The sequence below is a fragment of the Vigna unguiculata genome, chromosome 9, assembly GCF_004118075.2.
Source record: "Vigna unguiculata cultivar IT97K-499-35 chromosome 9, ASM411807v1, whole genome shotgun sequence".
NCBI lineage: Eukaryota > Viridiplantae > Streptophyta > Magnoliopsida > Fabales > Fabaceae > Vigna > Vigna unguiculata.
Window position 1 is genome coordinate 39,780,551 of NC_040287.1, and position 68,201 is coordinate 39,848,751.

General features: G+C 33.3%; 8 protein-coding genes across 13 annotated transcripts; 5 read left to right on the forward strand and 3 right to left on the reverse strand.

Annotated features, from left to right (window-relative positions):
• Positions 1 to 2,434: 2,434 nt before the first annotated feature.
• On the reverse strand, positions 2,435 to 3,724 carry LOC114163721. The gene has a single exon (XM_028048016.1). The coding sequence runs from the start codon at positions 3,722 to 3,724 to the stop codon at positions 2,435 to 2,437; it is 1,290 nt and encodes a 429-aa protein (XP_027903817.1).
• Positions 3,725 to 12,603: 8,879 nt separating this feature from the next.
• On the forward strand, positions 12,604 to 14,464 carry LOC114195948 (zinc transporter 4, chloroplastic-like). 3 transcript variants are annotated; one of them, XM_028086401.1, is made up of 4 exons: positions 12,604 to 12,870; positions 12,954 to 13,005; positions 13,134 to 13,843; positions 13,935 to 14,464. In XM_028086401.1, the coding sequence occupies exons 1-4, from the start codon at positions 12,856 to 12,858 to the stop codon at positions 14,388 to 14,390; spliced, it is 1,233 nt and encodes a 410-aa protein (XP_027942202.1). In that variant the 5' UTR covers positions 12,604 to 12,855; the 3' UTR covers positions 14,391 to 14,464. The 3 variants fall into 3 exon arrangements, with proteins under 3 accessions (XP_027942202.1, XP_027942204.1, XP_027942203.1); XM_028086403.1 differs by having other exon boundaries at positions 12,608 to 12,870; positions 13,084 to 13,843; XM_028086402.1 differs by having other exon boundaries at positions 12,608 to 13,005; positions 13,084 to 13,843.
• Positions 14,465 to 31,602: 17,138 nt separating this feature from the next.
• On the forward strand, positions 31,603 to 32,887 carry LOC114164431 (putative GATA transcription factor 22). The gene is made up of 3 exons (XM_028049101.1): positions 31,603 to 31,844; positions 31,940 to 32,281; positions 32,437 to 32,887. The coding sequence occupies exons 1-3, from the start codon at positions 31,692 to 31,694 to the stop codon at positions 32,776 to 32,778; spliced, it is 837 nt and encodes a 278-aa protein (XP_027904902.1). The 5' UTR covers positions 31,603 to 31,691; the 3' UTR covers positions 32,779 to 32,887.
• Positions 32,888 to 36,203: 3,316 nt separating this feature from the next.
• LOC114162333 (glycine dehydrogenase (decarboxylating), mitochondrial-like) lies at positions 36,204 to 41,103 on the forward strand. The gene is made up of 15 exons (XM_028046187.1): positions 36,204 to 37,632; positions 37,715 to 37,960; positions 38,040 to 38,117; positions 38,213 to 38,313; positions 38,399 to 38,594; positions 38,666 to 38,791; positions 38,940 to 39,125; positions 39,251 to 39,364; positions 39,508 to 39,660; positions 39,771 to 39,959; positions 40,040 to 40,117; positions 40,204 to 40,329; positions 40,406 to 40,504; positions 40,616 to 40,733; positions 40,971 to 41,103. The coding sequence occupies exons 1-15, from the start codon at positions 36,442 to 36,444 to the stop codon at positions 41,063 to 41,065; spliced, it is 3,096 nt and encodes a 1,031-aa protein (XP_027901988.1). The 5' UTR covers positions 36,204 to 36,441; the 3' UTR covers positions 41,066 to 41,103.
• Positions 41,104 to 41,538: 435 nt separating this feature from the next.
• On the reverse strand, positions 41,539 to 43,824 carry LOC114162334 (transcription factor MYBS3-like). The gene is made up of 2 exons (XM_028046188.1): positions 43,442 to 43,824; positions 41,539 to 41,943 (listed from the first exon to the last, which is right to left on the reverse strand). Exons 1-2 carry the CDS (start codon positions 43,773 to 43,775, stop codon positions 41,678 to 41,680), a joined length of 600 nt encoding a protein of 199 aa, XP_027901989.1. The 5' UTR covers positions 43,776 to 43,824; the 3' UTR covers positions 41,539 to 41,677.
• A 2,398-nt stretch (positions 43,825 to 46,222) lies between these two features.
• Positions 46,223 to 47,330, forward strand: LOC114162335 (abscisic acid receptor PYL2-like). The gene has a single exon (XM_028046189.1). The coding sequence runs from the start codon at positions 46,654 to 46,656 to the stop codon at positions 47,212 to 47,214; it is 561 nt and encodes a 186-aa protein (XP_027901990.1). The 5' UTR covers positions 46,223 to 46,653; the 3' UTR covers positions 47,215 to 47,330.
• A 4,244-nt stretch (positions 47,331 to 51,574) lies between these two features.
• Positions 51,575 to 55,294, forward strand: LOC114164666 (homeobox protein ATH1-like). 3 transcript variants are annotated; one of them, XM_028049405.1, is made up of 7 exons: positions 51,575 to 52,161; positions 52,374 to 52,480; positions 52,602 to 52,668; positions 52,879 to 54,095; positions 54,336 to 54,688; positions 54,821 to 54,881; positions 54,969 to 55,294. In XM_028049405.1, the coding sequence occupies exons 4-7, from the start codon at positions 52,989 to 52,991 to the stop codon at positions 55,131 to 55,133; spliced, it is 1,686 nt and encodes a 561-aa protein (XP_027905206.1). In that variant the 5' UTR covers positions 51,575 to 52,161; positions 52,374 to 52,480; positions 52,602 to 52,668; positions 52,879 to 52,988; the 3' UTR covers positions 55,134 to 55,294. The 3 variants fall into 3 exon arrangements, with proteins under 3 accessions (XP_027905206.1, XP_027905205.1, XP_027905207.1); XM_028049404.1 differs by having other exon boundaries at positions 51,575 to 52,480; XM_028049406.1 differs by lacking the exon at positions 51,575 to 52,161 and having other exon boundaries at positions 52,366 to 52,515.
• A 490-nt stretch (positions 55,295 to 55,784) lies between these two features.
• Positions 55,785 to 60,399, reverse strand: LOC114164667 (protein NDL2-like). Of its 2 annotated transcripts, none has more exons than XM_028049407.1 (11): positions 60,155 to 60,399; positions 59,426 to 59,525; positions 58,264 to 58,361; positions 58,044 to 58,132; positions 57,463 to 57,523; positions 57,281 to 57,367; positions 57,121 to 57,198; positions 56,984 to 57,040; positions 56,825 to 56,880; positions 56,404 to 56,539; positions 55,785 to 56,306 (listed from the first exon to the last, which is right to left on the reverse strand). In XM_028049407.1, the coding sequence occupies exons 1-11, from the start codon at positions 60,248 to 60,250 to the stop codon at positions 56,085 to 56,087; spliced, it is 1,080 nt and encodes a 359-aa protein (XP_027905208.1). In that variant the 5' UTR covers positions 60,251 to 60,399; the 3' UTR covers positions 55,785 to 56,084. The 2 variants fall into 2 exon arrangements, with proteins under 2 accessions (XP_027905208.1, XP_027905209.1); XM_028049408.1 differs by having other exon boundaries at positions 58,239 to 58,361.
• Between the last annotated feature and the right edge of the window lie 7,802 nt (positions 60,400 to 68,201).

Genomic DNA, 68,201 nt, shown 5'->3' on the forward strand with positions numbered 1-68,201 from the left:
GCTCTCCTCGGTTCAAGAAGGGCTTCTTCGCAATATCCACCAAGTTGAAGCTTCCTCGTTGTTCTTCATGGATCGTCTCGAAGCGTCTGAGCGGAAAGAGTTGAAAGCCGCTTCTGATTTATCTGCTGCCAATAAAGAGATCGAACAACTCCGACTCGATATGGAAGACTTTGCGAAGATGAAAAAAGCTCTCGAGGATACAGAGGCTGAGCTAAGCATTTTGAGAGCTGAGATGGACGAGTTGAAACCCAAGGCTGAGGGTTTATCAGCTCAATGTCAAGTGTTGGAAGGCGAGAAAGAGGAACTTACTGATCAGTTGTGCTCGACCTTGAAGGAAGGGTTCCAACTCGCTTTAGACCAGGTGAAGATACTTCACCCTGATGTAGATATATCTGCAGCTGACATTACTAAAGAGATAGTAGATGGTCAATTGGTCGAGCTTAGTTAGTTTTCTTTTGGGAGATTTGAATTTGAATTTTGTTGTAAGCTTTTTTGGCTTCATATATGAACGATGTGCGCCTTTGGTTTTGTGCTTTTCTCGCATTTCTAAAAGAAAAAACTCTTAGTGTGATCTTTACATAAGAACTGACTTTTCGTGATATGTTGTCCTTAAACTTAAGGTTCTCAAAAGAGGTTTTTACAATAAGGTTGTATTTGCGCAACTCCTCGATACGCAGTAATGCGGGCTGAGCTCATAACGAGATAACCCTCAATGTGCGGAAGTTTTTTGTACGTCTAGTTTGTAGCCAGGTCGGTCCGAGATAACCCTCAGCGTGCTGAGGTTTTGTATGTCTAGCTCGTAGCTAGGTCGGCCCGAGATAACCCTCAGCGTGCTGAGGTTTTGTATGTTTAGCTTGTAGCTAGGTCGGACCGGGGTAACCCTCAGCGTGCTGAGGTTTTGTATGTCTAGCTCGTAGCTAGGTCGACCCGAGGTAACCCTCAGCGTGTATGTCTAGCTCGTAGCTAGGTCGGCCCGAGGTACCCCTCAGCGTGCTGAGGTTTTGTATGTCTAGCTCGTAGCTAGGTCGACCCGAGGTAACCCTCAGCGTGTATGTCTAGCTCGTAGCTAGGTCGGCCCGAGGTACCCCTCAGCGTGCTGAGGTTTTGTATGCCTAGCTCGTAGCTAGGTCGGTCCGAGATAACCCTCAGCGTGCTGAGGTTTTGTATATCTAGCTCGTAGCTAGGTCGGCCCGAGATAACCCTCAACGTGCTGAGGTTTTGTATGTCTAGCTCGTAGCTAGGTCGGACCGAGATAACCCTCAGCGTGCTGAGGTTTTGTATGTCTAGCTCGTAGCTAGGTCGGACCGAGGTAAGCAAAATGAGAGTATTAACAAAGTTTAGGTAATAAGTTTTAACCCCCCACCTCGTTAAAAAACCCTCCGATGTGGTAGGGAAAAAGAGTGTTGGGTTTTAATTAATTAAAAGCATTCTGACAATTTACAAAACGAAACTTGAAAGAATAAGAAAAATGCTAACTAAAATAGAAGCGCAGGTTTGCCGCATTCCATGTCCTGGGAATGGTGGCTCCATCCAACGTTCCTACCCTGTATGCTCCCCCAGGTAGGACTTCTTTGATTCGAAAAGGTCCGATCCACTTGGGTGATAATTTGTGTTCGACCTCGGTTATGTGTGCCCTTCTTAGGACTAGATTGTTGACTTTGAAATCTCGAGGGATTACTTTGGTTCGATACCTTCGTTCTACGCGTTGTTTTACGGCTTCTCCTGTGATTCTGGCTAGCTCTCGGACTTCTTCTAAGGTGTCCAAATTGGCTCGGACTCCCTGTTCATTTAAGTCTGATGCCAACTCTTTTCTATTTTCTACTGGGTTTCCGATCTCGACTGGTAATAGTGCGTCTGTTTCGTATACCAAGCTGAATGGGGTTTCGTGGGTAGTTGATTGTTGTGTTGTATGGTAGGCCCATAGGATTCTGGGAATCTCCTCGGGCCAAGGTGATTTACTTGCCAAGACCCTCCTTTTAAGAGCTTTGAGTATAACTTTGTTAGCTGCCTCCGCCTGCCCGTTAGTCTGAGGGTGCTCTATGGAGGAAAAACATTGGAGTATCCCTAGCTGTTAGCATGTACGCCGTACCTGAGAGCTGGTGAATTGAGTCCCATTGTCGGATATGAGGCGACGTGGAACTCCGAATCGGCATACAAGATTTTTCCATATAAATTTTTCTACCTTAGATGCTGCTATGGTGGCCACTGGTTCTGCTTCTATCCATTTCGTCAGGTATTCTACGGCTACGATGAGGTATTTTAGCTGGCGTTTCGCTAGGGGAAAAGGTCCCAAGATATCTATCCCCCAAGTGTGGAAAGGCCATGGTGGGTGTATGGAGTGCAGTATCTCAGGGGGAGCTCGGTGAATGTCACCCTGTCTTTGGCAGGGATCACAGTGTTTGACGTATTCTATACAATCTTTTCTCATAGTCGGTCAAAAGTAGCCAGCTCGAAGAATTCTCAATATCAGGGCTCTTCCTCCGATGTGACTACCGCAGATCCCCTCGTGTAACTCGGACATAATTCTCCGAGCTTCCGTGTTCTCTACACACATCAGTATAGGTCTTGAGAACCCGAAACGAAAAAGGTGTCCGTCTACCAGGGTGTAGCGAGATGAGTTTCTCTTCACGCGTTGAGCTTCATCTGAGTTGGCAGGTAGGACGCCGTCGGCTAGGTAGGACCTGATAGGATTTATCCACGACCCGGAGTTGGAGACCCCGCTTAAGCTCATTATTTTGAGTTCGCTTGATGAATCTACTCTGGGCGAGGTTAATGTTTCTCGGATCACTGATTTGTGCTGGCCGGGCTTAGTAAAACTGGCGAGCTTGGATAAGAGGTCTGCTCTGCTATTATCTTGTCGAGGAACGTGATCCAAACGAAAGGTTTCGAAAGTTTTCGCCAACAACTTTACGTACTCCAAGTATTTGGCTAATTGCGGATCATTTGCCGAGAATTCTCCGCTGTATTGACCTGTGACTAGTAGTGAGTCGCTCCGGGCTGACAACCTCTTCACTCTGATCTCCCTAGCTAACAGCATTCCTGCGATTAGTGCTTCGTATTCGGCCTTGTTATTACTGGCTTTGAACGAAAACCTGAGGGATTGCTCAATCAGTACCCCACCTGGACCCTCGAGGACGACTCCAGCTCCGCTTCCCTTCTGGTTCGATGCGCTGTCGACGGATAGGATCCACTCGGGAGGAGCTGAACCGGTGGGAACTTTGTCCGAGTCTAACGATGTTGGCAAAGTGAGTTCAGCAAGGAAATCAACCAATGCTTGAGCTTTAATTGGTCCTCTCGGCTCGTATGTTATGTCGTATTCTGCCAATTCTATGGCCCATTTCACTAAACGTCCTGTCATGTCAGGTCGTTTAAGGATTTGCTTTACAGGGAGGTCAGTCTTCACCTGAATGTTGAAGCTTTGGAAGTAGTGCCTAAGTTTCCTGGCGGAGGTGATCACAGCCAGGGCCGCTTTCTCCAGAGTTGGGTATCGTTTTTCCGCTCCATGTAGCAATCGACTTACAAAATAGACCGGGTATTGTTTGTCTTCACGGTCTTGTACTAACACCGAACTAATGGCATGCTCGGTCACTGTGATGTATAGCTGCAGAGGTCTCCCTTTCTCTGGCCGACTAAGTACTGGTGGTTGGCTCAGATATTTTTGAGCCGGGTGAGAGAATCTTCGCATTCTGATGTCCACTGGAACCTTTCGTTCTTCTTCAGACATTGGAAATAGGGATGGCCTTTGTCTCCACTCCGGGCAAGGAACCTAGACAGGGCTGCCATCCTCCCTGTTAATTGTTGAACCTCTTTCATGCAGCTCGGACTCCTCATGTCGATGATCGCTTGGCATTTATCTGGGTTAGCTTCGATACCTCGTTCTGTCAACATAAATCCCAAGAACTTTCCTGCCCTAACCCCAAATATGCACTTTCAGGGTTTAGCTTCAACTGATATTTGTTAATGGTGTCAAAGAGTTCTTGAATGTCGAGGGCGTGGACCTCGTTTCCTGCGGAAGTAACCACCATATCGTCTACATAGGATTCTATGTTCCGCCCTAATAGAGGTTGTAGTATCCTATCCATCATTCTTTGATAAGTGGCCCCTGCATTTTTAAGACCAAAGGGCATCACTCGGTAGCAAAAATTCGCCTTTACTCCCATGAAAGCGGTTTTGTCTTCGTCTTCCGGATGCATGCGAATTTGGTTGTACCCTGAATATGCATCCATGAAGCTCAACAAGCCACACCCGGAGACACGGTCTACGAGGACATCTATGTTTGGCAAGGGGTAGGAATCTTTTGGGCATGCCAGGTTCAGGTTGGTGAAGTCGACACACATCCTCCACTTTCCATTAGCCTTCTTTACCATGACTACATTGGCCAGCCAATCCGGGTATTGTATTTCTCTGATATGCTCGGCTTCCTTCAATTTTTTTATCTCCTCTGTCGCAACTTTTCCTTTTTCATCGTTGAGCCTCCTGCGTCTTTGAACTCGCGGTTTTACCCGTGGGTTGATGTTCAGGCGATGACAAAGAATGTCTGGATTGATCCCAGGCATATCTCGGACCGACCATGCGAACAAGGACATATTCGCTTGTAGGACTTGTCGTATCGCCGTCTCTGTGGTTGAGTCGAGACCGGCTCCGATCCTTATTTTCTTTCCGGGAAGCATTTCTATCTCTTTCAGTTCGCCAATGGGTTGCGGGCCTTGATCGGTTGGTGGACGGGGGTCCAACTCGAAATCCGACCTGTCTGTGGTCCGGGAGATCTGAGCTAGACTGTACGCATCGCGTCGAGTTCGTAAGCTTTTTTCATAGCACTTTCGTGCTACCTCTTGGTCGACTTTCATCGTGACTATCTTTCCCTCAGCTGAGAATTTCATCTTCAAGTGTGTCGTAGATACGACTGCGCCGAGTTTGTTGAGGGAGGGTCTCCCCAGCAGCATATTATAGGACGAAGGGGCATTGACCACAATGTATTTGATTACTATGGTTTTGGCTGCGTGTTCGTCAGAGAAAGTCGTCCTTAAGTCGACGTATCCGCGGACCTCCACTTGTTCACCTGAAAAACCGACTAGGACCCCGTCGAAAGGCAAAAGTTGATCTCTGGGAATCTGAAGGCCAACGAATGCATCCCAGAACATAACATCCGTCGAGCTACCCTGGTCTATCAACACACGATGTACGTTTCGGCCCATCATGATTACGGAGAGTACTACGGGGTCGTCTTCATGAGGAACTATATCCTTGGTGTCGTCTGCCGAAAAGGTGATATTGGGTGTGGGCACTGAAAACCCTGAGACTGATGACGACATGACGGTCCGTGCGTATCGCTTCCGGGCAGACTTAGTCGGTCCGCCCCCTGCAAAGCCACCTGCTATAGTGTTGAAATCCCCAAACACTGGGATTTCGTGAGGACCGGCGGTAGTTTTGGTAGATGACTCGGCAAGCTTCGTCTTCATGTTATCACCTTTGATGTATTTGTTTACAAGGCCTCTCCGAGCCAGGCTTGCTAACTGCCCTATCAGAGGGAAACAGTCCTTTGTGTCATGACCATGGGTTCTGTGAAACTCACACCAAGCCGAGGTCTCCTTCCCGAGGAGCCGGCCGGTTTCTAATGGAAAACGCAGGTATTTGCTTACTTCTTCGTCTTGCAGGATGCGAGCTTTGGATTCAGAAAAAGGAGGGCATGAAGGTTTAACAGCCCTTTTATATGGGTTGTGACGCGGGTTGTAGGGAGTGAACTTGCGATTGGATTTTTTGTAGGGGGAAGAGGTCTCCATCACTTGGCGTCGGACATCCCTACCTTTGTGCTCGGGCGGAGGTCGCCTCTCCTCCAGCCTTTTCCTCTGCATTGCCTCTTCTGTTTCAATGTAGATGGTGGCCCGGCCCCTTATTTCTGCTAGTGTTGCGGCGGGTGTCCGGATGAGAGATTCACTAAAAGAGTTAGCTCGCAACCCTTTCACGAATGCTCCGACCAACATTTCTTCGCTAGGGTTTGTGAGTCCCATACTGATGTCGCAGAACCTATTAAGAAATTGCTTCAAAGTTTCTTCCTGACGTTGCTTGATATCGAACATATATGCTATTTGTAGCTGTTTGGGGCGATTTACTGCGAATCTGTCCATAAACAGGCGTGCGAAATCGTTGAAGGAAGTGATGGTGGCGTGGGGGATCTTGCCAAACCATTTTAACGCCGTGCTTGACAGAGTGCCTACAAACATTTTGCACCACACCGCGTCGTTTCCTCCTGATATTAGCATTTGTGCTCGGAAGGCTTTCAAGTGTGCCTCTGGGTCGCCTTCACTAGTGAAAGGTGGCATCTTTGGGATGATGAAATGGGGGGGAATGATTTCTTCTACAATCGCTCTGGCCAACGGGTGATTGTCGTCTTGGTCGGCCGTTCCTCTCCCAAGGAAGTTGGTGTCTTGGAAGTGGCTACGTTCCTCATCCAAGTACGTAGTTCGTCATTACTTTTTCGCAGTAGTTCTTGCTGACGTATGGACTCCTCCAGTCTTTGCCTAGCTTCTTCTGATTCCCTTTGTAGTTTCTCTTGCTCGGCTTGCATCTCCAATCGTCTCTGCTCATGGTCGGCCAGCCACTGAGCTCGTTCTCTTTCTGCTTCTTGCCGAACCGTTTCGTTCTCTTGTCGCAAGATTTCAATTTGCCGCAGGACCTGTTCTAATGAGGCCTGATCGTTGTTGCCGCTTTCCGCTGCTGTGATCGCCATATTTCACTTTTACTCTGCTACTATTGGTGGTGCCGGTTTCAAGTTTTACCGGGCCCCACGGTGGGCGCCAATGTTCCGGTTAGCAAACTCAGTTGGAATTCACTACCAGACCGATTTTTACTTCTTCTAGCTCTCAATCTTTTTTTTCCCCCTTCCTTAGGCTTCCTTTTGGTCCTTTTATGCGGCTTCTTGTAACCTCCAGTAACCAACCCCGATTCCTCCGGAACTGCTCCTATTTTCTAAACGCTTATCCAGGGAATCAGCCAAGTAACCACCCAGTCCCTCGATAATCTCTGGATTTTCTCCTCAATTTGGGGAGACTGCATCCTATATTTCAGGGTCATCTCGTAGTGGGCCTTTGTTAGGTCTCCAAAGGTGCTGACCTGGTCTACCGCTGAAAGAGCAACGTTTAACTTTGCTCTCCGAGTTCGGTTGTGGCGCTGGACGTTGGGGTCCTATCTAGACGTATCCTCAGTTGACCTAACAGACAGGTCCGAGCTAACCATACCTGTGTTCAACACATCAGCCAAGTCGGAATCCGAGCTGGCTATATCACAATTGAAACAATCAGCCAGATCGGAATCCGAGCTGGTCTCCTCCCAGTACAATATATATATAGTAAATTAGACTCAGACGATTTCAAAGAAAGTTAAAGAGTAAATAGGGAAAAAAATAAAGAGAATATTTGGAATAATAAAAACTCTGTTACATACCTTCAAAGCCATTTAAAAGGAAATGAAACCCTAATTTGTGAAAAGATTCAAAGCGACGAATCACTCATTCACACATTTGGGTTGTATATCTATGGGTAAAGCAAAGATGTAGTTGCACTTTCGATACGAACTGTACAATGCATTACAGTTTGACTTTTAAATTCATTTTCAGAAGCAAATATGCTTAAGGAGGTAAGGAATTTATTATGTTTTCATAATGTGGAAAAGTATATTAGGAATTACAGAAAAATAAAACAATCTTTCACCAATATGGGTTTTATAGGTATGGCGTCAACGAAAGATGAATATTACAATTTCACAAAATAGTCTTTGAAAGCATAAAAAGTATGTTAAACTTTGGAACATATAGAAGTTTTCAAAGAACCCTGAAAGCAAATATGTGCAGAATATAGAAAATGAGAGTTACACTTTTATATAACACTCTTAGAGTCTAACAGTACACATGATAGAAAGTCTAACTCAACTCTACTAAACTAACTTGTAAAGTGAGAATTGCACTCATTTATATATTATAAATTGACATTATCTCTAGTCGATGTGAGACTTCCAATAAAGATTCTTACAGTGTAATAGTATTAGAGTTTAATAGCATAATAGTGTGAATGTTGTATATATAGTGACATGTTACAACACTTATTTTGGTCGTTTGATGGATCGTTTTATGATTTTGAAAGCATAAGAAGACTTTGAAATCAACATATTGAGCAAAAAATAGTGAATGAGACTAAAAATTCTTCATTTGTTGTCACTCTACCAAATCGATACAAAAGTAACATACGAAATTGAATTGTAATTTACAATTGTGTGCTGAACAAAGATTTGAGTTTATTTTTTAATTGTCTGTCCAACACACAATGAATGGACAGAAGGCACATCCTGCAAAAAAAATTGTAGGGGAATTGTTATTTGGGTGACCAAAGGCAAAACTATCCTAAAAGAAAGAATGAAAGGAACGTCACAAAAGAACAGAAAATTGTACCAAAGTAACTTTTTATACTAACATTTACAAATTTTCAAAGTCACCTTGCTACCGTAAAGATGGACATATAAGACAATGGAGATTGGGATATAAGAGTAAGATTTCACATTGGGATATAAGACAATTAGACTTTCGATATGAACTGTACAATGCATTACAACATGATGACATATAACAAATTAAGTTTAATTTAACTTAATCTTTAAATGATGACAAGTAGTTAAGATGAGTTCTACCAAATAGAAGGTGTCTATTTTAAATTAGACTCAAATATAGAATTAAGTCTATCCTAAAATATAAATTAAATTGATTTATATGAAAAAAAATTGAAATTTAAAATATTTTAATTACTTCATCCAAACTAATTATTTAAGAAACGATGATAATTCAATTGAAAGTAATTCAATTATTAGGTATTTCAATTTAAAAAATAATGTAATTCAGTTAAAAAATATACAGATCGGTTAAAAAATAGTGCAATTCGAGAAATAGTTTAGTTCAGTGCACTTAGTTTGTCTGAACTATTTTTAGTTCAGTTCAGGTGAACTATTTTTTAGTTCAGTGTAATTTTTAACATTGCAGTGCAATTCAGTTCATTTTTCCCAGCCCTAATTAAAGTCTATCATAGCGAAATTTATTGTTTGCTGGGTCTCTATTGTTCAAGCCACTATTGGACCACCCATTTATTTTTTGTTTGGTCTATTACTCAAGTCATATTGAACCATTATTGGATCACCTATTAATATATAGTCTCACACACTCAAGCAATGTATGCCTTGACATGAGTAGGGATGACTAATAAAGTTGCTATCGTTTTCATGGGAATTCCTGCATTCACTAGGTATGAATAATACCAACTTTTTCAATTAGGTATGATGATATGTACATATCCATCCCGTCGTCATCTCCGTCCCCGTTTAAATTATTAAAGTATTCATATATATTCACATACTATTCACTTTCTATTTTTTATTTCTTTTGATTGTTTTGTTTGTCATGAAATTCATTCACACATCCAAGATATTTGTTCTCTTATCAAAATCTTTGTGCAATTATGATAAGATGATGTATTTCAATCAAATATTTTTTATTTTTCACATTTGAATATTTCTACTCTTTTTTAATATTTTTATTTATTGTATATTTTTTTTTTCATATAAGAATGTTTAACACCATCAATTGAATCAATTGAAGTGTTTAATAGCATAAACCTCTATTGGCTAATATAAAAAAAAAACTTATCTTCTTTATTCCATTATTATTAATTTTGTTTAATTTAAAGAATTCTTTTGTGTGCTAAAACAAATTTTTGTTAGTTCGACTAAGTTGATATTAAAAATTTTTTCTTAGATCTCTAAGATTTTTTATCTTATCATACCATTAACTACACATTTATTTTCCTTTATGTGATTTCATTTAACGGTCTATCAAATTATCTTCATTTGATAGTTTTTTTTAATATTTTGATTTTTTATTTATTTTTATTATGTAAAATACTATTTTGATATTTTTTTTATATAATTTTTTTTTTATTTTCCAGCTTATTATCATACGTGTAATTTTATCCCTATAATTATATGAATAAATTTTATTTACTATAATATAATAATTTAATGCAATTGTCATGAATTTGTTTTATCACCATCCAACATATATTGAAATTTAAAAGAAAAAATATCCATGTTAAAATTAAATTCTTATTAGTTTAATAGTTGTTCTTTGTGTGATTTTAATCAAGTGACGTATTACAATTTCTATTAATGTAAAAAAAAATCATTATAATTTAAAAAATTGAAGTAAACATACATTTAAATTTTTTAATTTAAATATTTGTTTTCCTTTTATATATATATTTTTTAAAAAAATTTACATTTTATCAACTAAATTTGTAAATTTAATAAATATTTTGACTCTCATGAAATTTTATTTAGTATTTTGATTTGAAATGTATATGATTATATTTTTTATAAATATTTGATATTGAAAAAACAAGAATACACTTCTTCTTTTAATATAGAATATTGAATAATATTATGCTTCTTTTACCATATTTGTTATTATTTTATAAACAATAATTAATTAATATTGAAACATTAAAAGAACATCTACATGTATAAGTATAAATATATATCACTTAATGAGGGGAGATGAGAATGAGATAAAAATTTGATACTCTTTGTTTTTAATCGTTAGAATATAGATGAATAATTTATCTAAAAATGAGTATGAAATAACAAAACTTCTTCCTACCGTTGTAATGTGAGGGGATATGTTGAAATTTTTATGTTAATTATATATAAGACTAAATTATAGTAGTATATATATAAATAATAAATTAATTTTTAGAGTTGAATTAGTTTAAATTTGTCCACGACCTCCTGATATTTGAGAAACTAAAACAAGAAAATGAAATAAAAATACATTTTGCAAACAATTTTAAAACCAGGAGACTTGGAACTTTATTTTTTGGTTTTCTTTTATTCATACATTTTCTTTTAAATATTTTACACTTTCTATTTTATTTTTACCTATTTGCATTTACCTCTTCCTGTTTATATTATTTATTTTCTCTATTAAATGGATGGTAAGTGATGTGAATAATAATACTGCATAATAAAATATTAAAATTAATTTAATATTACGTAGATACTTTTAATTATTCAAGACATGAATATAACAAGATTTTATTTTTCGTCATTTTATGATTATTTTTTCTTCCCTATTTAGTGCCGCTGTTTCTATTGCACAATGGGAAAACAGTAATAAACTCGTCATACTCATAGTTATGTCATTGGCTTCTTTGAAGAAGTTATGATATTATATCATGCAATGCAGCTTGTTGTCTTTACCGACCAACCACGATAGATCCGTTGAGAAAAGGTCGTACTTTAAAAAATAATTAACTATGTGAGGATGTCGTAGAATAACAAGTAGACAGTTATTTTATTTTATTAATTCATTATTATTATTAAACAAATCTTTAGTTCCATGAATTTATAACTACAACCTTTGTTTCCTTTCAAGATGTTCTTACGAGGGTGAAAATGGAGGAAACTAGGTTCAGTAAACGTGTTTTCATAATCCATATTTTATATAAAATTAATAGATAATTTTATTACCATAATATAATTTTAAAAATTTTTATTAATTTATAAATTTATACTACTATAATTAATTTTGTAGAAAGAATAAAAGTTGTCCAAATATCTCTATTCAATTTTATTTGATTTAGTGAATAATGATATCATCTATTTATGTTAAAAGATATGAAGGTAATTTTCAAAGTTCAGATTTTTTACTGATTTTCATTGTATTGATTTGTGCCGAATATTAAAATTACATTATATTATTCTATTTAAAAGTTTTTAGAATATTTAAAAATTTTAAAATTAGTAATCATTAATATATTTTGAAACACAATAAATAATATACATATAAAATTCAATAAAAAATTCAAATTTATAATTTTTAGGTTCCTGTACTGCTATGATCGGTATATAAATATTTTTAAGTGTTTTTTCGATATATAATTTATTATGAAATATATGTAATCAATCATGTATTTTTTGTATTATAATTTTACGTCCTTTATTATAATAATAGATAGATAGATATATAATTAAAATTTAATAAAAATAATATTAAGTATCAATAAAAATAAAATGATCTTACATTCTATTATTTTTCTAATTAAATACTTCTTTTTCATTTTAACTTTTTCTTCTTCTTTTTTTTTCTACTCTTTAGTGTCTCAATAAACGGAAGAGAGACGGTCAAAGGTGGGAGTGTCCTAATGATATAACGTAGACTACAAGTTTTAAATTTCTGGTTCTATTTTTCAATTGATAGAATTGAGCTTTCGAGTGCATAAATAAGCATAGCCTAATAAAGAAAATAAACGTCGTTTCAATAATTTTATTTCTTATTACGGTAAATATATTATTAATTTTATTTCTGTAAATATATTATAAGGAGACATGTGCAACGTAAGAGAATCAATGGTAATATTTTAATAGGAGGAACTAATAGCTAAAATTTTGGTAAAGGGTGTAATGAGAGTATTTAAATAAGGTATGTATGATTAAAAATAATAAAATAAAAGGGTAACAGAGAAAGAAATTGCATATAGCATATTATAGGTGATGCAAGAATGTCGACACTCTCGCGCTCATTTGATTGCAAAAAGAGGGAACCCAAGAATCCACAACTCACTCTCCAACCTCTCTCTCTCCTCCTTATGACGACACTCTTCTTCATTTTCGCCAACAAGCTTCTTCTACCCTTCCCTGGCATCAATTTCCCAATCCCAATCTCAACCTTCTCCACTTTTTTATTTATACTGTTTTTCAATTCCCTTCTCTATCTTCAACCCACAACCTTCTCTTTCTTTTTCCCTACAAATTCCCCTCACTCCCATGATTTTCACCGAGGTTTCTTTCTTCTTCTCTCTTTATTCCCCATCACCTTCCATGTAATCGATAATCATTCTTCTTTCTCTCTATCTATTTTTTAGGATCTGTGGCTTCTGCTCCACCAACTGGTCGGAAACACTTCTCTCTTTTCAGGTAACAATTTTTCGATTCTAAACGCACTCTGTAAATTCTTAATTATCATTAATTCAACTCCTATATATATATTTATAGGTGAATCGATTATTTTCTAAACTCTTGAGCCGCTGCTTTTTCCCAAATAGAGAAACCGTCCTTCTTCCACAACTTTCTGGAATCAATGACCAACTCCACCTGCGCAGGCGCTGAGTTAGACCAGTGCCGAGACGAGTCAGCGGCGTTGGTTCTCAAATTCGTCGCCATCGCCTCCATTCTCCTCTCCGGCATGGCCGGAATCGCGATCCCCCTCGTCGGGAAACACCGCCGCTTCCTCCGCACCGACGGCAACCTCTTCGTCGGTGCCAAGGCCTTCGCCGCCGGGGTGATTCTGGCAACGGGATTCGTCCACATGCTGTCTGATGCCAACGAAGCGCTCCAGCACCCGTGCCTGCCTTCCTTCCCGTGGTCCAAGTTTCCCTTCACAGGCTTCTTCGCCATGATGGCCGCGCTCTTCACTCTCCTCCTTGATTTCGTGGGAACGCAGTACTACGAGCGTAAGCAGGGGCTCAACCGTCCCTCAGAGGAGCAGTCTCGGGTCGGGTCGTCCGAATCCGCAGTGAAGGTGTTCGGAGAAGAAGAGAGTGGGGGAATGCACATTGTGGGGATGCATGCACACGCCGCGCATCATCATCATAACCACCCCCATGGCCATGACTCGTGCCATGGCATTGGCAGCGAGAAGGAACAAGATAACGCGCTTGCTGACTCCCATGGACACGGCCACGGTCACCTCCACGGCCACTCCCACATGGAAGATGGCGAAGAAGCCGACGTTCGACACATCGTGGTCTCTCAGGTAAATAGTTAAATCTCTGTGTTCTGGATGTACTTAATGTAACTAGTAATAATTATTAGTGGGAGTGTTCATAACTGGGGTTGCATTGCAGGTGTTGGAGCTTGGGATTGTGTCACATTCGATCATAATCGGGTTGTCTCTGGGGGTTTCTCAAAGTCCTTGTACCATAAGGCCTCTGATTGCGGCGTTGTCTTTTCATCAGTTTTTTGAAGGGTTTGCGCTTGGAGGGTGCATTTCCCAGGCGCAGTTTAAAGCCTCCTCAGCAACCCTTATGGCTTGTTTTTTTGCATTGACTACACCGTTGGGTGTTTCGATCGGAACGGCCATTTCTTCAGGGTATAACCCTTATAGCCCCGGTGCACTGATCACCGAAGGTGTTCTGGATTCCTTGTCGGCGGGGATTTTGGTGTATATGGCTTTGGTAGATTTGATAGCTGCGGATTTTCTTAGCAAGAGAATGAGTTGTAACTTCAGGCTCCAGATAGCCTCTTACTGCATGCTTTTCCTTGGGGCTGGATTGATGTCTTCGCTCGCAATTTGGGCCTGATGTCCCTCCCCTTTATATATAGTTGTAATACTACATTGTTCAATATTCATGTTTTATGTCTTTTTTGTTTTGTCTTCCCTGCTATCCTATTCAATCATACTTTTTCTTAACTAGAACTAGAAGAACGCAGATGAAATTTCATACCAGGTAAGGTAATCGTAAAATTTGTATTATCATGTCTCAGCCTGCTGATTTTTGCTAGCTCTTGCCCACTGACTAATAAACTAATAATAGTTTTTAAATAAGTTTACACAAAATTCATTGAAATAGGGATCTTGTCAACCGAGCAAGGGAACTGCAATAAAAAAAAATGAGAAAATCAAAGTTAGTATTAAAATATGTATAAGAAGCCTTACTATTCCGTATCTAAGTATATAATTATTTTGTTTTAATTTGTGCACAGTACCCCTTCGAGCATCATTTACCTTGAAACAATAGCATTTTTAATACGAAGTTTGACCCTAGTTACTGCTACTAATTTGGTTTGGGATGAAACTATGAAGTGCATTCATCTGTGACAACTTTGATCTAGTTAATGCGATTTTTACCTGAAATTCTAGAATTTCGAAACATGTTCCTCTTTTTTTGGTTTACCAACGCAAGTAGATTTGGAGAAGAAAACGAGCAATTGATATTACGAGTTAGGCGACCGTTTTGGTTTGTCACGATACAACGAACCCAAAGTAAGAGTAGAGTTACAGGTTACAGGGTTTACAACGTTAACGCTAATAATTAGGAGTGTCGCGTAAGAAAAATATTACAATCTTTCTTTCTATTTTATGGTTTTTTGGTATGTTTTTTAAGTCCATACTATTGTTTGTAGACAGTTTCGTACTGAAATAAATAATAATTACAATGAATAAGTTAATTAATTAAATCCAATTTAATGGATTGATAGCTAAACAGTACTGTTAAAAACACATTCAATAATGTATTATTATTTTGATATAAATAAGGTAATCGTATATTAATTGTGTTTATAATATTCCTTATAATTTCTAATATTTTCTAACAATGAGTTTTGTAGTTTTCATTTCAATAATTTATTTTTAATATGTTTAGACACCTACAATTTATTTATTATATTATTTTTTTCATTTCAATATATTAGTTTTGACTGATTGTAATATAATTTAACTTTCAATGTAAGATGATAAAATTATTAAATATGGTCATCACCTTTCTTCTTCCACGATCTTAACATTTCAGTTTGGTTATGGAATCGAAAATGAAAATGATATTCGAACATAAAATTCGAACTCATTGTAAATTCATTTTGGCAAAACTAAAGCAGACGTGGAGAAAGAAAGTAAGATAAAATGGAAAACTTGGTAGTGTTGGTGAGAGAGGGAGAGAGAAAGGCGATCGGAAGCCCTTGCATGGTGGAGTTAGCGTGAGATAGAAAGTCGGAGTAGAGGCAGAGGAAGGCGTTGCCGGAGAACAGGTGTCTGACCAGAACTCATCAACGGCGTAATTTTCAGGGTTAGTGCTATTTTCAGAAGACGGCCACTAGGGCTTCGAAAAATCAAAGACTTCCGGCACACAACAACGAGCACGGTGGGTAGAAACCTTTTTCTGGCCTTAATGTATTTGTTAATCGTTGATTTTTTTAATAACCTCTTATATGGCAGAAACTATGCGATTTGAATTCGGTTTTACTTATCTGTAGGGTTTCCCAATCATGGAATCATGTATTGAGCTTTTGGTTCAGTAAAGTGAAATTTTCATTTGGGTGTATTGCTGATTTTGTTTTTATCAGTGTACAAAACATGACAGTTTGGGTGTTGAAATAATTGATTGAGGTGGTCAAATAAATGTTCATTTAATGTATATAATATTTGTGAAATTCGTAACATTATGATTTTTTACAAATATGTATTTTCGTCATTGCTGTAAAGCGAAGTGCATTGGTGCTTTTAACGAAAAGTTAACTGTGGCACAAAAGGAGTATATTGCAAGCACCCCGTTTTGGTGGTTTCCCATGTTAAAGCAATCATTGAAGATAAGTAGAAATGTTTTATCTCAGTTATGTATTAAATGGGTTGAAAGAAGGGGTGGTTTTGATGTTGGTGGTGAAGTGGTGGACTGGTTTTGATGTTGGTGGTGAAGTGGTGGACTTTAGTTTATTAGACGTTTGTTTAGGGTTAGGATTTTACAGTTTGGTTGATTTTGTTAATTTGAAAACACCATTGCTATTTTATTTTGAGTTATTTATGAATGTTTGTTATGGATGGATTTTACAGGACAAAGTCTGTCCATGATTCTGTTATGTGTTTTTGTTTTGAAAATGTATGTTGCAGGTTTTTAGATGTTTTGCATTTATTTTGCGCAGCACTAATATTTTTTTGTTTGTTGTGGGTGGTAGAACCAAATTATTTAACACAACACCCTACTTAATTTCCCTTCACTCCCCATTTTGCTGTGAGATAAAAAATATGTAATAGAAGTCCTCACTGAATCTACTGGGGAATTATATTTTGGAGGTCAGGAATTATGAACCATATGAAATTGACTTTGAGCAGTTTGTGGTTGGCATGTATTTGTCATTGCTTACGCAGGATGGGGTTGTGAACCACAATGTTGAACGTAAGTCCCTAAGAAATTGTTTTGTAGTCCCCGGTTTTGACCCATTTATGAAATTTCGTAATTTCAATTGCATGAAGTTGAGTTTGAGCAGTTTGTGGTTGGCACGTATTTCTCATTGCTTAAGCAGATTGGGGTTGTTCACCAAAATGTTGAAATTTAAAATGGTTATAAAAACTGGTACCGTGAACCAGAATATATAACATCACTCCCCAATTGGGGTAGTTGTACTCCCCACTTGATAAAGTAATTGATACTTTAAAGAACAATTTATTTCCTCCAAAAAATAAAAGTTGTTATTAAAACTGTTTTTCGAATTTTAGATTGGTCATAATAAAATAAAAAAATTTAATTGCTTAACAAAATTTTGAAATTTAAGATGGTTATTAAAGCTGGTACTGTGAACCAGAATATATAACAGCACTCCCCATTTGGGGTACTTTTACTCCCCACTTTGTAACGTAATTGAAAGTTTAAAGAACATTTAATTTCCCTCCAAAAATTAAATGTTATTAAAATTTTTATTCTAAATTTGAATTGGTCATAATAAAAAAAAAATATTTAATTGCTTATGAAAACTTTCAAATTTAAGGTGGTTATTAAAACTGGTACTGTGAACCAGAATATGTAACAACACTCCCCATTTGGGGTACTTTTACTCCCTACTTTGTAACGTAATTGAAAGTTTAAAGAACATTTTATTTCCTTCCAAAAAATGTTCTTAAAACTGTTATTCTAAATTTGAATTGGTCGTTATTAAAAATAAAATTTAATTGCTTAACAAAATTCAAAAATTTAAGATGATTATTAAACCTGGTACTATGAACCAGAATATATAAGAGCACTCCCCAGTTGAGGTACTTTTACTCCCCACTTTGTAACGTAATTGAAAGTTTAAAGAACATTTTATTTCCTTCCAAAAATAAAATGACATTAAAACTGTTATTCTAAATTTGAATTGGTCCTAATTAAAAATAAACTTTAATTGCTTAACAAAATTTAGAAATCTATGGTGGTTATTAAAACTGGTAATATATAACAGCACTCCCTATTTGGGGTACTTTTACTCCCCACTTTGTAACGTAATTGAAAGTTTAAAGAACATTTTATTTCCTTCCAAAAATAAAATGACATTAAAATTGTTACTCTAAATTTGAATTGGTCCTAATTAAAAATAAATCTGCTTACCAAAATTTAGAAATTTAAGGTGGTCATTAAAACTGGGACTGTCAACCAGAATATATAACAGCACTCCCCATTTGGGGTACTTTTACTCCCCACTTTGTAACGTAATTGAAAGTTTACATTTTATTTCCTTCCAAAAATAAAATGTTATTAAAACTGTTATTCTAAATTTGAATTGGTCGTTATTAAAAATAAACTTTAATTGCTTAACAAAATTTAGAAATTTAACATGGTTACTGTGAACCAGAATATATAAGAGCACTCCCCATTTGGGGTACTTTTACTCCCCACTTTGTAACGTAATTGATGGTTAGAAATTTAAGATGGTTATTAATCCTGATACTGTGAACCAGAATATATAAGAGCACTCCCCATTTGGGTACTTTTACTCTCCACTTTGTAAAGTAATTGAAAGTTTACATTTTATTTCCTTCCAAAAATAAAATGTTATTAAAACTGTTATTCTAAATTTGAATTGGTCGTTATTAAAAATAAACTTTAATTGCTTAACAAAATTTAGAAATTTAACATGGTTACTGTGAACCAGAATATATAAGAGCACTCCCCATTTGGGGTACTTTTACTCCCCACTTTGTAACGTAATTGATGGTTCTACTACCCCTTTAAAGATCATCTTTTTGACCAGCAAATGAAATTTCCTTAGTTTCAGAGTGTTCATTGCTTGAGAACACAAACACAGGGAGACGAAAACCAAAATATTCATGACCACTCCACATGAGCTTATTCTTGACGCCTCAGTTGGGACATAATTTGCACCAAACTCGAAAATAAATAAAATGTTTTTCCCCCAAAGCTTAAACCTTTTCGAATGGTGAACAAAAAAACACGGTGTTGCAGAACGACTTCCGGTGGGTTGGTTGTCGTTGCCATCGACTCGCCTCCACTGGATTTGATCCCCTCCACTATCGTCGCTGTCGCAGGTGTGTCCTCTCACGGTGACCGCCTCCCGCCTCGCTTTTGTAACACCACAACTTCTCTGTCTCGACTTCCTCTGACTATCTCAGTCTCTCTCGGCCGTTCCGCCGACTTCCTCACGCTGGCTTCACCTTTCCACACACTTGATCACGCTGTCTCCGCCTTTCCTTCGAGTTGCTCACGCTGTTGCCGCCTTTCCTCTGACTTTCTCACACTGTTTCCGCCTCTCCTTCGACTTGCTCACGCTGTCTCCACTTTCTCCGACTTTCTCTCTCCTTGTCTCACGAACACTCTACAAATTTTTCATTTTGTCTTACTTTCTCTCTCCAACTCTGCTTTAGTTTTGTCAAAAAGAATTTACTGCACAAAACTTCCGCGCACATGACCATGGGTTCAATTTCATTTAAAAAAAGTAAAAATAAAAGAATAAAAGGGTGCCACGACACCCATGTAAAAAATGAGTTCGAATTTTATGTTTGAATATCATTTTCGAATCGAAAAATCTGTGATTAGGTTTGACAGGTTGTGAGGTTCAAAGCGATTGATTAAAAACTGAGTATATCCGAAAACACGAAGCAACTCATAGTGGAAGCTTTGGTCTCACGGTTTTAAATTTGCATCAGTTTGATTAAGGGGACCAAACTCGACTTCATTGCGTGCACGAAGGTATTTTCCTCTTTCTCTTAACTTCTCACTCTTATTCCGTCCTCTCAATAAAGTCTTAAGTCATTTATCAGGCAACATAGGTAAACATTTATGTCACTTTTGGGATATGATATCACAATTTCCCCTTGTAAAGACCAATAAAGATATTCATGAACTGTGGTTTCTGCTTAAGTTGTCAAGTTTATTATTTCATATATACTATTCACGTTTAAGATTTCTTGCCTAACTCCCAAAATTTGGAACGAATAGTGAATTTATTCTATTAAGAACAATCAATTGATGACGAAGCTCAAATAACTTCAAATACATGACATTATCTTTCTTATGTGAGATATTTCTAGAATATCAATAATTTCACTGTGTCATGTTCGTGTAGTACATACAATTCTGAAAAAATTCATCGCAAGACAAAATGTGTGTATACTATGTTTATTGTGAGTACTTCCCATTCACAGAGACATTAAGAAAAAGAAAATTCAAAATATCTTTTTTATACGTTGATTATAGATTATAGACAAACAATGAAAAAAAAGTAAATTAAAATAAATATTATTTTCTACATCATTTTATCTACAACAAGCACACTTGATTACTAAATAATTGTTTTTATTAATTATAATAACCCATAAAAGTTGCCATATTAAAAATATATATAAAATTTCGATAAGTGATATTTTTTTTTTAAATTCAACAAATTTTATCTTGTATTTTCGTAGGATATATATAAACTTATTATAAAATTTTATTTTTAAAATTTTTGAGAGTTGTTTATTATTAGTTATTACAACTTTATAAAAATTGACAATTTAAACCTGACAAGATAATTATTATATTATTCAATTAACGGTCACATCACTTGATTAATAGAAAAATTAATTAAAAATTTAATATTTCATAAATATGTATTAAACATTCAATTAAAAATTTTAAATTTATAAAAACTCAAAATTTAATTAAGTCTCATAAACGTGTTTTGCCTTACAAAATATTTTCTTCTTCCTCTCTTATATATTTTTTTTTCTTTTCTGGAATTCTTGATCCTGATTACAGTGTTACTCCATCACAAATGAACAAAGAAAAAGTCACAAATTATTGAATTTCCTTTTTTGAACTTCAACAAGTTTTATATTTATTATATTTTGTATAAAGTTATACATATTTCCTATTTTGTCAATCCGCACTTATTTATTTAGTTACTCTATTGTTTGTTTCACTGTACTGTTTTAATTAATAATCGAATTATTTCAATTATTTTAAGGAATATTCTGGTCTTGTTTAATTTGATAATTATAGGAAACATATTTAACTATTTTTTAACGTATTTAGGTAAAGGTTAAAATATTTTTTTTCCCAATTTTCATCAAGTTTTGTTAAATCATTCTTAATTTTGTTTTTGTGCTCCAATAGATCCTAATTTTTGTTAATTTTGTTCAATTTGATCTTTTATACTAACACTTTTTAAGCCATGAATAATAACTGTCATGTGTCAATTCTTAATTTTTTTTTGTTTTTTTAATATTTTTTTTAAATGTACACGTATTAATATAGGAATATGTAATGTGTGAGAACTAATGTTTTATATTCAATTTAGTTTTTATATTTATTATTTTTGTTGAATTTATTCATAATTTTGTTTAAAATTGACCAATTTTGTCCTTGTCAAATATGAGAACAAATTTAATTTTTATATAAAATTTATAATAATGTGAATTTTAATATATTATATAAACGTATTTAATAAAAAATGTGAATTTTAATATAAAAATTAAATTTGATTTCAATTTGGAGAGAGACAAAATTGTTTCATATTAACAAAAATTGAGACTAAATTGAACAAAAATAACGAATAAAGAGACCAAATTGAATATAAAACATTGATTATGACACATGACATGTTATCAAAATTCAAATTGAACAAAATTGACGAAAATTAAGACTATTTGAATACAAAAACAAATTTAAGACTGATTTAACAAAAGTTGACGGAAATTGAGAAAAAAAATTATTTTAACCTTAGGTAAACTTATATAAAACAGAAAATATATTTTATGCTTTGCCTTAAAAACAACTTTGAATTACTTTTCTTAAGAAACAATTTCAGTAAGAGAGAGCTTTTACGAATGTTTTTTTTAAGGATCTAGGAAATAACGATGAGTAGATGAGTAGATGTAAAATTTATAAAATGATCTTGATTATTTTTGTATTAAAAGTTTGGGCTATAGATAAAACATTAATAGAAAATGAAATGTAATTATTTAGAAAAAAACGTGAATGATTTTTTTTATACATAAAAAATTTAATAAATGTAATTAATTTAAAATAAATTTTGTTTGGTTAAAAATAATTTTAGTAAAATATTGGATAATAAAAAAATATTATTAATAATTAATTATTTTTGTCACCATAACTTTTTAATATTATTTTATTTAGATCTTGTTTTTTCTTCCTTTATATTATTTTTAATTTTTTTATATTTCATTATTATTACTCCTCCCTCAAATAATTTTTTTCATTCAAATTTCTTGAAAGGAAACATAACATTCTCACTCACTATCTCATTAAGAGTAAATCCATTGAAAGAAACACGACCTTATAGTTAATTTATATTTACTTAAAATTTATTTGTTTCAATTAATAATATTATTTATTTCTTCAATTTAAATACATTTTTTAATACTTAATAAATAAAGATATAATAATAACAGCAATAAGTTTTAATTTTAAAAATAAATTTTCTATTCTCTAATTTCCATAAATAATTAATTCATACAATTTATTATTTATAAAATAAAATAATTAAGAATATCACGATAAAAATTAATGAATATAAAGAATAATTAGGATAAGGTGCTATAAAAAGTAAAATAATATCTTACCATTAAATACATTATGTTCTATGATAAAGTCATAAAGTATTAAAATATAAAAATTTAAAGGTTTCTTCCCATATTAGTTTGAAAAGATTCTGAATTAAATTTAGAAAACAACTTTAAGAAACATAAATGGAAAATTTTAAAAATTGTGTAAATGCTAAAAATATAAAATAAATCATTGTTAAGTATCAACCTAAATTTCATCATATATAAAAAAAATGAAAAATAAAATTACAATAAATATTCGCTTAAGTCCGCATTTTTAGCTGGATAGTTTGATGCGAATTTATAAAATTTTAAGAGTCATACAATTAATCTATAATATTATGTATCATATACTTATGAAAGATTATAGATGTTGAAAAATTTAGAGATTATGAAACTATAAGAAATATGAGATATATAATAGTTAAAATAGATGTGTTATATGAAGAAACTTGTCATTTTATTTTATTCTTATATTATCAATATATATATATATATATATATATATATATATATATATAAAACCGAATATAAATATAAAATATTTTTTAATTCTATAATATTATTTAATTTCTAAAATTGAAAGATATTTAAAAAATATGTTTTCTAAAAACTAATTTAAATAAAAAATATATTAAGTAATATTTTTAACAATAAATTATATAATAAGGCCTATATTTTCTGAAAATGCAACTAAAGAATCAATTTGTCTTATTATAAATGATTGACCGATAAGAAAATACAAAATATAAAGGTCAATGTTTACATATGAATGATTATCAATGCTTGAAGATTATTATTTTGTTAAAGAAATCCAAAATCGTAGTCCATGTGAAGTATTGTTCATCGAATCAGTTAAATCAAGTTAAGGGTACGTTCTTTAGGAATGACAATATGGGCCTGACTCGTCTGGCCGGCTCGCAAGCCCACGAAAAAACTGGGACGGGCCAGGATAGTGATCTGGCAGGCCCGCAATAGTCCAGCCACATAAAAGAAAAACTTGCACTTGTGTATATTAGTTACTTTTTTTATGAACTCTTGTAGTAACGTTCCAAATTCTTGTATAACTGGAAAATATAATTATGTATTTTTTAATGTGTTAAAATTTAAAGAATACATTATTTATGTCATAGTATGAATATGAATATGATAAAAATGTTGAATTATCAATTTATCATCCAACTCCCTGAAATCTTTACTTAATCTCATGAACTTCTTAAAGTTTCCCAATTTTTAAACATTGAACGTTTTATCATAAGAATTTAAAAAAAAAAATGGGTCAACCTGCGAGCCTACGAGCCAAGTGATGTGTGGGGTGGGCCATTGATTGTAGCCCGCATAAATTGTGTGGGGCGGGGTGGGCCAGCTTGATGTGCGAGCCTTATGCTGGTTTGGTCGACTCGTATTGCCATTCCTAGCGTTCTACATCTTTTGTTGCATTCTACAAAATGGTCAATCCACAATCACACGTAAACAAATAAAAAATAGTTGTCAAATGACTTTACATAATTATTTTTAAAAAATAAACGAGTACAGACTTAAACGAATGTATATAATAAAAAACTAATAAATTTATTATTTTAAAACATGATATTAATTCTTTATGTGTAAAGTAAACTCATATCTCATTGGTAATCATATTTAAAATGATTGCATATATCTATGTTCTTTAATTCTCAGCAAAAATTGAAATTAACTTTTATTCACAAAATTTACTTAATTTAGTCTCTTATTTTTAAAAATAAATTTAATTTTAAAAAAATAAATCCGGACCAAAACATATTTGAACCTGCTTTAAAAATGTATTTATCGTAAAATTAAATAATTTTGTAACTAAAAGAAAAAGATAACACCGATCATGCGTGATAGAGGGGTGCGTTAAGAAACATTGTCATGGTAGCATGGGCAAAGTGACGGTCAAACGGACCACCGAAACCCTCTCTCGTTCATTTATGCTTTCATCACACCGAGCCTGGCCATCATCAATTTCTGTCCTTCCGCCACATCACCTTTTATGTCCATTACATCACTGCCACCGTGGCATTCTGCTCTCTTCAACTCTGCTATTTTTCACTCACTCACTCACATTCTACTTCTCATTCTTACCAACATATACATCACTCTCTTTTCTTCGCTTCACTCACATTAATCCCTGCACTCTCCCTTTGTGTAATGGCTCTCATTCAAGACAATGCTGTCTCCACAGAAGAAGAAGCTCTCACCTTCATGCTCCACGAGATTCTCACTGACTCTGAAACCGATGTGGGACAATTCTGTTTCAAGGAAGAAACAATAGAAAAGCTCATGCAAGAGCTTTACAAGGAAATCACAACAATCACCGTTTCTGCACCTTCCCCTGAACCACCTTCTCCGACAACACCCACACTATCCTCAAATGTTTCTGTCGGGGGCCAGGTAGAGCCAGAAGATGAGATTGTGGAGTTTGAGGTTGCCCAGAAAACTGAAGAAGAGGAGTTCAAAGATTTCGATGATGAGTGGCTTGCAAGGGTGCTTAGTTGGAGTCAGGTCCTCGACACTGCTGATTGGTTTTGATTCTCCTTTCACACAAAAATTATCAGCATCAATCAGATCCTACTACATCTTCTACTAATATATATAACTATGTCATCCAAGTAATATATAGTTATAGTAATCCTCCAATAACACAGAGAAATAAATATGTCATATGTATGACTTCCTCTTGCAATCCTCTTTAAATTGCTTCTTATATATCTTTTTCTTTTTATCAACCAGCCAGCTGAATAATTAGTACTGCAGATTATAGTAAGTTGTAGTTTCTAAAATTATATATTGTTGCTGTCAGTTCATTACTATGATGTTGAAGTCTCCTTAAAAATAATGTTTGCATGTTCTTGGAAATAGTATATGCCACCCCTTTCCAAGATGTTCTGGGAAAATAAATTTCAAGGCTCAAGACTCAAACAGATGAAATGAAATTTTGCATGGGCATGACTTAAAAGTCAATTGTAAATTTAGAATGAAATGTTGAACAACTGAACTTTTCCAGGTGTACGGTTTGGACACTAATGAGCACCAGTTAAGTCACATCAACATGAAAGTGCAAACATGTGCGTGCAATCAGATAGCATTATGTTACTTTGAATTTAAAATACACATATACTTAGTTTTTACAATTTTAAACCATTACAGTAAGTTGTTAACTTTGCCTGTGACATTTCTGTGTTTCAGTGCACTCTGCACTCACTCCCGTGAGTGTAGGTGAGAGTACCTAAAGAAGAAATCACAGTCCCACCAAAATTAAAGTTTCATAAACTAATAATTTCTGAGTGTACTTGAAAATTAATGTGATTCTTGTGCATGAGACTAACACGTGTTTCACCGCTTTGTATTTTTCAGAGATTGGTAATTCCTCACCGCTTTGTATTTCTTTTGTTAGAAGCGAGTAACCTCATCAATGACATCTTCAATTATTAAAGACTATAATAATTAACGGTGACGTTGTCTACCAAGGACCAGTATTTAAATGGTCCACTGATGGACCGTCACACATAACTATGAGATCGATACTAAAAGAAAAACAAGAGTTCACACAATTAATCGGTAATCCCTCACCGCTTTGTAATTCATCTAGAATCCTTGTCACCTAATACCAGTTGATGACTCAAGATTAATACCATCTTGGATATAGATACTATATATAAAAACTAATAATCCCTTATAAGTTTTATAATTCTTTTTAATGTATTAATAAGTCTGAATATTTAAAAACCTAATTTGTATATATATGAATTTTGACTAAAATTTTATAGATTTAAAATAATATTTTTAAATTAAATATAATTTGATGTTTAATCTTTATATAAAATTATTATAGTTCATTTTTGTTAGAATATAAAATAATAATTTCTGCTTTTTTTACTACTTTTATTTTGTACCGAATAAAGATATAAAAAGATTATACTCTCTTTATTCAGTATTAACATTAAACAACAATATTGTATTCCTAATAAGATTAAGGATATCTCCAAAAAAATATTTTGTCATACTATACTATTTATCACTTATCAGGTGAGTACTTTTTTAGCATTATGCAGTATAAGTTACATGTGATTAATGTAGGTTGGATTTGAAACTTCAAGTTTTATTAAAGGTGAGTGTTGAACCTGAATTTTACTTTTGAAAATTGTAAAACATTAAAAAAACAATGAAACTTCAACTTTAAAGGTGTTACACATTAATAGAAAAAAAAACATAAAAAAAAAAACATTACATGATCCGGTAATAGGGACAAATAGTTACATATATGGATAAAAGTTAACACATCATACATGTATAATATTATTTATCCACAATATGAAGACCTTGTTTGGTAGAATTTATTTTTTAGTCTGGAGAATAGTTGATAAAATATATATGTTTTCTATATTTATATTTATATTTTAAAAGTATGAAAGTCTCTACTCGTAACTTAATAATGTGTTTGGATAGAGTATTTTAATAAAGCAATTTATTTCTTTGAATAATTTAGAATTTTTTGGAAGAAAATGTTTTGTTTTGATAGAAAAATTAAAAAACATTTAAAATGTATGCATTTTTGTGAAGTATTTCAATTAGTTAAATTAGAAGAAATTCAAATACCTTCAAAATTGATGGAATTTGAAAATTTTCTCACCTAACCTTCCACTCTGAACCAAACCCCAAACGAACCCGGCAAACTCGACAGCCATGACGAGTTGGGCCAGCCAGACAGTTCGGGTCGGCCTAACAAAAATGAGTTAGGCAAGCCCGACGACCTAGACAGACTAGGTGGATCGACGACCTAAACAGGTCAATCAAGCTCGACAACCCATATGGGCCAAACGGGCCCGACGACATAGATGAATGCCAACACAAACAAGCCCAACAACTCAGATGGGTCGACAGGCCCGATGACCCGAAAGGGTCGAGTGGGCACGACGACCTAGAGGTGTCGGGCAGGCTTGACAACCTAGAGGTGTTGAGCAAGCCTAACGACCTATACGGGCCCGACCTACCCGACAACCCAGACGGGCCCAACTGACCTGTTGACCCAACAACCCCGACTAGTCCGATGACCCAAGCGGTGCCGACCGGCCCAATGACCTAGTCAGTTGAGCCGGCCCAACAACATAGATTGGTCGGGTGTGTCGAATGACACGACAACTTAGATGGGTTGGACGAACCAATGACCTAGTAGGGCCATGTCGGCCAACAACCTAGACGGGTCAGTTCGAGCAAGGTCGACGAACTTGACGGGTACGACCGGGTTGTATGGGTCGTCAGGCTGATCAGGCCTTTCTAGATCATCGGGCCAACCCAGCCCGTCCGGGTTTCCCGATCGTCCCAGCCTGTCTGGGTTTCCCAACCGTCCCAACATGGTTGGGTCGTCGGGTCGGCCTAGCCCATCTTGATTATCGAGCCCGTTTCCAAATTTATCATGAACTAAAAATATAATTGAGCATAAAATAAATATTGTTAAAATGAAATTTCATCTCACAAGAAATTTAGTTACTTTATCCAAACAAGTTATTTAGAAAATGAAGAAAATTTAATTGGAAGCAATTCAAATACAATGCATTTCAATTTCTTAGCATTGTTGAAATGCTTCATCCAAACACAAGGTAAATATTTAAGTGGGTCAATTAGTGAAGAAATTGGAGGAGAAACAATAATTCCTAAAAGAATGTTGTCAGGCTATCATTAGGAGTGGAATGTGGTGTTAGACAAGAGAAGAGAGAAAGCGAGAACAATGTGAGAAAAGAAGACAAGAATAATTTTTTTTTTTATAATGTTGAAGGAGAAAATAAAAAGAAAGGAGAGGAAGAGAAAATAAAATATTCACATATATACAACTTTTGTAAAGTTGGGTAAGATTATTATCAATGTACATTTATATCCATGTAATATATATATATATATATATATATATATATTTACATTCCAAAGTCCACAACTTTTATCTGATGTTGACATCCAGAAGTAATTCTGAAGGCAAGATCTGAGTTTCTCTAGTCAAGTGGTCAAAGAATATTTTTAGAATTTAAAAAGGTTTTAGGGACAAAAAAGATATTGGAGGTACAATAAAAAACTTCCTCAAATAATAAGATTAGGGGGTTTCTCCTTGCACCTCCAAAAATTTATATATATTGACATCCGAAAGTCCACATCATTTAATTGATGTCGACATCCAGCAGCATCCTTCATCGGAAGTTGACATCTAAAAATAATTCTAGAGGTGAGATTTGCATTCCTCTAGTCAAATGGTCAAAGAGTATTTTTGGAATTTGAAAAGGATTTGGGGACAAAAAGGATCTCGAAGATACAATAAAAAAACTCCTTAAATAATAAGATTAGGGAATTTCTCCACCTCCAAATATTATATATATATATATATATATATATATATATATTATACATCCAAAAGTTCACAACTTTTTTCTGATGTCCACATCCAGTAGTATCCTTCATTGAAAGTCAACATTCGAAAATAATTATAGTGAAATCTACGTTCCTCTAATCAAATGCTCAGAAAATATTTTTAAAATTCTAAAAAGATCTGGAAAAAAAAAGATAGGTACAATAAAAAAACCCATCAAATAATAAGATTAGAGGATTTCTCATTGCACCTCCAAATATTTCTTTTCCATCCCAAAAAATATTTTAAATTCCCATTTTGCCCCTCAAGATGAAGAAATGAAGAAAAAAATATTTAGAAGTGCAAGAAGAAGCAAGATTAACTTGTACTTTTTCAACGAGTTTGTAAAAGTTGATACTTACGGGCCCAGACCGAGGAGTTTGATTTCATTTCCCCACCTGCAACTAAATATATCACGTTTAGGTACCATTTTAAAAGTTTTTTATGAATTTTGAAAAATTCATAGATAAAAATGCATATCGGTAAATATTAACAATATTTTTAAACTTTTAAAATAAATTAAATAAAATTAAAAAATATAATATAATATAATGTAAATTAAATTAAATATAAATATAATTTTAATTTTAATTAAATTTAATATAATAAAATATAAATTAAATTTTAATTTTTTTTAATAATAATACTCACATATATAAGTAGTAAGATATCTATCCGATCTATTTATAAAATATATTAAAATATCTATTTTCTATTGGTGAGTAAATATTTGAAGTATTCATCTCTTACCCGCTGCTGATACTAATTTAAATAAATGTTATCTTTAAACAATCATTCTAAAATCCTTTAATCAGAATATTATCTCCCAACTTTATTTTACCTAAGTTCATTTTCTCCCATCTTTTTAAAATCCTAGGCATCCATTGTCGTGTTTCTGTTAAATCTGAAGTAATCTTAAGTAATTTTTCTAACACAACACCACTTGCCAAAAGAAAATCTTACTGTGTTTTGTTTCACGTAGAGCGGTTGTAGCTTAAAGACAAGTAACTGGATTTCCGTCAGAAAAGGAGATGAGGCACCGATTGTAGTGTCATTTAGCCGAATACCACCGTGGTCCATGGCCCCTCTAAATTTATGACTCTACCATTTGCACTATCACACTTCTACGTTCAGACAAATTCCCTCCATCAATAACACTTATCTCATCTTCTTTTCTCTTCAAGACACACAGGGTCATTCATATCCTATTATGCCGCATACCATATATTATTTTAAAAATAATAAAAAATGCATGTTAAAAATATGAGTTTAAATTTATTTATTCTTTTCAAAATTAGGTTGAGTGAGATTTAAAATTTGCTTTTCAATGTATCATAGTTATGATTTAGAATCCATTTTAGTGAAATTAGTTGTTTGTTTAACCTATCTTGCTATCTAATATTAGAAAATTTATTATTTGTTAAGCCTATCATACAACACATTATCGGATAACTTAATATTTAGTTTTACGTTCGAGATATATATACCTCGATATAAAAAATTAGTTTGGAGATTCCATATTGATTATAAATAAAACAATTTTATAATATATAAATAAAACGGTTTTACTATATTTTACAAACTGATTTTATAAAATTAAGTTGAACTTAAAATTCTCTGTATTTATACATCATATATTTTACACTTTGATTTTATTTTCGATTGATTTGAGATTTTCTAACAGCTTTTTAAATAATTTATTAAGAGAAAACGTGACATTGTTTCTAAACTTAATTTTCAGAAAGGATAGGCCATGAAAAAAAGAAGAAAAAAAAGGGCAGAGCATATGCATGGTTGATAGAAAAAGGGTGTGGGGACTGAGGCTATCTCTGTCACGAGACTGGGTGCAGCGGTAGCACTTGATTTTCCTTTTGGCAACACTAACAACTTATGCCTTTCATTCATATCTGTATCAATCTCTTCAGATCTGCAAAATCCTCATCTCACTCTCCATTATTCGAAAGTGAACAAAATTCATAAATTCTCAACAATTACTTTATACAAGTAACAATCTAACAAAACTTATTCAGATAAATTTGAGATACATATGTATAAGTTATAACTATAACTTAAACGCTTTGTATATACTTCTTAAAAAGTGCCATGCTGCAAAAGATTATTTTTTTTAAAAAGAAATTGTACATATTTTTACAATCTTTACAATTTAAATATAGAAAGAAGAAACAGAAAAAATATAAAGTAAGATAATAAATATTATAAAATAATAGAAAAAAAGTATGATAAAATATAATAAATGAATAATATAGTTATTTAAAAATATATAGTGGGGTTGAACAACGTGGGGGGACTGAAAAAATCGCAGATAGGAATTTTGTCGGTTCCCAGTACTTGCACTCTACAGCTTTATTTTTTCTTGTCTCATCTTAACAAATGTTTTGAAATTTATTATCATTATACATTTCTTTTCACTTTTTTATTGTGGTCTTTCTGTCTGTTCTAGCATATTTACATAAACTATTTTTTTCCCATCAACTGTAAAAATCACGTTAACATATTCAATTGAAGTTATATATATATATATATATATATATTGTTCACGTGAATGCTTGGCTGAAACCTGTTGTGTCCTTAGCATTTGCCTCCTTCTATATATAAGAACCCTAGAACCTCTCTCTCTCTCTCTCTCTCCCTCCTTCCATGACTTCTGTTTCTCTGAACCTACCAGATCAAACTGAACTCTTCATTTCCCCCGATAATCACCATTCAACTCTCTCATGTTACTCCTTCTTCGACATATTAGACCAAAGCCAGACCAAAGATATCAGATACTTAACACATGCTGATCAAGAGGCAAGATCTTATTCTTTTCATTTTCATAGTCTTTGAGTTTTAGTTTGAATTGTGCAACTAATATTAACAGTCTTTGATGATTCTCTTTACATTAGGATGTGAAGTTTGTATTTCATGGTGGATCATCAGATAATGAGCAAGTGTGCAATGCATCGTCCACTCAACCTAAGTCGGTTATGGCAGATCCAAATAGCAGCGCGTGTAGCCGCCATAATTTATCCTTCCACAAAATAGAGGATCCAGAGAAGAGAAGAGGAAATTACGGGTATGAAAAATGGTTGTCTTCAAATGTGAGGTTGACGAGAAAAATGATGAGCCCACCTAGCAGCAATAACAGTGATCTAGCCACAAACAAAGCTTTCGATATTATTAGGGTTTGTGCAGATTGTAACACAACCAGTACCCCACTCTGGAGGAGTGGTCCTAATGGTCCTAAGGTACTTTTCCCTCTCTTCTTTTATCTAATAATTAATTAATTAATTAACGCTTGCTGTACATTGTTTACATTTGATGCTTTGAAGTTTTGTGCAAAATATTAATTAAGAAATTGCATTAAAAACTAAGAAGCTATGGTAAAATCTTGGTGGTGTAGTCACTTTGCAATGCCTGCGGCATTCGGCAGAGGAAGGCGAGAAGGGCAATGGCAGAAGCGGCGAATGGTTTTGGTCCTTCCAGAGGGCATCATGAAAAGGAAAAGAAGTGTCGTAGAAAGCATTTTGCAGGGTTGAAGAATAAGTCCAAGACTGCAACTAGTGCTACTGGTAGAGGAACATTATCTGAGGAGCAGAAACTGAGGATTGATTTGAAGGACTTTGCCATAAGTTTGAGGGATGATTCAGCTTTGAAGCAAGAGTTTCCAATGGATGAAGTATCTCAGGCAGCGATGCTTCTAATGGATTTATCTAGAGAGGCTTTGTTTACTTATTATAAGTAGAACTCTTTCTTCCATGTAATATTCATTTTCCACTAATATCTTAAGTATTCACAAATATTAACTAATGTCTTATCACAATATTTTTAATAAAAATATCTCCTATATCCAATAGCACCCTAAAATTGATAATTTTAACTATAATCAAACATACTATGACATAACTCATATAAATGTAATAAATTTAACAAAGAATCAAACGAAAATTAATATGCAAACTCTCTACAGGTTTCTTCTAACTCTTATTCCTATAAACTTATCTATCCTCGTACCAAAACACCATCTTAGTAATATCACATAGCAAATATAGGAACCATCTAATTGTTTGATTAAACATATAATACTGAATATTATAATACAAATATAATGACACAAAATATATCAAAGACTAATCATTTCATCCATATAATAGGTATAAAATGCGACTAACTTCTTGCAAAGGACTAATACTAATTTCAAAGTTAAAAATTAACATTTATTATATTACTTAGTCATTTAAGTAATCTATATATCATCTTTAATATAGATTTTATACAATAACCTGTTACAACAGGATAATTTCACACATCTTAAGTATGATAAATCTTCATAATACTTGATATTAGAAATCTTAGATATCAACATCTTAAAATTTTTGTTTATTTGATTCAATATATCCGTGGAACTTAAAATCTGGTTAAATATCATAACTTAATATGCACATTATATATTATCATTAATATTATCTTTCTGATTATTACTTCATAATAATAATATTACTCGGATTATTATTTACAATATTAAAATATGTTTCATTCAATAAACTCATATTACTAACTGGTTTTTCTACAGTAATAAATTTTGTCTCTTAGTAATTACTGTTTTTTTATAGTGAATTAATAGACTTAAGAATGAATCATTTTTCTATAATTAGAAAAATAATATTCATTTGTTTCTCGTACAAAGGTTCATACAAAGTAATACTCATGTTAAAATAATGTTTATATCTTTTAAGGAATTATTATAATTTTTACATTAATGTCTATAATTCATATTTATCCGTGTAATTTGCTATGTAACATTAAATCAATATGACTTACTTAAATACAATATAAATATGTAATATAATTTAAAATTGTGAACATCATTAATTGATATTTAATTTAATATTATTATTTTATAGGCTTAAATACATTTTTGGTCCTCATTTTCGTAGTGTTTGTTGCGGATGGTCCTCATTTTGACAGAATGTTTAAAATGGTCATCATTTTTACCGAATGTTTAAAATGGTCCTCATTTTCGCAATTCGTGTTTTATTTTGTCATTTTCTGTAACGCCGTTTAAATCATTAACGGAGCATTGTACAGGTGTCAAAATTTGTATTATGGTGTGTTACGTGTACTGTACAGATGTGGTAATTAGATATTTGGAGATAAATAAGTGACCTAGGGTTTTGGTAAGGAATGTTTAGCCGTTGGTGAGTTTTGACAATCTTGTTCCTCCATTCTCAATTGGTGTTGCTACAATCTTCTTCTTCCTGCAATCCCATTATATAGGTATGTTACGGTTCCAATCTTCTTCCTTTACCTCTGGTTGTAATCCTTGGAGGAACCGTGTTGTATCACTTCGTGCACTGTTGGTGGTTCAATGAGAAATGGATTAATCCCGATTTGTAGCTGCGGAGAGATGACAACTTTGAGGATGACAAGAACTCCAAAGTATATTGGTAAAAAATTTTGGGTACAATCTGTTTTTATTTTTGTGTTAATAATAAATTGACTTTAATTTTTGGTTTATTGATTTACAGAGTGGTGGTTCTAATAATGTGGGCTGCAATTTTTTCAGATGGTGGTGTTGATGAGAAGATGTCATTGAAGGTTATTGAATGTTATTGCAGATTAATGATTTGGAGAAGTTATGGGAGGATGTTGAGAAAAGGTTACAATTAGTAATAGGGTTCACTTGTTGTTATTGTATTATGCGTACTGTTATTGTGTGTAATCTTTTAAAGTCATCAAGTCAGTCCAATATGTTTTGTACTTTTGTTAAATGAAGAAATAAATTAGTTTGATTATGTTGATATTAGTCCCAACATGTTCAAAATGACATCTTAATCTGAGCATGGAAGTAAGTGATATTGATCTAAGCTTAGGAAAAATTAAATTGATCTAAGCTTGAAAAAAATTAAATTGATATAAGTTTGGAAGAAGATAAATTTATAACATTAATTCATCCTCATCAAAATGCACTACATCAATGTTTGGCAAAAGTGAAATTGATCTAAGTTTAAGGAAAGTCAAAATGCAGTACATCAATATATCAGAAATTCCAAAAAATAACTAAGACGTTTGTAATTTCATCCTAAACTGCTGAGATGGTTCTTCTGGTGTTGGTAGTGGTGTTGCTTGACTCTCCACTTCATTCCTTGGTGGTTGAGTTGTTTGAGTTTCATCAGTTGGTGCAGTCTGGGCATCTGTTGCTGTTATGTCCAATCTGACAGCATATGTTATATCTTTTTCTATGACCTCCTTTGCTGATTTATGTGTTATCTTTCTCAATTCTCACTCTTCCAACCTTCTTTTTTTTTTCTTGGGTCTTCTTGGTAAGATCCTCTTATGTGGTGGATGGACGTTAGGGTAGGGAGTTCTTTCTCATAAGACTTCACCATTGACGGGAAAGATGAAGAAATTTCCCTAATTGCAAAATTTGCCATAAATTGAGAAATTAACGTTAATTAGTCATATGTACAGTACACGTAACACATCCTAATACAAAACCGTGCCACCTGTACAATGCTTCGTTAATGATTTAAACGGTGTTATAGAAAATGACCAAATAAAATACAAATTGCGAAGATGAGAACCATTTTTAACATTCGATTCAAAATGAGGACCATTTTAAACATTCTATCAATATGAGGACCATCCGCAACAAACACGAAAATGAGGACAAAAATTTATTTAAGCCTATTTTATATCGATAATTTTCAAATATTCTTGTGCATGGCATGACGAGTAACTATACTAGTTAAATAGACAGAGATACTGAATATAAAAAAATGGTAAAATTTGCAAGCAACATTCACTTACGATCTTTTTAAATTTTTCAATAAGCTGTAGATTTTTTTACTTCATCATATGGAAATGAAATTGAAGAAAGACAAATCATCAGTTAAGTAAATGATTTTTTTTATTCAGCGATATTGTGAACCTTTTAGTTATATTTACTAAGAAAAGATATGAGCCTTTGAACAAAAATAAAAGTCAAGAGTGACCGAAGGAAAAGTGTGAGAATTTCTTTAGCTTTGATCTCTCCACCGTGAGATTAATCCGAAGGTCATCATCACTGCTGCTGGAGAGAGAAACTTGATGCAGATGATCCAAGTTCTTTATATTGTCCATTTACAAGCAACGGTATCACATAATGAATCAAGAATCAAGATCTCCCAATCCAATTGTGATGCTTTTCATCATCATGTTCTTGTGCACACCCGCATGAACACTGCCAACCGAACCACTCTTTCTAATCTTCACTTCAAACTCAAAATTCAACCTTTGAATGTGATGAAACCTAGGTGGTGTTGTTCCAACACAGTCACACTTTGTCATTAAGGCTCTCTCCGACGCACACCTAGGATCATAGACAAAACAAGATCACCCCAATCCTATTTCTCTTTCCCACATTCAAATGGAACGTGCACGGAGGCTAGCAAATAGGGCAATTCTAAAGAAACTGGTTTCTTCCACGAAGGATCATTCCCATTCACGGCGTCTGTCGTATGTTTCTCATTCCTTTGCAAGAACCAAACAAGAAAACTTGATCGGAAACAACAGACACCATGCATGCAATGTAACATCTCGATCCATTTCAGTGGAGGCACTCAAGCCCAGCGACACGCTCCCTCGGCGTCACAACTCTGCCACCTCCGATGAACTAACCAAAATGGCACAGACATGCGGCTTCGGCAATGTCAACTCCCTCATCGACGCCACCATTCCCAAATCCATCCGACGGAAAGAAATGTCGTTCAACACCTTCGATGAGGGACTGGCAGAGTCCGAAATGACGTTGCACATGAAGAGCTTGGAATCAAAGAACAAATGCTTCAAGTCCTACATCGGGATGGGGTACTACAACACGCACGTGCCACCCGTGATCTTTCGGAACATCATGGAGAACCCTGCGTGGTACACTCAGTACACTCCGTACCAGGCTGAGATCTCTCAGGGTCGTCTCGAGTCCCTCATGAATTACCAAACCATGGTCACAGATCTCACCGCTCTTCCAATGGCCAACTCTTCGTTGCTCGATGAAGGAACTGCGGCTGCTGAAGCAATGTCGATGTGTAACAACATTCACAGGGGGAAGAGGAAGACCTTTGCCATAGCCAATAACTGTCACCCTCAAACTATTGATATTTGCATGACTAGAGCAACTGGTTTCGGGATTAAGGTTGTTGTTGTGGACGTTAACGATGTGGATTACGGATCCGGTGATGTTTGTGGAGTTCTTGTTCAGTATCCGGGGACTGAGGGTGAGGTTTTGGACTATGGGGAGTTTGTTAAGGAGGCTCATGCACATGGAGTTAAGGTTGTTATGGCGGCTGATTTGTTGGGTCTAACGATGTTGAAGCCTCCTGGGGAACTTGGTGTGGATATTGTTGTTGGGTCTACTCAGAGGTTTGGGGTTCCAATGGGTTATGGGGGTCCACATGCTGCGTTCCTGGCCACATCACAAGAGTATAAAAGGTTGGTGCCTGGAAGGATCATTGGGCTCAGTGTTGATTCTTGTGGAAAGTCGGCTTTCAGAATGGCCTTGCAAACTAGGGAGCAGCATATCCGCAGGGACAAGGCCACCAGCAACATTTGCACTGCTCAGGTAACACCCTCCTTCTTTTCCCTCATTTGCTTTAATCAAAAGATGTAACTGATTTTGTTTGACGATTGTTGTTTCTAATCAGGCATTGCTTGCAAACATGGCTGCTATGTATGTTGTGTATCATGGACCTGAAGGACTTAAAACCATTGCCCAACGAGTTCATGGCCTGGCTGGGGTCTTTGCCCTGGGATTGAAGAAACTTGGTACCGTGGAAGTTCAGGACCTTCCCTTCTTTGACACTGTGAAAATTAAGACAACCAATGCTCAAGAAATTGTTGATGTTGCTCGCAAAAGTGAAATAAATTTGCGGGTTGTTGATGGGAACACAGTGAGTGTTACTTTTTATTGGATCAAATCCACTGAATTTGTTTTCATGTCTTTGGAGTATTGAGTTTGGTGCTTTTCAGATCACTGTTGCCTTTGATGAAACAACAACCTTGGAGGATGTTGATAACCTTTTCAAAGTATTTTCTAATGGCAAGCATGTAAGCTTTGTTACATATGCAATGTTCATAATTGTCAATTTTATCATTACTCATTACTGTAACATCTAAAACTTTAATTGATTATTCATTTGCAGGTATCCTTCACAGCTACCTCTCTTGCACCAGAAGTTCAGAATGCAATTCCTTCAGGACTAATTAGGAAGAGTCCTTATCTAACACACCCTGTCTTTAACATGTATATATCCCTTTGAGCATAAGTTGAATTCAAGCCATTATATTGTGGAAGCTTTAACATGTATATTCCATTTTCCCTTGAATAGGTACCACACTGAGCATGAGATGCTCAGGTACATTCATAGGCTACAATCGAAAGATCTTTCATTGTGCCATAGTATGATCCCCTTGGGATCATGTACAATGAAGTTGAATGCAACCACTGAAATGATGCCTGTGACATGGCCTAACTTTGCTAACATTCACCCTTTTGCACCAATCGAACAGGCTCAAGGTTATCAGGTGTGTGCATTTAAATTAAGAAAAATACGGTATATGAATTTTTCTGTCTAAACAAGCAAATTTGGTACCAGGAAATGTTCAAAAATTTGGGTAGCATGTTGTGCGCAATCACTGGATTTGACTCCTTCTCTTTGCAACCTAATGCGGGTGCCGCTGGAGAATACGCTGGATTGATGATTATTCGTGCATATCACTTGGTATGCTGGCCATAGTCATCATTATGAACATGTTTGCAATCTACTGTGATTTACTTTGCTGCATGCAATGTCTTCCATTACATTATTTACTTTGATATTCTGAAGTTTTTGTGATGCGCACTTATTTTACAAATTGGAAAAACCGTAGGCAAGAGGAGACCACCACCGCAACATTTGCATTATACCAGTTTCTGCACATGGTACAAATCCTGCTAGTGCTGCTATGTGTGGAATGAAAATTGTATCAATCGGAACTGATGCAAAGGGAAACATCAATATTGAAGAGTTGAGGAAGGCTGCTGAAACACACAAGGACAACTTATCTACGCTTATGGTACAACTTGCTTCCTGTATTTGAATTTTACTTGCTCTGTTTGGAGTAACTCTGTGCTCGGAGAAACATCTTGGTCAATTTTGTATTTAAACATTCATTTGTGTTGGTTTTCTTGTTAACCATAGGTAACATATCCTTCAACTCATGGTGTTTACGAAGAAGGCATTGATGAGATATGCAAGATTATTCATGATAACGGAGGACAAGTATATATGGATGGTGCTAACATGAATGCACAGGTTTGTCTTTATACACATCTTTGCATTCTATGTAAACATCTTCGATCATAGTTTTGTTGTTGTTGTTATCTATAATCATTTTGGTCTGCAATTTAATAGTTGAGTAATTTTCAAAATTTTGGTAATTTGTTTCGTCTTTACAGGTGGGACTTACAAGCCCAGGAAGGATTGGAGCAGATGTTTGCCATCTGAATCTCCACAAAACATTTTGCATCCCTCATGGAGGAGGTGGCCCTGGCATGGGTCCTATTGGAGTAAAGAAACACTTGGCACCATTTTTACCTTCACATCCAGTGGTAATAATTTTTGTTCTATGTGACATTACATATCATATCACAGAAAAAATCATGTTTAACTTTGTGTTGCACTTTTTCTTTGTAATCAACGATTTGTTACATACTAAAAGGTTCCCACTGGTGGCATTCCTTCCCCTGACAAAAGACAACCAGTTGGTACCATTTCAGCAGCACCATGGGGCTCAGCTCTGATACTACCAATCTCGTACTCTTACATAGCCATGATGGGTTCTAAAGGACTCACCGAAGCCTCAAAAACAGCAATTTTGAAGGCAAACTATATGGCAAAACGATTGGAGGTTTGTGCAACGTTTCAACGATTGCATTTGCATGTGTTTCTGTTCACCTTTCAACTTAATTATACTTCTAAGTTTCACAGACTCATTATCCTGTTCTTTACCGTGGAGCGAATGGAACTGTTGCTCATGAATTCATCATTGACTTAAGAGGCTTTAAGGTAGCTCCAATTCGTTATTGAGAATGTTTTTTCAACCAGTTTGAATTATTCACTATCTGCTTAATAGCAAACTATGCTTGTGGCAGAACACTACTGGGATAGAACCTGAGGATGTTGCAAAGCGGCTTATAGACTATGGCTTCCATGGACCCACCATGTCATTTCCTGTGTCTGGCACACTTATGATTGAACCCACCGAAAGTGAAAGCAAGGTATTCTAATATAGGAAACTAATGACCTCTCTTTTTCTACTTTCTATTTATTCAACTCAACTAAACTTGATTGCAGGCTGAGTTAGACAGGTTTTGTGATGCTCTTATTTCCATTCGGCAAGAAATTGCTGAGATTGAGAATGGAAAGGCTGACATCAAAAACAATGTACTAAAGGTATGAGTTTGGTTTTTGGCTCTTGTTTATTCTTCTCCATTCATATTTATCTAAAATTTCAATTTAGTTAATAAACGTTTGAGTGATGATCATCTGAAACATTTTATGCAGGGTGCCCCTCACCCACCATCACTGCTCATGGCAGATACATGGACAAAACCTTACTCTCGAGAATATGCAGCATTCCCAGCTTCCTGGCTTCGTTTTTCTAAGTTCTGGCCATCCACTGGTATGAAATCATTTCCATAATTAATCTTCCACAATTTACCTTTATTGTGAGGCTACTTTCTAAAGTTGGTGAGCAATTTTTCACCATATATGAGGGGGTATTAATTGATTCTGAATGTAATTAAACTATGCATATAAATACACTTTTTTTCTGTAATCTTAGTGAATTTGCAGGTTCTACCATTATGTTTGACAATTAGATAGACTAATGAAGATTAAATGTTGTTGGGTGTATCAGGACGTATTGATAATGTGTACGGTGACCGGAACTTGGTTTGCACCCTTCCCACAGATTCAAAGGTTGCTGAAGAACAAAGTTCCACAACAACGTAATCTTCTTTCGTTCTTATTTTTATTCATACAATGTATATAAACTCTTCCTATTATAGAGTTGTTGCTGTTTGACCTTTGCTTCATCGCATCATAATGATGATAATGTAACTTTCATTAAGTAAAACCTCTATACTCACTTTTTCCCTTCCCAGCAAATCTGTTCAAAAGCTTCCATTTAAGTTTTTACATCATTGAAGATTAGAATGAAATAATAGTTATTTAAATGCTTTCATTTACGAATATATATATATAATTGTTTTTTATCCTCATATCGCCTTTGCTTTTTCATTGTGAAATAACTTATATACGTTGGGGTAACTTCCGACTTGAAGAATAACTCAATTAGTGGAAGACTTATCCTTAATCTTATTTGACTGTTATTATTATAAGTATTCACGAGAATGAGTTTTCCATGAAGAATATATAAGGTAAGTCGCATTATAATAAGACACTATTATTTTAAGCGTTAAATGTGGTGAATAAAGAACTTAACTGGACCCATAAAAGAAAACTCTCTTCAGTGGCATAGATAAATAGTACAGACGTTGGTGAATTTGAGGTGAGAAAAAGTAGATAATGCATATATAGAGAAGTTAAATATGAGACATAAACTCAAAAACTATGCATCTGCGTGGGAGTTGCGAGTTTGAGTTCTAAATCTGGGTGTGGCATCTGAAGAGTGCAATTAGATGAAGATGAAGATGAAGATGAAGGGATATTGTGAGATTGTCGGAGAAAATACTTCTGTGCATGACTTGCCACTTGCACAGGTGTTCTTGTTTTCACAAAACTTTTCGATATTCCTCTCCAGTTTCCCTTCCCCAGCTTCTGAAGCCCTACCAGAAACACCCTGTGTTCTTCCTCTGTCCATGCTACACCTGAACTTTCCACAAACACTAACATTTTCTTACAAACCATCATAACTATATTTATTTACTTATGCAAAACAATATTCATTCTATACATTATACAACTTTCCCATTATTAACCGTTTAGAAGTTGATTTTAACCGTTTAGAAGTTGATTTTAAGTCAAATTCGATCTCACAATCGATTTTCACAAAATTGAATTTTAAGAATTATATTCATTTATATATTCTGAATAAATTTTATTTCTAATTGAGACGATACTTCTGACGTAATTAACAATTGTTTATATAATTATGCCCACTTATCTAACTTTAAGAAAGAAGTGATTTACTTTCTTCAAAATTTGTATTTGCCAATAATACTCAAACTCTTTTTAATTTTAAAAAAAAAAATTATTGCTTTTATGTTTTTAATAAAATATTTGTGTACTGTCTATGATTTTTAAATATATAATTCACATTTCTGTTTTTTAGTAACGTAACAATATTACGCCTCTTACTTTATTCATAAAACGTATATTTTTACCTTTATCAATATTAAAAATTCTTTATTTTTTGAATTTTTATTTTCGATTTTTATTCAAATTTTAGTCAATGTGTATTTTTAAATAAAATGAGTCAAATTGTCACTTTATTAAAAATATAAAGCAAGTGGGTATGATTTTATTATAAACATAAAAAAGGGGATTATTTATTTAAAATCCATAAGTAACGTAAATGGTACTTTATTAAAATGATTTGAGTGATTAGTATATCTACTTTAAAAAGGAAATAAGTACAATTATTGAGCATAACTTCAAAAGGAAAAGGAAACAAGTACAATTTTTCCTTTTTGCTTTTAAAAGGTTTACTTAAAGAACTTCTTTTTTTAATGCAGTTATAAGAAGAACAACTAATATTTTAAAATTGAACTTAATTATAATTTCATATTTAAAAAATAATAAAATAAAAAAAATATCGTTTTTTAAGAGTAATATTACTTTTATTTAAAAGTCTCATTAGTTTTTTTTCTTCATGTTTTTCGACTACATAATTCATTTTACCTTATATTTTTCTCTTATTGGATTTTTAATAATAAATAAATAAATTTGGGACTATAGAGTTATTATTCCTTAAAGGTTTTGGCTTAGATTTAAAATCCATGTTCTAATATAATATTACAGGACATCATAAATTCACTAAATAAGCTATTTATATAATATTACTTTATACGTACCAAGTTTATTTGCATGTGAAATTCAACTAAAGGAGTGATCAAATTACAATATTCAAGTAAGTGCAAACAAATTTCAACTTCACACAAAGCTAAATTCATTCTCTGATAAGAATAATAACATTATTTATCATTCAATAAAATCTTAAATAAACATATTAAAAATCGATAACAATGATTTTAAAGAAGTATATATACGTGATTTCCTCCTGAAACAAATAGAAATAAAAAAAATAACCCTTATTTCACTGGAATCCATAACAGAGGAAGAAAAAGATGAAGTGAGAAAAATAACCTTTTTTTGTGTCTTGGATTGTCGATAGGAGGGTATTGGCAGTGAGTAAGTAAGCATCTGAATTTTGGTTTCCGTCACGCAGGGAAGGAGATGAAGAGAAGAAGTAGTTGGTGCTGAAACTCGGTTTCATGGCAGAATATGAAGGTGAAGAAAAAGAAATAGTAGAAGATGAAGAGGAAGAGGAAGACGAAGAAGAAGATGAAGAAGAAGACGAAGAAGAAATTTCAACCTGCACTCCAAAGAGCTTCAGGTATGTATGACTGAGAGGAGTTTTACAAGTTCTTGAATTGTGACCTAAATTACCACAATATGAACATTTTCTGGCTATTCCCATTTCTGAACTACACAGAATATCCCTTGCATATCAAATATTACCTAATGGAGACCAGAAACACACACACACACGCATATATATATATATATATATATATAGAGTCAGAAATCAGAACAAAAAGGCATAGAAATGATTCATTATTTGCATTAGTTGTGCGGTCTTTGGTGGCGCCATTGTTAACGTGCATAGTGGGAGCAAAAAGGTTGAATATTGGAGTAAAAAATAGCGATAGAGAACACAGTTTTTTGTTGGGAGCTTTTTCCAACCCAAGGTTTTGCAGTTGAAACCAAAAACAGAAAGAAATCCAAGAACTCTCTTTAAACTATAATTGGAGAACCATAAAAAAGCTTGTCCTTAATTAATACATAATCAAATGATGTTGTCAAGTGGCACATTGGGAGTGCGGGATCAAGAGAATTATTCTTCCTTCCATTTCCATGCCTGCACCACATCACCCATCACCTGGGAATAGTCATATCCGTACATTAAAATATAGTAAAGGTATACACTATTATTTTATAATTTATGTTTATTGTTTAAATAAAAGTTTTGAAAATTTAATTGTTAAAATATAATTGTCTTTATTTATTAATAATATCTTAACTTTTTTTAGCTTACTTGTAATTTTGATTTATATATTTTATATATTTAACAAAATGTGCTATTTTAATCTTTAAGTTTTTTTATGATTATAGTTTCTTTGTTTTTCATTTATTTATTAATCTAAAATTTTAAAAAGGTTTACCATAAAGTTAACTGATTAGATGTGTTTGATTTAATAGCTTAAAGTTTAAAAGGTAAAATATAAAACAAATACGTGTCTTACATGTGGTAAGAATGATTTTTTTTTTTAATTATGGAAGCTAGCTAGCTTTCTTAAACCAATTACTCATTTAAAGTGACATCTATAATAATGAGATCGAAAATGAAAAAAAAAAAAAAAAAAGTAAAGGTACATTGTTTCTCGTGACCATGTAAGTGTAATTTATATACGACGAGTGAATTTTTTAACTAAATCCATTTTAAAAAATAAATACGTAATATTTTTTTAGTTTAATTTTTAATTTTTCATTTATTTATATATATTTTAAATTCACCATATCTTTGTGATTCATGTGAGATTTTCTATATAACTCAAAGATATACATTTTGAGCATGAGACTAGACATTAATTGATTATTTAATAAAGATTCAATAACAAATGATATTATAGACCTAACAAACAACAAATCTTATTACGATGGAATTTAGATGACTTGACATCATCTTAAGAATGAACTTGGAACCTAAAACAATCTTACAAAATCAATTTATAAAATAATGTTTGTAATCATTTATATATATATATTGTAAGTTCATCTTTTAGTTAATGTAAAATCTTTAACATACTTCTCACGTTAAAACATGTACATTCTGAACGTGAGATAGGTACAAGTGGTAAAAATTAGTTAACACGTGTTCATAAATAATTTAAAATATATTTAAATTTATTTATTTATTTATTTTTACATTTAAAATATGTCTTGATCCAATTTTCAAGTCAATAATTCTTACTTAGTTAATTAAACGTTTAAGTACAAATGTGAATTTTTAAAAATTTAAAATTCAACAAAGTTACTAATAGCTAAAAATCGAAGAGAAAAAAAAAAAGCAAAACATGAATTTTTAAAAATATAGGCATAGAATTATGATTAAAAAAATTTACTAACAGAAAAGCTTGATAAATTTGTTAGCTACGGTAAATGTTTTTCTTTTACTATATTAGCTCTTTAATATTTTGTTTTTCTTCTTATACTACTTCTTTTTACAATTTTATACATATATATTAATGATCATGTATAATAATTAGTTTTCTCTTATTCTTTATTTTTATAATTATATTATCTATAATATTTATTTTATCATTTAATATTAAGTCTATTTTAATTTTATGTTGATAGTTATATCAGTATGTCAAATAGTCACTTCTTATTTTCCTAATTTATCTAATTAAAATCTTCTAAAAACAGGATCAAAAATAATTATTTGCATCTTCAGTTTATAACTGATATCTTTTAGGTCAAATTTTAAAAAAATAAAAATGACTATGTATGCAAGAAGTAGGTGAAACTTAAGTAATTTTGAAAAGAGTGTAGAAGATTTATAATCGAGCCCATTTATAGTTGGTGCATATGGGCCTGCCCTTTGGACATCTGGTAGGCATGCATGGACGACAGTGAGAGTCCACAGTAAACAAACATGCCATGTCTCATCCTTCACTAATCAACCATTTCTCCTTTTTTTTATCAACTTCATTCATCAACATAAAAACAATACATTATACTGCAACAACAACAAAAACATTACACAAATTTGTTGGTCATAACATAATGAATGGTGGGTCCACACGAGGGTCAGAGTTCGATAAAGAACTCACATGAACCGCGTATCTCCATCTCAGCCTTTTCCTTTTCTTCGATTGCGACCACTTCCCTCTTCTATCACCACTTTTTGCGTTAAAATTGATTTTTTAGTTTTTTTATTTAGAATATAATAGATGAAAAACATATAAATAATATTTTCAAAGTCACCTTTTTTTTTAATGTTATTTTAGCCTAAAGAGTTCAAAATATATAAAATTTTGAAAAAAGATAAAGAAAAAAATTTGTTGAGGGCATATCTGTCTAAGAGAAAAGAGGCATAGTAAAGTAAGGCTGAAAGATAAATAAGAGTCACGTCACCAAACGTGTTGTTGGATTTGACGTTCACTATTCATCTGGTTTTCATGAATGAAGACGAAGAAGAAGAAAAACACGAACCTCCTTTCCCCTCGTTACACTAGGAAACGCTCCCACACAAAGCGAAACCCAAAGGCCAAATAAAAAGAAAACTAACCGTTATGGCTTCAGAAGCAGTGCTTGAGCTAGGTCTAACCCTAGAGGAATTCACGGAACTCGAAAGCACCATCAACACGCACCACAAGTTCGCGCCATCCCCCAAAATCTGCACCTCCATCATAGCGCAACGTATCGAGGCTCCCGCGCACACCGTCTGGCCCCTCATTCGAAGCTTCGACAACCCGCAGAAGTACAAGCACTTCATCAAGAGCTGCAACATGCGCTCCGGCGACGGCGGCGTCGGCAGCATCCGGGAGGTCACCGTCGTCTCCGGCCTCCCTGCCTCCACCAGCACCGAGCGCCTCGAGATTCTCGACGACGTCAACCACCTGCTCAGCTTCCGCGTGGTCGGCGGCGAGCACAGGCTCCACAACTACCGCTCCGTCACGTCGGTGAACGAGTTCAACAAGGACGGTAAGGTTTACACCGTTGTGTTGGAATCCTACGTCGTGGACATTCCCGAAGGGAACACCGGCGTTGATACCAAGATGTTTGTGGACACCGTCGTGAAGCTTAACCTTCAGAAACTTGGGGAGGTTGCTATGGCTACCATTCTGCACTGATCAAGTTTCATCGATATCACTCTCACACTACGTACCTTCTTCACTTCATTCCTACTACCTTAGTTACTATATATTACTATTAATTGGTTAATTGTTCCTGCATGCTTTCTTTGCAACTTCAACTTTTCATTGTTAATTAATACTTTTCTTGTATCCCTCTTCCTCATTTATATAATCAACTATATATCTGTCCTCGATCCTAATAAGTACTTCAACTATGCAGTTTTAGAATTCAACATGAATAGCAACATCTTCATGTTTTGCATATCCAAAAAAAAAAATTAAAAGCAAAAAAACATCAACATAAATTCAAGTAATAGTCGTTGCTACAATGAAGTAGACTTACTTTTCTGTTTACTTTTAGGAAATATAATACACACTTCAGGATTTTTTTTTTGTTTTGATGGCAGACATGATTAACTTGAAAGCATTTAACATGGTTAAAACGAGTGCTAATCTTGGTGAGTTATACAATAATTTTGGTATTGATCCATTGGTTCGTTAACCATTCCCGGTTTATGATTGTTAGGCCCTTTAAATAGAAATAGAAAGAAAAATTAATACTTGCATGTAGTGAATTGCGTGCACTTTCAAGGTTTTTTTTTTTTTTTGTGTTACGTTATGGCCTCGAAGATCCCACACTAATTTGGAATTCCGGCTGGAAGTTTAGAAAGAAAAAACAGAACATAAGAAAGAAAGAAAGATTACGTTTAAGAAAAGGTGAAATATTTAAGGTTATAAGATTACGATGAGGCAGAAAGAGATGGATGTGTTTGACATTAATTGGAATCGCTTATTAATATGATTTAACATTTGCGTGCGTTATTGGGGGTGGATTATTGCGTTGCAACTTGCGAGTTTGTTTCGGGCTTTCGTGTACTCAAAGTCTCAAATACAAAGGAAGAAGACTTCTAATCATTAACATTCTAAATTAATTTGTCGTTAAGCTCAATAAAGACATATTTGATTTAATTTCAAACACACTGTACTGTTATTTTATTTTGATTAAAAAAACATCGTTATATTCAAAATTGAATTTGAAAGAAACAGGTTAAGAATCATTCAATATGCTAATAGTATATATGTTTTAAATTAATTCCGTTTATAAATATTGATTACTTTCACATTTGTTGTTTAATAAATGATTTCTACTCTTTTCTTCCTTAATCTCTAACGATATTTATGTTGTGTTTAAGAAGAAAAAGGTAACAGGTAGTTGAGGTTAAAATAAAACCTTATTTTGTGGTTCATGTGTTAACCCCGAATTGAAGGCAAAAGACCAAAAAGTTACAAAATCTTGTGATGATGGCTTGTGACAAACCTTAAGGAACATGTGACTGTGAATGCTCGTCAGCGTAAAACTACACCGTTGGATTATTTTATTTACTTCAAAATTTAATTTCCATTAGTTATGGTTTTAAAAAATATTTGATTTTGTTACATATTCATTAATTATGAATTTCTTCGTTTAATTCACCAGTACGTTTTTTCCTTCCCAATTATGACAAAACGTAAGAAATGTAAAACTGCCTTAAAATAGAATAAAAAATAAATCAATTTTATGTTTATAAAAACTATCATGAAAAAAAAAAAAGAAACAGGTTATATTTCAAATATCATTACAAAACAACAACAACTATATCCCGATCAAACTGAAAAGAGTGATTGCAATATATAAGCACGTGATTAGTGGTTGATTAGTGTTACACAAACCACTATTGGCTATTAATGACATTTCAGACTGAGTGCTGAGTGTAGATGTTTTGCAGTCTCAGTCACAGTTACACTTTAATATTTTCAATTTTCAATAAATGTATGAATTGTTCAATTTTATTTTATAATCAATTATTTTCAACATCACTGAGTTTTTCCACTAATTGCTGAAAAATTAGTTAATCGCAGATAAATTTTAAAAAATAATACTATTAACATTATATGAATTTTAGAAACTTTATATTTTAATATAGCATAATGCTTCTAAGGGTACGTTAGTATGTTTTATTGGCCTAATCTTATAGTTTATCTTATTTTCTTAAAAAAAATGTTGTTTTGGTATTTCTTTTGTACCTTCCTTTCTTTAAACTAGGTTAAATGGTTCTCTATTTTTTAATAAAATCTTAAATAAGTCTTTTTTTTCAATTGGATTTTTATTGTGAAAAATTCGTTGTGTATTTAAATATATATTTTATATTGAACGTTATTTAAATATATATTTTGTATTAAACTTTATTTAAATTTTGTGTTAAATATTTATATATTTATAATTTATAGGTAAATGTTGGAGTTACATTAAAAATAACATTTTTATAAATTCAAATATAAAATTTTAAAACAATTTTATAACAATTTAAAATAAATATATTTATTTAAAATTTTACAATTCAATTTATAAAGTTGTTATTTTTAAACCAACCCTAATATTTGTGTATAAATTATTGATAAAATAATATTTAAATAAAGTTCAATGTAAAATAAAAACTTAATTTTGTTAGAAATATCATTGTGACATTTATATTAAGGTTAATTTTTGTCTCAATTTGAATAGGGATAAAAGTACTTCCGTTTTATAAAAAGTGAGATCCAACTGAGACAAGATAACAAATATAGGGACTACATCGTGATATGTGGTACTATCTCTGCCACGTGGCACAACATCAGCTTGATACGTGACAAATTTTTATTTTAAAAAAATTTTAAAAGTTAATAAAATAAATAAAAAATTTAAAAATTTAAAAAAATCACGTGCTAAAACATGGTACATAATTAACGCGGTTAATGTACACTAATAAAAAGAACCTAAATGTACCAACTTCTCCAAAATAGAGACTTAATTAAAACAAAGAAAAAAAAAGGAAAACTACTTGAGATTTTCTTACCAATGGAAATCAATGAAATGATTTAACCTTTAAACTAAATATCAAACTAATACTCTCAAAAAACTTAAAACCCTTTTAAGATTAATGCATATTTTCCAATTAGTCGTTTTTTTTTATAATTTAAAACAAAAATTTTATCACATACTTAGATTCGTTCAAGTAAACTCTCAAAAAAGAAAAGGAAAATATTTAACATATATACTAAATAGTCAAAGTTTTTAAGAAAAAGTCAAAAGAGTTAATTGTCAACTAAAACGTTTGAGTTGCGAACATTTCATCATATTTTGGGATTGAAAGTAAATATATTCCGGAATATTCATTCTGAATTGAATGTTTCGAAAAACATTTTCAGACAGAAAATATATTGAGGAACATCCGATTCGAAAAAGAAAAAAAAATGTGCAGGGAAGTTTTATTATATTTTTAATGATAAGTAATTTAGGAATTGCAGGTTTTATGTGGTGAAAAAGAAAAATTGGGTGCAAGAATTGGGGAGAAGCAAGAGGCCCATAATACATATATGGCCTTGTCATTTGTGAAGATTGGGTAGCAATATGACACCCCCTGACCTAGTTGATGGGCTTTTACATAAAGGTTACAGAGAGCCCATACATGACCCTCTATGAGTCATGTGAAGTCAATTCTGCACTGCTGCCCAGCCAATCAAGTACCCAATAACTTTGTTGACCAGAACTCCCAAAAGAGGAAACATAAAACAAAAGAAAAATTGTATGGCACTTTTAGTATTTCTCTTTCACACATTCTTCACATAATAATAATTATGCAACCGAAAACATAATTTTCTTATTGCCATAAATTGTTAAAATAAAAATCACTGATGAATCATTCTGATGTATTTTTTAATATCATAATAAAAAATGTATACTTTTCCATATTATATATATAAATGACTGCAACCATGACCTTATACACTGATTTTATAAGGTTGTTTTGGGTTTAGGATTTTAGGTTGTATATATATAAAATGTTTCAAAACCATTAATTTAAGATTTTTGTTTTTATTTTTAGCATAAATATAACTATAGAAGTTGTCTTTAATTAAATCACACGCATGTGGTTTTTAATAAAAACATTTAGAAACGTGTTGTTACATTTAACTTAAAAATTAAGAACCTTTAGGATTTAAAAGAACTCATGTAGGTAGAGAGATTCACAACCCACTCCTTCAGCGCGCGCATACACGCATTTAATTAATTTTTTATTAATGAAAATCGTATAAAACTTAATTACGTGGGCCCCACAAAATCACCTGTACAAACAAATTATTTAAAGTGTGTAAAGATATGGCTTTTAACAGTAAAAAAGGAGGTGCACGTCTATTATTTTCACAAAATGAATATAGATAGATAGTGGCTGTAGTGTAGCTATGGTAATTACCCGATATGCAAAGTTATAATTCTGTATGAAGTCATGGATTTGCTCATGCAAAATTAGAAATGTGTTAAGTAGGTAGTAAATAATTGTAGCAATAAATAAGAGTTGGTACAGTACAGGTTCATTCGGTTCCACAGTATAATCCATTTATCGGAAATAACAACAATAAATTCATGTAAAAGTAGGTAGGATCATCCAAGCTACCAAAATATGTCGTCATTAGGGGGTTTGCTTACATCACTCCTTCAATCTCCTCTCCTGTGTGTATCTGTGTCTGGCCACCACAAAACCAAGAAAGGACACTGCCATGAGACTAAAACAACAGTGTTTCACTTTCCCTGTCTCTCTCTTTTCATTTGCCTTGTGCGCTTAGTTGTTACATTCTGAAGGAAAAGCTTGCAACCCCATTTCTTTATTTACTCTCCTTTCTCCTCACATTAGTCTTCTGGTATTAAAATAGTTAAAAAGCAAAGGGCTTTCTCTGAAAATGTTTCTGAGGTTACCTGCCATGAACAGGAGTTTGAACAGAGAGAATCCAGATATTTTGATTATGATGATTGCAGGGCAACAGATAATAAGGGGTGTTGAGGAGGACAAAAGAGATCAGAGAGAGAGCCAAGACATGGGCCCAGTAAAGCCTGCAACACAAATGAGTGCCACTGCACCAAACACTAATGTCTTCACCCTTCTCCTCCCTCTCCCCCCCTCTTTTCTTGTTTTACTCTTTTCTGCCTCTATACCTTTCCCTCTTAACTTATGCCTTTTATTTTATTTCCATTCATCTCCAGCATCCCCACTTCCTTTTTCATTCTCTTTTCGACTTTGACACACTTTTTTCCTTTTCATGCTCTTCTTCTTCAACTTCTTGTCTTTAATGTGCAACACTAGAGGAAAGCTTGATGGGGTCTAAGGAAACGACACTCTTGTTTTGGGGTTTGGAGGCTTGAAGAAAAAGATTTTTCTGTTCATGCAAAAGAAACCAACGCAACTTTAATGTTGGTCTTTTTTTTTTGGCATGGCGTTAGCAATGGTTTCTATTTCTTGCTTTTGAACAAGTACGTAGCCTTGTTACTTGCCACTGCCGTTCTTTTTCATTTTCCTTTGTCATTCTTGTAGGTTCTCCAAAGACAACATACGTTGGCAAGGAGTTGTTAAATGTTACTCCTTTGCAGATTAAGTGAAGGTCGGTTGTGCTAGCTCGCATCATTTTGGTTTGATACTTGACGTCTTTTGTCTGTCAGTTGATATTTTCATAACTAATCTGAAAGCATTCTTTGATTAATTCTTCTCTCCTTTCTTCTTTCCACCTAAAATCTATTTTGAATGTTTCTGCATAATTATTTATCCACTTGCTTCTTTTCTCATCATGGTGCGGATGTTTCTTGTTGCTTAGGTCTATCTTCTTTCCTCTCTTCGCTATTGTTGGATCATAACGCTCAGTGAACCTTTTCTTGAAGACAACTGCTAAATCAATAGCCTCATTCATTAATTACTTGTTATTTGATGGAGAGAGATATGTACATTGCTCCACTGGAGATTTCTGGGCGAGGTGGTACAGTAATAGATGAAATATCTCATCATTCCACCTCAAATCCTCTCATTCAGTGCTATTCACTTGACCTTAACAACCAATCCCACATCATAAATGGAATTTCAATGCTTTCTGGAGAGCAAGGTGAACCAACAAGTAATGTCCATGCTGGTGCTTGCTTCATTAATCCATCAACTATTGCTGACTCTAGTCCATTAGTTACATCACGGAGAAAGACTATTGTGGGAGATGCCTCAAATCCCATGGCGAACTCTGAGTTTCAAGAGCATTTAGTTGGAGGAGTGCCCCTCACTCCTGCTTCGCTTGCAGCCATTCTTGCTGATAGAATTGGTCTTGAAGAAAATTTGGAGAATTCAGCAGCTCTGGCTCCCTCAATCTTCTCCACGGGGGCACTAGAGGTATTCTTCAACAATTTGTATGGTACTTCAAACCCTTTGTCTGGAACTTTTGAGGAGTGTGGTTACAATGAAGTTCCTAGTAAGTGGAATGCTAACAAATTTCATAAAGCTCCGGAGAATGATGGAACTTGTCAGCCCTATTCTTCTATAGCAAACCTGGATCCAAATGAATGGGCAACATCAAACGTTGCAAACATGGCCAATTATGCTCACTATTCCTCTAACTTTAGTAAAGAACTTTCTCTGAGTCTTGCAACATCTACAGCCGCAGGACAGCGCTCAGACGTGACTTGCTCTAATATGACCCCGTGCATGAATGGAACCATTTCCTGCAGTAGTAGTAGGGAACTTTCTATGAATTTGGGTGGTAATAAATATGTACAAATTTCACCAGAAGTACTGGAATCGAGATACCTTCTTGGGATTCAAGAGATACTTGCTCAAATTGCAAGATATTCATTTGAAAATCTGGAACAGTTAAACTATTCAGCCCCTGGTAATAGAGCAGGTGGGCAGAAGTCAGCTTCAGCGTTTCCACCCAAGAGAAACATCTTGACAGATCACAATGCAAGTTCTGTTTACGAATCTCATGCAGAGTCTCCATTGCAAAGGCAGGCTGCTGAATCTAAGAAAGCCCAACTGCTGGCACTTCTACAACTGGTATGACACTGCATCATAAATTAATTCTTTTGATGTTCATATTAATTATGGTCATGCACAGAAGAATCATGTTAGTAATGCATTGCACTTGTCCACGTTCAGATTCATGGATGGTATATAAATTGCTAAAGTTGGTTGGTAATAATGGTCTGAAAAACGGATAAGTAGAAGTGTTTAAGAGTAGAACATGTAAATGAAATATTGTCATACAACTAACTATCAATCTCTTTCTTAAATCAGGTGGACAATCGATACAGCCAGTGTTTGGATGAGATACATACTGTTGTATCTGCATTCCATGCAGCTACCGAGCTGGACCCACAAATACATGCACATTTTGCTCTTCGAACCATCTCTGTCTTTTACAAGGAGTTACGGGAGAGGATTAGCAACTACATTCTTGCCATGGGATCAAGTTTCAACAAATCGTGCACGGAAGAGACTGAATGGTCTATTGAAACTTCATTCCTTCAAAAGCAATGGGCTCTACAGCAGTTGAAAAGAAAAGATCAGCTGTGGAGGCCCCAGAGAGGCTTGCCGGAAAGATCTGTCTCGGTTCTACGGGCATGGATGTTTCAGAATTTCCTACACCCGTAAGTTTCAAATATGCAATATGCCTCTTTCTTGGACTGGCTTTATACTTCAATCATCAGAGTTTTATCCATGAAACGAATTTAAAGAATATATGTAAAGAAAGTGCTTTTTTATTATTTGATGGATTTCAGGTATCCCAAAGACGCAGAGAAGCATTTGCTTGCAGTGAAAAGTGGGTTGACTAGAAGTCAGGTATTTTTCTACTACTCTTGTTTGTTTCTTACTTTGTTCAAAGATGAACAATCTGATATACTTGCTCGGTTGTGTCTTGAAACTCAGGTATCCAACTGGTTTATAAATGCTCGTGTGCGGCTGTGGAAACCTATGATTGAAGAGATGTATGCTGAAATGAACAAAAGAAAGGCCTGTCGAAATGAAGAAGAAATCCAGAATAACCATGGAAATAGGATAAGCATGAGCAACCAAAGGTTTAATGTTAACTAAAGGTGTACAAAGTCGCATAACGATATAAAGCACCTTTTTCTTTATTCAAATAGAAAACAGAACTGAGGCCAAAATCTGAGCTTATTGTTTTGCATGGTAGGTAGGGTATATTATTTAAGAGGATGCCCATGAAGAAAATAGAATATTGGAAAATTTTACGACATTTATTTGTCCATTCGTCCTAGAACTCGTCTTATTTTGGCTTGATTTCTTTTCCTTCCTTGGCGATGCACCAGTAAATGGGTGAAGCCGTAAAAGCGGTTAAGGTTCTTAAGAAGGTAAAGTCCAACATGGAAAGAGGCTCATGTTAAGGCAAAAGTATTAACAAAGATAAATCCTAGTCAGATAAAAGTACCGCCGGGTTGATGCCGTTAGTCATGCCATGGAGGTTTGGGCATACATACCTGCAAGAAATATCAAGTTCGTCATTGTAGAAAAAACTATTACATATACTATCTATGCTTTTACCAATTAATTTCTTAACTGCTTTAACAGGAAAAAAATCCCGATGTTGCTTTCATTATTTCACTTCGGCCTTTCAGGGTCAGGAATCTCTTGACGAAAAGTATCAGCGGGCGGGTAAAAAGATACCGACATGAAAAGGAATTGAGTGTAAGATTAAATGGTGTGCCCACCGTGTTAGCTTTACAGTTGTAACAAAAACTGTCATTTTTTATTTATTTATCCAAAAATAACACTTAAGCTTTAGCAACTATGCAGACTCGCTAACTTATGTCTATGACTACATAAATAAAAGAATGACTATAGCTGCTTTCAACTAAACTCTTCCCCCTTTTTTTTTCCTCTGTCGATTCTCTCTTCGTCTCCCTCTATCTACAATGACATCACCCTTTTCACCAGATTTTTGACAAAACAAAGAACTATAAACTTGTGCAACAATCAAAATACAAAATAGGTGCCAATCTATATTCATCTACGACTACTACCGTACTACATCTCCACTGAAATTCGTGTCTTTATTGGTTTCAATTTCAAACCCATGCTCTCCGGGGAGTAAAGCTCAGGAGAAATGCAAGTGGGACTCAGGGGACTTCTTGGGCTGACACTCAACTTAGATGGTCTGTACAAGCCATATCCCATGAGAAAGTACTCCAACGGTGTTAACATGGCATGAGGTTGCTCCTCTGTTACCATTGACCCACACGCTTGAACCTGCACTTCCACCCACGGTAGCTATTAAATCTAGTTCATTGCTTATTGGTAAACATTCTTCTCGCAAATTAAAATGAATATGAATTGTCTTACGCACTTCGACTAAGGCACTGAGTCGTCTATCCAACTTAGATGCCATGTGGAGAGCCTCGGAGTGAAAAGGAGACATATCCCCGACAAAAATTAGTGAACGACAATGTAATTTTCTCAATCCTTCACTGATGTCATGTCTCCTGAAAAATGACAATACAAAGTTATGGCTACGTTGCTGCTTCATATTATGTGGAACTACAGCGTCACCAAATGCATTTATGCATGAAAAGTGGTAAATTAACAGCGAGTGAATGTGTAATTAGATTCTGAGTCTCCAACTGACGTCTAGCAATAATTGGTACCATGCTGAGAGCAACTCCACTCCTACCCCCACCACCACCCAACTCATACATATGTATAATAAAATAGGTAGTCACGTTCGAGTTGGATGAAATGAAAACCACTATTTTGGAGTGTTATCTTACCCATTAATCGCTTCAAGGAAACGCCACACATTCAAACTCTGCCTCTCATCCAATGACTGTCAAGAAATATTTAAAAGAGAGTCAGACAAGGGCTCAGTTTCAAACTGCCAACACACAGAGTCCATACACGGAAGCGTAAGTAAGATAAATTGGGCTAACCCTTTGGCATGCTTGAATAATATCCGACACTGGCAAATAGTCACTGCCTCGAACTTCCTATCATCACCAATAAAGTTAATGACTCAACCTCACAACAGAAGGAATGGGAAATTTTTCTTTTGCAGGAATAGGCATACCTTGCTAAAGTATCGCTTTAGCAATATTTCTTTAACCACCCCACACATGCCGTAAAAGTAGAGTAAATTTGACATGACCTGCAATTATTAGTCTTTAGCAAAAGGTGATATGTATTCTGATAATAAATAAACAAAGCCTCTCAGGTTTAGAAAAAAGAACCTTATTGTACAGCCATTCAGTCCAAGATGGTGCTTTACATAATGGAGAAACAAGTATCAAACCAAGAACACGATGTCTATATTTCACCTGTTGTTAAAGTAAGAAATATCTGTGAGATCCCATTCAGCCATTTAAGAATGGTAAAAAGAAAGAGAGACAGTGCGACATATACAAAGACTCACAGCAAATAAGGCAAGAATGTAAGCCCCAGCAGTCACTCCCATACACATCACTGCACTCTGACTGCAAAGGAGAGAGGGGAAATATATTAAATTGCCTTCTCAAGATCAAGGAGACGAGATCAGTTGCACAAGTTATAAACACGTCACTTTTAATGCACAAAGGAAGGATCTTTCAGTTCAAATATAGTAAAGTAAAAGAATAAAAAAAGCAAATATTTCAAATTGAAGCCGAATTGAAATTGATCTAACATTATTGTCTTCATGCTACATAAGGGGAGTGGGGCGGGAAAGGATGGATTTAGGGAATAAGACCCTTGTTTAGGAGTTAAAAGTTTCCAGAGTAAGAGATTGCGAAGGAAATAGCATAGTTTCTATACTGAATAATTGTGATTCACTATAGCAACCCATAACTTGGCTACTTGGAAATAAAGGTTTTACCGAAATTTTGATTTTCAACAATAGGGAACGAATCTGTTTCTATTTCATATTTCATTATTTCCATTTGATTCCACTCCACTACCTCTTAAAACTTTATACAATGAACTAAATGGAAAGAAATTGATGAGTGAGCTGAAACATACCCAAAATAATTAAGAACTTCGGCTATTTCATCAGCTAAGTCGTCAGCAGAAAGAATTGGACCGTCTGGATCAATGGCAGCAGCTCCCAACTGCAATAATTCACGAAAAGGTATAAAATGATAAGAAGCGAGATACATCCAAAATTAAAAATATTTAAAAATGAGTGGGGATAAGTAGCAAGAAACAGCATATTACAGTTTCAAGAAATAAAGTTAGAGACCTCATGCCCAGGTGGACTAATATGATAGATGCAGAAATTGTGAAGCAGTAGCGAACAGGCTTCTGGACAAAATAACAACCCTTGAAAGCAGGAGACATCTGATGAAAACCACATGCAAGCAAATGGTTAGATTGTTGATTTGTCAACTAGACAACAGTTGTTTGGACAAACTTCTTCATAAGCACTTCTAAGAGAAAAAAATAAGAAAAATGAAAAAAGTTTTTCTATAAATTAAAATTAGTTTACGGCATACGTTAATTTGTAAAAATTCTTGTATATAACTTCTATAATTTTTTTTTTAACTGGTGCATAAGCTAATTTTAGCCTATAAAGAAGTTCATTATTTTTCTTCTTATTTTTCTTTTCTAGAAGTGTTTATGAAAAATTAAACATCACTTTATATTACGACATTTTGTGTATAAAACCAATTTTTTATTTATTTTATAACCATTATATTGGTAAATCACGGGCCCCCCCTTCTTACTGAACACAAACCACTGTCATTTATGCGGTTGCATATTCTAAGAGAAAACTAGTAGAACCATAATTTAATTACACAAAACTACCATACTTCCAATACCACATCATTGAATCTCTAGTTAAATATAAGGAGACATACCGTTACCAACTTATTGATTAAAACAAATCTATAAATGAGAATAATTTGTTTGGTTAAAAAACATTATTTTGACTTTTGAGGAATACATACATAACCACACCAATTAAGAAATAAAAAGATTTTGTAAATCACGTGGGAACACATTAAAAAATCATAAAGAAATGCATTTTAATGCATATTAACGAAAAAAAAAATTCTTAGTCAGTACCTTGCACAGACGAATAGGAATTAATGAACTAATAAGTTATATGAAATAAATGAACTAAGAAAAAAAAGGTTGAGATGAGTAGTAACTCTTTCAAAGTTACTCATAACTTAACCCCCTTTCATACACACACATACACAAGTTAAAAAAAACTAAAAAAACTAAAAGGTAATATTAAATAAAGCATTTATTTTATTAAAAACACAATATCATGTAATACATGTTTTTCTTTGGGTAAATATAACCATGTAATAAAGACTATTGAAACGGCCTTAATCATGTCCAACGAGTACTCATGAGCTAGAATCATCATATGGAAAAAGTTTCATGATACTTACAATTTAAAGCCAAATCAGGATACGTGATTAGCGCTGGTTTTTCCTGGTCCCCATACACAGCAACAGAGACACAACCATAACGAGTTCTTACAACATGTTCCTGCAAAAAGACCTCAGTAGCTCATTAATCCGGAACAGCGCCATAAAAATACCCAGAACAGACAATAAACTACATAAGAATATGATAAAACACCTCCTTCATGTTTTAACAGCCAGAAGAAGGGCCAAAAAAAAAATAAAACCACGTCATCTATTGTAAGGTTCCCGCATAGGCAACAGTGTGTAAATCCTCTGGTTTTTCAGGGTGCTCATTCACGGAAAGAAAAAAGGAAAAAAAAAATAACAAAAAAGTGCAAATCATTGAAGGCTGACACTGCAAGTTAAGAAAAATAAAAAAAAGTATATCAATCTGCACCTGCCAGAATCCTATCGGTGATACCGATTAAGACAATTAAAAAAAGTTCAAATCAAATCCAGTTTATTTAATCCATGGAAATCATGCAACAAAAAAGAAATCCTCATTTAAGGCTTTATAAAAACACAGACTAAAGTAAGCGTATAATTCTGAAGCAATGCAACAACATTATGAAACGCAAAGGAAGAACGTCGTTTTTAATCAATCAAGCGAGGAAGAAACAGAATGAGTTAAAAAAAAACGAGAATGAAAACAATAATTGAGTTAGAGATGAAATGAAATTGTGAGTGTTAGTGTTAGCGTTAGTTAGTTACCTCGGGTGGAGAAGAAATGGCTTCCATGTCCACCGACACCGAATCCGCCATTTCACTCTCAATAGCGTCGTGAATGTGTAACCACTCACACTCCATTCCTTTCTTTCTCCTGATTCGCTTTTATAGTTAGTTCTCAGCGCTAGCATGCGTCAATTTCTCTCTCTCTCTCTCTCTCTCTCTCCATTCTGTGCTGGTCTCGCACGAGTCACCGACGCTCATCCCCGTGCCAAATTCAATTCAAGCCACACCAGCGCTCCGCATTAACACTCCCTTACTTAACCCCACACTCTGCTTCGCTTAACCATGGTTCCCAAGCCGACACTTTTTCCTTCACATTTTTTCTCCCTCCCTTTTTTAAATATTAATAACTAACATATTTCTTTTTCATTAAAATCGCCACTGTCACGTCCAAACGGATCCCCTTTTGGGTTTTTAATTTCCTTTTTTTAGTCTTTCATCTCAGCCTCTAAATTATTTCTCTTTTAAACATCTCCCATTAAATGGACATCAACTACAATAAAAATACAAATAACTATTTTCTTTTTTATAAAATTTCGGTAAACGTGTTTATAAAACAATATATAGTTATAATTTAACGGTTAACTTTATAAAAATCGTGTTATGTATTAAATTATTGACATAAAGTCAGTTGTCTACAGTTATTGGTAAAAATCATGTGCATTTTTTGAATATTGGAATGATATACATTATGCACATATTATTATTAAATTGGGTTAAATATGTTTTTGTCCTTCAAGTTTCAGTGAATTTTGGAATTAGTTCCTCTTCAAAATTTTATATCAATTTAGTCCTTTATTTTTAGAAATACGTGAATTTAGTCATTCTTACCAAATTTTGTTAAGTTTATTTGACATTTTAAACACGTTGTATGATAATATTTGAGTTAACATTAAAGTGAAAATGTGTCAAACGGTGTAAACAATTCAAATACTATCATAAAATGTGTTTAAAACGTTAGATAAACTTAACAACATTTGGTTAAAATGACTAAATTCAAAAATAAAGGACTAAATTGATTCAAAGTTTTAAAGAGAAACTAATTTTAAATTTCACTGAAACTTGAAGGATCAAAAACATATTCAACTCTGTTAAATTCCATGCATAGCATGCAACATGAGGCATGGGTTTGGTTATTATAAATCTAAATAAATATAACTAAGTTAGCACCCACAATATTGCAGGAAATGTGTTAATTAAAATGTATTATTAGTTAGAGCATAAATTGATTATACTTATCATAAAATTTATCTTACACGAGAAGTTAAATTAATTGTACCGAAATTAACGCCCTCGATCCTTCAGGGAAAAGACAAGATAATTTTTATATTAGGATAAAAGTAACAGAAAATATTGAAAGAAGTATTTACAGTATGAAAATATAAAACTTTTACATTTTCAAATCATTAAAGATAACTCTTAATTGAGGTTTTAAACTTATTCTTCTGTAAATTTTATAAATTGAGTATAGCAAATTATTAAAAGATAGTGAATGTCCATAAAAGTTATACCACTGGTTAAAAAATAGTATAAACAAAATTTAAGATAAATAGTATATTTTAATAAGGAGAATTTGATCAAACTCTCTTTTAATTATCCTTGTGAACTTAACTTATATACATAAAGTAAATCAGAAGTTTATAACTTAAAATTCATTTTGAAGCTGTCATAATTTATATTTATTTTTCCTCTTAGTTGAGATTTTTTACACTGTTGAATTCTGGTTTATGTAAAATCGTTTATAGTGTTGATAAACCTACCGCAACTTCATACTTAAAATCATTTATGTGAACTTTTTTTATATGTTTTACAAATCGTAAAACATATATTGGCTATGAAATTATCTAACAATAACAATAGTAGTAATCGAATCAAAACATTGCACTTAATTTAACTAAAGTGACGTGTCTTGAAAAACAAATTAAGATGCCTTGTGTGTCGTATTTTTTCCATGAGATACAATTAGCAAAATGTCTCAATTCAAGATCTAACAAAAAATTTAAATTATTTAACTAATTATTTTAACTTGATAAAACAATTAATTTTTGTTCACATACACAAATATGTTGATAATTGATTTTTCAAGTTATTACAAACTTATTGATGATTATAAGAAATTTACAATCTTCTAATGGTTATGTAGTGTTTGAATGTGTTACAATTGATATATTAATTGGTTCATTATACATGAATTTAATTGATAATTATATTAATTTAATCAAAACATTACATTAGTTTAATATATGTGTTGTGGTTTAAAAAATAAATAAAAATTAAGTGCATATGTACATCACTTGAAGATATTTGTTTATCATTTTCCAAATGATTATTATGTAGAGAATATCTCTAGAATAATTATTATGGAGTATTTAAAATGTATTTAATATATATGAGAAACATGATAAGTCATGAGAAAATATTGTTTCGTTTAATTTTACCTAAATTGACAGCTTTGAAAAAATTACAAATATAAGTAAGTTATGCCATATTAACACAACTACATTTTGAATAGTATTTTGATACTATACCATAGAACCCCAAAATGAAGTTATTTTTGGTTAACATGACTTCAACGTTATTTGAAAAGTCACGTAGCAAAGGCACAACTTTAATTGGCAAAATTGTTGTTCTTGCATTGACATGTTCTCAAATTAAACACTGTTCTTGGATTACAAGTGTCATTTAAGCTAAAATAAGAAACTAACTCAAGCGATAATATGATAGGATGATAATGACATAATATTGTTTAATGTCTTTATATGTGTTTATGTATGGTTAATTTGATATATAAAAGGGTAAGTATCCGTTTGTCTTGTATAGACATGTAATTAATGTCAAGAAGCATGACACATTATGCGCATGACATATGTCATATTGGGTGGTCATTTGTGAGTAATGAACCATATTAAATCACATGCATGTGTGTGGATTGATATTGGTACACGAGGTTTGACTTTTATAGATGATCCTAATTGGTGTATGGAATGGACGAGATTTGACTTTTATGAATAACCCTAATTGGTGTACAGAGTGGACGAGGTTTGACTTTTATGGATAATCCTGTTTGGGTGGTTGTCTGACACTAATGAGTGGTCATGGAATAGAGTGTGATATCTTGTTTTGAGTGATGGTGATAAATAAGAAACTCACCTTAATAGAAACATATTTTAATTTTTCTAATAAATGTATAGAATTTTAAGTGGTGAGATAAAGAAATATGTTTACATTTAACTTCATAGCAAGTTATATTTGAGTTAGGAGTAGATGTCATCTTAATATGTGATAACACATATTAAAAAATGATTAATAAATAACACTGATTTTACCTTCTTTTTTTTGTTAGTATGAAAATTTTCCTAATGACTCTTCATAATTAATAATGATATTATGTGTGACTATACTTGAATTTATATGCACAAGGATAATATAAATATGATGATAAGTAACAAGTAATACTTTGTATTGGATATAATTAGCTCGTGCATGCAATTTGTTGCATATATAATGATAATGACACTGAATTAACTTTGAGATAAGTACATAATGTAGTGGTTTTTAACTCTTTAACTCTGATGTTTGATGGCATAGCTTACTTTGGGATAAAAATATAAAAATCTTAAATGAGTCATCACACATCTTTCACAAAAGTAGTAGTATTTTGCAACTTTAACATTATTTTTGTTTTCAATTTCATTTTCTTTTGGAATGAAAATAATACAAATTAAGGATTATGTTAACGATGTTTTTAAGGTATTAGTTAAGAAGTTTTAAAAAATGATTAAAAGTTACAAAAAATTCATTTAAATAATATAAAAAAGTATTTTTACATGTCTCAATAAAATATTATATAAAAAAAGTATATTTATTTTAATTATCAAAATAAAAATATTATTATTATTAAAAATATATTTATAAAACAATATTTTTTAGTAAATATATTTTTTTATTTTTAGTAGTTGACTGAATTAAAAAATATAAAATGTACAATAATAAAATGAGTTATATTAATAAAAATATAATAATAAATTGTTTATACTAAAAGCAGCTAAAAATGTATATCATATAAATTTATAGTATATGATCTGTGACTTGAGTATGTTTGTAATCACAGTAAAAATAAGCAAAATTTGATTTCAATTTTTTTAATTGTTATTTTATTTTTGTGCAATCATTGTTTTTAACTCTTTATATAAAATGAGAACAAATTAGTTAAAAAATTAATACTAAAATTAACTCATTTTATAAGAAGTGAAAACTTGTATTTAAACCTATCATGGTTAGTGTATTGATTTGTTAATTTGTTCACTCACTCTTATAACAACAAAACTATAATTTAGAAACATTAGTTTTTTCTTTTCAAAATAGCATAAAATTAAATGGAGGGAGCAGTAGTACATTACCCAACTAGCTATTACTATAAACGGAAATGAATGAAGGTAATGTTTATGGTGTAACTCTAGCAGCACTGTGTTCATGACAGAATGACATGTGTGATTTATTTGTCTGAAGAAGAGGAAGCACAAATCATGATCAATACCTTCAAACATTTCCAGTGCAAAAACCACTAACAGAAGGAAACAAGAGCATAGTGTTACATGAGATTTGTCTGCGGTAATATATAAAATCTTTAAAAACACCATTCACCATTGACAGAAAAGTGATTAATGAATAATGAGAGTTCCAAGAGCATGGTGCCAATCTCACAGCAACCAGATGCAGAGGTTGCAGATTTCAATGCGGGAAGTTGTGACCATTTATTAAATCTCAATCCCGATGCCACTGTCTCCATCTACTACTGCTTCCCAGAGACCACGTGTTACTATAATAATAACTCTTACAATTTTTCCTAGTTTAATTGCAATTCTTCTTTCATTACTTTTTTCTTACAATTTCATCAGTTTCAATTTATCTGGGATTTAGGGTTCATGTGATCGGAGAGATATTTTAGACTTGAAGAAGATGAGAAAAAAATCAACAAGGTGTTTGAAAAGAGTTGATCACTGTTACCTTAAAACAAAAATCATGTTAGAAGTCAACTTACCTTTGTTTGTACCTGCACATGCTTTGAAAAGTTATATAAATTAGGAAGTGTGCGAAATTGATACTGTTTTGTTGTGTAAACTTTGAAGCACCTGTTGTTGACAGGTGATTATAAAAACATGTGATTGGGCTGAGCTCATTCAAAAGGAAAGGACCACTTAGGGCCGGAATTTTCTTCCTGCACCCCTATAAAACATGATAATCATAAATTACCTCTGAAGTGATTTTTTTTTTCTGCATTGTCCAATTCAAAATATAATTTTAAATTAAAAAATATATTTTAGATTGTGTAATCTATCTATAACATAAAAATAATACATTATATTTAAATAACTGTTAATAATATTTAAGGAATATTTTTACTAATAAATATGATATAATAAATTTAGACAATAAATTAAAAAATATTTATATGAGAATAATCTCTAAATATGAGGTGAAATTATTTTGATTAGTCTCCATTCTCTCATCTTGCATTGATGTAGGCTTAACTAGATATTGTTCATGTTTCAAATACTCTAAATAATATTAAACGAGTACTTCTTTTTATTAATACATAAAATAAATATAGAAATAAATAAATAAATGTTCATATTTTATTATTATTATTAACTAATAATGATAAAGTGTATAAGGCAAACACTTTTGTCTATCCAGCAAGTGACAACGAACTAACTAAATCTCCAACTGAGTACTATAATAGTGAGGGAAGACCTCAGGTGGGTTTCAAGTAAAATCTGACAAATGTCTCGAAAGGTTTGGAAAAATGTCCAACTGTTTGGATGTAATTGTGTAGGAGCCACGATGAAAATTACAACACCTCTATGGTTAGTTTGTTGAAAGAAAATCAAACATGAGAATTAGTTAATTAATGTTGACTACATATAGAAAATAAAGAATGATGACCATATAGACCGTGACATACATTGTGCATGACACTCCCCTGTCAATAACTATAATATCATCATTAACATTATCCTCAAGTAGCACAATGCTTCTAACAAAATCCTTAATCGTAGACAATTATCGATATTTTGAAAAATACTCTTTAACCTTAGAGTCTACCCATTTGTGATCTTCTGGCAAAAGCATGTCATCCTAGGCCATTTGTTGTTGATGAATCCCTATTACCACCACTATCTATGTTGGAACCAAAAGAACCACTAGAATTTGAAGAAGACAGTGAAGTCATACCTCCACAAAGAAGAAAAGCAAATAATATTACGTCTCGGATCAACAAAAAGGGTCCTTTCCACGATATTATATCCCTATTTATAGAAAATAAAGAGAGCCCAAACGCCTACATGCGTTCACCTTTCAATTGTTAAATGTGATTGGGGAATTATATTAGGGTAAGGCGTGAAGACCAAACAAATTAATTTTTTCTTTCAAATATTATCTAATAAAAGAAAGGCTCTGAATTTATTTTTGAGTCTGAATGACTAGTTTAGAGATAAGATCAAGATGATGAAATTTTTAAAGATTAACATCGTTTTGACCTAATTAATAATGTCATCGAGATGATCAACTGATTAACTATCCAAATTAAGGTTACCTAAACAATTTTAGATTAGGCATAGCCTAGTTGGTGTAGGCTTAATCAATCAAAGGACCATGAAACAGGTGTAGAAGATTGTATTCTTTGAGATAAAATTGTTCATTAATTTATTATAATATTTTTTGCGTTTTACAAATTACTAATTTGAGTGTCTGGATGTCTTTATAGGCATTCATTCATGAGTGTTGACTGAAAAATGAAATATCATTCCAATTAAAATACGAGAAGTCATGTCAACTTGAATAGAAGATATTATAAAAATATATTGATCCTATATAAGAACAATTTATATATATTTTTCATACAAAGAATTATTACATAATTTATCATGAAGTGGATGTGAGAACCTAGAAAATCACATTAAAAGAGTGTCTGTCTTTAAAATAATGAGATCCTATTATTATTATTATTATTTTAATAATAAACCGCTTATATATAAATAGAAATTTCATAAAAGGATTTCATTATTTAGAAAATATTATCTCTCTAAAACTCCGTCCTCTAAATTCTCTCTAACTTCTCTCTAAAATATCTTACCATTCTCTCATCCTTTTTGAAATCAGAGACCGCCAGAGTGATCATTGCGGTGAGATCTCCAAGTCTGTCTGATCAGAACCTTGAATTGAGTAAGTTATAATTATGCTCTTTTCTCTGTATTTTCTTGAAAACATTGCATGTGTTGTAATCTGTATCGCATGTGAGGTTTGCGTATCTTGTAAAAATTCTCTGTCGATCAGTGGCTCTAATGATGTTCTCTGATCATGTTTCTGATAATTTTAGGTTGATTTGTGAGCATCGACAATGGAAAAGCGGTTTTAGGTTTTTGGCAGTAGATTATGCTAGTTAATCAGGTAAGGGAAGCTAATAATTGAATTTAATTGGAAGATACAATGAATGTAATTGTGTGTAATTAGAATTGATTGTTTGAAGTATGATGGAATGTGAATTGTTTGATGTTTGGTATAAGTGAATTTGTGATTGCATTTTGTGAATTGAGGTTGAATTAGAAAATGAACACTTGAATCATGGCTCTAATTGGTATCATCTCACTTTGCTTAAAAACCATTTTGAAAATTAGACAACACTGCCATCGATGTGCCAATTTGGGTCATGAAATCAAGTGAAACATCTGCCAACAAAAAACCAGAATATGTGTTGTTTTCTTGTGTGAGGCTGAGCCTTAGAATTCAAGGCTGAGCCTTGAAAAATGCGAGAGGATTAGCACTGAGCGCTAGCCCAGCGGTGCCTGGCGCTGAAAAATGCGAGAAGAATGAGGCTGAGCGCCAGCCGAGCGGTGCCCCAGCGCTAAGACCCCTGCAGGTCTGGAACAAAATTTTAATGCTGAGACTGAGCGTTGGAATCCAAGGCTGAGCGCTGGCTGCCAGATTTCATGTGTTTGCTATTTTAATGTGTTTCATTTATGGATGGCAA

Bases quoted from the DNA above. Each gene is read 5' to 3' on its own strand.
- LOC114164666 (XM_028049404.1), top strand. From the start codon at position 52,989: ATGGAGAGAGATATGTACATTGCTCCACTGGAGATTTCTGGGCGAGGT. The intron at 54,689-54,820 runs GTAAGTTTCAAA...GATGGATTTCAG, and splicing joins TTTCAGAATTTCCTACACCC to GTATCCCAAAGACGCAGAGA. The intron at 54,882-54,968 runs GTATTTTTCTAC...CTTGAAACTCAG, and splicing joins GTGGGTTGACTAGAAGTCAG to GTATCCAACTGGTTTATAAA.
- LOC114162334 (XM_028046188.1), bottom strand. From the start codon at position 43,775: ATGGGAATAGCCAGAAAATGTTCATATTGTGGTAATTTAGGTCACAAT. The intron at 41,944-43,441 runs GTTATTTTTCTC...TGGAAAGTTCAG, and splicing joins AATCCAAGACACAAAAAAAG to GTGTAGCATGGACAGAGGAA.
- LOC114164431 (XM_028049101.1), top strand. From the start codon at position 31,692: ATGACTTCTGTTTCTCTGAACCTACCAGATCAAACTGAACTCTTCATT. The intron at 31,845-31,939 runs GCAAGATCTTAT...TCTTTACATTAG, and splicing joins TAACACATGCTGATCAAGAG to GATGTGAAGTTTGTATTTCA. The intron at 32,282-32,436 runs GTACTTTTCCCT...TTGGTGGTGTAG, and splicing joins GTGGTCCTAATGGTCCTAAG to TCACTTTGCAATGCCTGCGG.
- LOC114195948 (XM_028086401.1), top strand. The intron at 13,006-13,133 runs GTAACAATTTTT...TTTCCCAAATAG, and splicing joins AAACACTTCTCTCTTTTCAG to AGAAACCGTCCTTCTTCCAC. The intron at 13,844-13,934 runs GTAAATAGTTAA...GTTGCATTGCAG, and splicing joins GACACATCGTGGTCTCTCAG to GTGTTGGAGCTTGGGATTGT.
- LOC114162333 (XM_028046187.1), top strand. From the start codon at position 36,442: ATGGAACGTGCACGGAGGCTAGCAAATAGGGCAATTCTAAAGAAACTG. The intron at 37,961-38,039 runs GTGAGTGTTACT...GGTGCTTTTCAG, and splicing joins GGGTTGTTGATGGGAACACA to ATCACTGTTGCCTTTGATGA. The intron at 38,314-38,398 runs GTATATATCCCT...TCCCTTGAATAG, and splicing joins ACACACCCTGTCTTTAACAT to GTACCACACTGAGCATGAGA.
- LOC114164667 (XM_028049407.1), bottom strand. From the start codon at position 60,250: ATGGAGTGTGAGTGGTTACACATTCACGACGCTATTGAGAGTGAAATG. The intron at 58,362-59,425 runs GTAAGTATCATG...GGTTTTCATCAG, and splicing joins TCCTGATTTGGCTTTAAATT to ATGTCTCCTGCTTTCAAGGG. The intron at 56,881-56,983 runs GTTAGCCCAATT...ATTTCTTGACAG, and splicing joins TTATTCAAGCATGCCAAAGG to TCATTGGATGAGAGGCAGAG.
- LOC114162335 (XM_028046189.1), top strand. From the start codon at position 46,654: ATGGCTTCAGAAGCAGTGCTTGAGCTAGGTCTAACCCTAGAGGAATTC.
- LOC114163721 (XM_028048016.1), bottom strand. From the start codon at position 3,724: ATGTCTGAAGAAGAACGAAAGGTTCCAGTGGACATCAGAATGCGAAGA.